This window comes from Hypomesus nipponensis, chromosome 23 (assembly GCF_054491055.1).
Source record: "Hypomesus nipponensis isolate SF chromosome 23, ASM5449105v1, whole genome shotgun sequence".
Classification (NCBI taxonomy): domain Eukaryota; kingdom Metazoa; phylum Chordata; class Actinopteri; order Osmeriformes; family Osmeridae; genus Hypomesus; species Hypomesus nipponensis.
In genome coordinates, this window is record NC_140383.1 from 19533091 (window position 1) to 19601614 (window position 68524).

Here is a 68524-nt window from a genome sequence, read left to right on the forward strand (position 1 = left end):
TGCAACAAAAAAAATTATATCTGAAACTGGATGTTTCCTCGTTCATACTGCCCTCAAGTGGTTATAATATATACACTGTAATCACATTGAATAGATAAAGTATACATAGATGAATACCCATTTCCATAGCAGAGATATTATAAGTACCATAACTATAACTTTGTATTTGATCATTTCTGATGAGCAACAGCTAGAATATTAGTTAGTTAAAGCTAGTCAAAGCTAGTTATCAGCTGGTCAAACAGCTAGAATATTAGTTAGTTAAAGCTAGTCAAAGCTAGTTATTAGCTAGTGAAACAGCTAGTCATCCAGTGTGTTGGTTGAAATGTGGATAACTTCTGAATAAAATAAAACACGACAGCTAATATTTGGGTTTACTCTCACATAGCTTGACCACGGTGTTCATAAACTCCTTCACCTTTTCCATCATATATCAGCATATGGAAGTTGTTTCAAATCTCTTGCTATCTAAAGTACGGGCGGCAAATTGTTTTAAATCAGTCATTTTAATATCAAAGCACTTAACACTAGTCTGCTGATTGCTTGCAGGTGGATATCTGTGCGGCTTGTCAAGGCTCCATCTGAAGAAAATGACTGTGAGCTTATCCAACATGTACAGTACAGAGAGCGCTCTGGAGGCAGTATCACATTACACAAGATTACTTTGGAGTTGCAGCAATTTTCCTAAATTACACTGGCCTTTGGTCTCAGGCTCAGTTGATTGACTGGAGTGGTTTTTATTACAAAGGCTGGCAGAGCCCTGTCTATTGGTGGTGTAAACAAACAGAGTTGTTGGACAGGCTGAGGGCAGCAGAGAACAGTCCCAGGGTCTATGCATAAGGCCTATCAGTGATCGCTGATTGTACAGTATCAGTAATAATTTGTATTCATTGATGTAATTCTCTAGTCCATATCATTCTCTTTCCAACATCATTAACGAGGCCTCTCTGGAAACAGATAGTCACACGTGCGTATGACTATTCTCCCTTGTAGAGCATTGCTTTGATGGTATGTTCCTCTGATCAAATCTAACAAATGTTTGCCGTCTACAGTGAGTGGGGAGTGATTTGCTACTGTGTGTACTATTGATCAATGGTCATTTTAGATTAACCTTTTCTAGTCATTTCACGACCATGACGCAACTTAATTACTCAATTCACTACAAGAGATGAACTGTTCATGGAAGAAAAGCTCAGAACCGAAATGCCATTATGAGGTATTGAGTTTTATTGAAACAATACAGTCATTCAAACTACTCAGTCAGTGTGCGACCACAACAAATATAGTATGGCCTCTCAATGTGTAAAGACTGTATACATACCCCAACAAAGCTCAAGTGCTGCACACAGTGCCATGTCTGACCTACCAGCCACCCTCCCTCTGCCTCTCCCATTACTGAGCCCTCGGTGTGGGCTGTCAGGATCACCTCCATGCCACACAGGCCCTGGTCTCCGCCTGACAGGAAAATAGTCACGAACAACATGACTACCCTTATTACCCTACTAGGAAAACACTTAAATGGGGATCCAAAAGGGAAAAAAATTGGAATAAACTTTCAATGTCCCAAGGAATATGAGTGAAGGCGCAATTTATTCTGACAACAGATATTCTCAGATTCCCTTCAGCTGTTTGGTTTTGCTGATTTTTTCTCCTCAAGAAATCGTGTCTGTTCAGAATTAGGGGGTCTTGTCAAATACCTCGGACAAAGTGACACAACCATCTGCATTTAACACTTCTCTAATCTTGAATTTCACAACATAAAACATAATTCTTTGAACTCTCATTCATTGCCAGATAAGTGCTGTGGCTGAGCCTCAAAGGTTTATTCCTCTCTGTGCTGCTTCAAAGGCGTCTGGGGAGGGCTGAGTGAAGTGTGGTCTGGTGACGCCCCCTAGAGGTGTGCTTCTGACACAACAGGGCCTTACATAGATGACACTGAACCGCAGAGCAGATACTTGAGAACATTGAAGGAATATAATATTTCAATCCAAAGGTGGGCCATGGCTAAGCAATACAATAACAAAAGAAGAAATACTTTGTTCACATTTTAACTTTTAGCAAAGGTAAAATATATATAGATGAGCTACTCTGTAAAACTATTCTGTGCAAACAAAGACAATCAATCGAAGGAAACAATTGAACACACACAGCAAAAAATAATATATATATATATATATAAGCTATGTTTTAAATTAACAGTAAACTGGTGGACCATGAGCGGGGTGTTGTGCTCTCTATGTACTACCTACATAATAACCTCCCATATACTGCTCGGTAACCCAGGGTTCAGGGTCAGGGTTAAGTTATTTATTTTAATAAGGATGAAGAGCTACTCTAAGAAATGGCCTGGTCCTGTTGGTTGGGCAGGGAGAGGTGGAAGGGAAGTAGAATTTAAACATATTTCTTGAACTCGTCATAGAGCACCAGCACGAATGCTCCGCCCATGCCTCGCAGCACGTTGGACAGGGCACCCTTGAAGAAAGCCTTGCCACCCTCGTCACGGGCGATCTTCTTCCAGCAATCCAGGGTGCCAGTGTACATAATATCCGCTGCAAAATGAAACACACACATTTCAGACGTGTGTATGTTATTTCATTCAAGGTGAATCCCTAGGGACTCGAGTGCGGGTTACAATACTACTAATATTCTAGCTCAGGGCCAGTTTGAGGCAGTGCCCATGCTTAATTCCATACAGTCCATGACACCACTGGTGTGTAAGTCATTAAAAGTTGCAGTAAACTAGTTTGACATGCAGCCCACCCTAAGCTAGGAACTGTCTCTATTACAGTCTTAGGATGAATATATGATGATTTGATTAACCACGAGCCTTCGCATAGTTTTCAGGTTAACCAACCTACCAAAAACCAAAAGTGTATTCACATACATGTGGGTTATCATCATGTACACTTTAACTTTAAATTGATAGTCATGTTTATGTGATAGCTTGTTTTTTTAATCATTTGCATACTTTGGGCTTTTTAGGGGAAATGATCCACCATTACCTTTTGTGTAACACAAAGGGTTCTATTTCTGTATGTGATTGTAAATCCCATGAAATCAGAAACGTCCTCTTTGAGATGATTGTTATATCTGTGTCTTGACATATTCTACCAACAAAGTGGGACTCCTCACCTCCTTTGCGTCCCGACTGCATCATCATACGCCGCCTCACTGTGTCAAACGGATAGGACACCACCCCTGCCACCGCTGTAACCGACTGGGCGATCATCCAGCTCACTAATATGTGGGTGTTCTTGGGATCAGGAAGCATACCTTCACACCAGCCAATCAAAAACACGTTATAGCAACATGCCGGTCAGTCACATGAGATGTGCATTTACTTTCTATTTATCGCACAGCAGTAGTCTACTTTATAAAAGGAAAGAATAAACATATCAAACTGTTTGACATCTGCAGTTTTAGCTTTAACCTTGGGCTGTGTCATAGGTCTACCTTTCGCGGTGTCATATACGCCAAAGTAGGCTGCCCTGTAGATGATGATGCCCTGCACAGACACTCCGAAGCCCTGGTAAAGCCCCTTAACGCCATCAGACTTGGAGATCCTTTTCAGGCAGTCTGCAAGCCCATTGAACTCGCGGGTGGCGCCAGCCTTGCCTACGTCAGCTGCCAACCGGGTACGGGCAAAATCCAATGGGTAGACGAAGCAGAGGGAGGTGGCACCAGCGGCACCCCCGGATGCCAGGTTACCGGCGAAATAGCGCCAGAACTGAGTGTGCTTGTCAACTCCGCCCAGAAATACCTGCTTGTACTTGTCCTTGAACGCAAAGTTGAGGGCCTGGGTAGGGAAGTAGCGGATTACGTTGGCCATGTTGCCTCTCCAGAAGGACGCAAAGCCTTGCTCCTTGGGAATGCGGACAAGGCAGTCTGCGATGCCCTTGTACTGCATATCAGCAGTGATCTGTTTGCTGGCATGTTGGACCTGGCCAGGGGGGAAGGGAGAACCAGAAGGTCAAGTTTCAGATAGCAGCTTTGTCATCCATAGCTGATCAGAAATTGGAGAACAAAGCTGAAATGTACAGAATATTTCGTTCTTCTTTTTCAAATAAATTATTCAGCAGTCTGATGAATAGTGTGGAATTGGCATATGTCTAGTGTAGGCTACATCATTTGTGCGTTTCCCTTGTTAGGACCTGAGATTAACTACAGAGGTGACTGCAGCAGTCGATGTGCGATACAGAGGCTCTGGCTGACTGGGTAGCTGGGCTAGGAATGGCTAGCCACAAATAGGACGATTTACTGACTTGAAGGTGGCAAAAACAAGTGCGCCACGAGGTACAACCCCTTTTTCAAATGAGTTGATACAACCAGCACTAGGTGCTGTAAAAGTAGTACAACAGATATAATGGAACCTGCAGTGGCACAAATCATCACTGCTGGTAGTACACAGATGTGGATGGAAACGCGGCCTTGATTGCAGTGATAAGCAGTTGTTAAATATGGCTTCAGCAGACTACAGCCAGCGCAATAAACATAATTACACGACGTTTTATTGGTTGCCAGCGATAATATTAAGCAATAATGTAACATGACGTCGGAACAAATACTAATGTTTAATGACAAGACAGCTATTGCTTGACTGATGTCATTCGCTCAAGAGGCCGCCCTGTCCTTTACCTGCAGGAGCAGTTTCACCCGCTCTATTGGTGCCACTGCCGTTTTGGAGATGGCAGCAGCTACTCCTCCGGCCAAAAAGTCCTTTGCAAAAGAAATGGCTGCGTCTGCCATGGTAAATTTTTCCTTGGTGTCAATTCAGGGGATGGGGGACAAAAACGAAGCTGCGAGAAGTGATGCGCGCTTGCAGGGGTTTAGCTCTGGGTACCGAAAGATCAGCATCCGCAACTGTACAAAATGGGAGGATGCACAAGGTATCGCGAGAGGATACAGTGGGCAGGGCAATAAAATAGACACACAGTGTAACAACATTTCTATTTCGAATGAAAATATTTTTTTAAACGCTGATTGAAAAACGTCTCTTTACAGTGTCACAGATACACATTTTGTACGGTTACCAGATAAATCATCCCGCTGTAACTAGAAGGTTACTTTTTAAGTGCAACAATGACATCTAAAAAGCTCCTGGTGTGAGTCACTCGAACAGCACCAAAGCCATTTGCGCTCAACAGATCTGAGTAATGTTGTTGGGTCCTCTCTCTCCCCTCTGTCTGCACCAGCATGTTGAGGGACTGGAGGCAGGAATAGGGAGTCTGTCCGTCCAACATGGTCTCAGCAACAAGCACTGCACATCCTGTGATACGAAACAAGAAGGCCTTCTTTAAAATATCACTCGAAGGATATGTTGCACTGTTTAAAGTAAGAACAAATTGTTATTTCCTTTACGCTGCTTTTTCAAAGAAGGTTAGAACAATAAGAATGGACACACATCCCTCTTAACACAAGAGAGAAAAAGCACAGGCCAGATAACACATTTGAAATAGAAATGTTTATTTCTGTATGTGAAGAAAAGCAGAATTCTTCATTACCATTAATAGTTCACTGTATTGTAGTGTAATTGTATTGTCAAATAGCAAGGGATGTAGTATCCAAGTGGTTCCAACGCTTAATTGTGGCTGTCATGACTGTCTATTGCATATCTTATACCACGTTTATGACACAATCATTGGGACTTTCTGAAAAAAAGTAAGTTAATTTACAAGAGCCAAACAATAGAAACTTAGACATTCCTGTAAAGATAATTGTCATCCTGAAGTGCCAGTTTCATAACCCATCTCTTTACTGACCCACGTCATTGCATAGTACATTAACACTGGGTATTACATGTTTTGCTTGGGAGGCAGTGGTGGTGGTGGTGGGGGGGCGGCGGCGGTCAGTCTTTGAGGCAGAGCATGGCATCCAGGAGGCTGTGTGTGTACTGGAGGTGCATGGTGGTGAAGCCGTGTGTTTTCAGGAGGAGGGTGTACTCAGTGGCGCTGCGCTGGCGTCCCTCACTCATGCTGAGGGCCTGAAGGAGCCCCCGGCTGGGCCCCCGGCGATCCTCACTCAGGAAGATTTCAATCAGGAGCACTCCACTGCCTGGGACATCCATGGTGGGGGTGTACAGTACGCACAGATGAATGATAGGATACAGCGCTAACCAGCTTATTCAATTCTGCTTCAGCAGACTGGTCAGGGTTAGACAGGAATGTAGTATTGCTCGGAGCAGAAAAACGCTGGCGATTCAGGTCGTCCAACATCAAGTGATGTTGTCCTGTTTCCTTCTGAATATCTCCGTTTCAGATTTAACGCTACCATTTTAACAATGACTGTCTACTCCCCACACAATTACCAATCCTTTATAAATGAGGTCGGATTGGAATGTAGGAAGTATATTTCTCTAATTCAGAGTGGCAACTCATTTCAATCGCATTCAAAGTAGCAACTCATTTCAATCTCACCTGGGGCACAGGCATCTGAGATTTTACTCAGAAGGGCATGTACTTTTTCATCTGTCCAGTCGTGGATGATCCTCCCAAGGATGTACAGGTCTGCTTTAGGGAGAGCGTCCTTGAAGAAATCTCCTGTCAGACACGGCGAAAAAAAAAAATACTGCATTTTAAAAGACTGCCCACAGCTTCCGAATTCGGAGGTGGTCAACCATCATCAGTCCTCAAACTGACCAGTGACAAATGAGACCCTGCTGTCTGTGTCCACGGGCCGGAAGTGGCCACTCATCTCTATGACTGCAGGAAGGTCAAACACAGTCACAGTCATACCAGGGTTGGCCTTGGTAAACTCATAGGCCATGGCACCAGTGCACCCTAGGAAAACAAAACACACCAGTAAAGATTTTTGAATGGTTTACAGGTTACCATACAATGTCCTCGTCAGAAGTTCAGTCTCAGGCACTGTAGTTACCTCCCAGGTCACAGGCTGTTTTAAAACCGGACAGGTCGAAGGCGGTTGCCACGACACCCCCGGTAACCTTGGCGATACTGTGCATGGCATTCATGAAGCGCAGCTTGACTTCGTGCCTGCTGTAGTATGCATCCTTTAAAGACACGACAAAATGGAGGAAACCCTGACACACAGAGGTGGTAAGACAAATAATAACGCAAATCGAAACATCGATGGCTTTCACTTGTGGCGCCGATGAGAATCATTCAGGACACACCTGAAACAGGTTGTCGGACTTCTTTCCGAAGGCCCTCTCGTGCTGGTTGGTCCCGTCCCTCACGGCACCCTCCAGGTGTGTGAAGAGGGGCCAAACCAGCTCGTTACAGTGCTGGATGTAGCCCTGCAGTGAGTGAGGGGCGTGGGACAGCAGGAATCGTCGGGCCATGTCCGTGTTCTCATATACAGGCTTCTGGTACACTGCCGGACAGGGGGGGGGATACGAGAGGGTTTGAAACTCGCCACCTCTGCCAGCACACCCTGTGGTTTTCTACACCCTGAAAGACCTGTAAAAGCTTGGTTCGAAAACGGTATAGTCAACCAGACAAGAGATATGTTGTAGAACATCTGCCTCCTGAATTTGATCGTGACATCTGAAAACCCCAGATTAGAACTTTTATCGTCTCAAACCAACAAACCGCGTACCAGACGTACTGTAGTGGTGACATCCATAGGTTCCATTTCCTGTATCTACAAGTGGGCTGATTTGTGTGCGTGCCAGACTTACATCTCTCATGGCTGTCCAGCAGTCCCAGGGAGACGCAGGCCTCCAGCAGTCGCTCGGTCCCCTTCACCGAGGCCTGGATCTCCTTGGCCACCTCCACTGCCCCCTGCCCTGGCCGGGCTTCTAGCACGTCAAACACACGCAACTTGGAGGCGGTGAACAGGGCCTGGGACACAGCACAGGGGGAGGGAGCTCAGAGATTCAGGAAGCATACCACGGATAATCCCCTGTTCCTTATTGTAGTATATGAAATGAGTCATTATGGCAATATGTTTTTTCATACAGGTGAAGGACATGTTATAGCCTTAAAGTAACCACACGCGAACCCTATAATTACTCATATGGAGTGGCACAATGCATATCAAAGCACACCTTCGAAGCTTTAAAGCCATCCATTAGCTCAATCATCTTCTGGAGATGGTGGTCCTCCAGGCTAGACTCCCCCTGCTCGACTTGGTTCAGGCTGTTCATAGGCCCCCTGCTGGCCACCACGGGGTCTGCACCATCACCGTCAAGGAGATCGGCCTCTCCATTCTCTGAACACTTAGAAAGGCTGTTGATCTGAGTCCAGGACACATCGCCCACAGGGTTCCCCCCATCTTCTTTCTTGATCTTGAGGAACACAGAGAAAGACATTCCTGAGGTAGTCGCTGTCAAGAATAATCTAAAATAGATATACTCAACTAAAAGCAACAGCATAATTTAGTTTTTGTTAATAAAACTAAAACACTAAGGTAGATATATGAATCATTTGTTTGTTTTTTTACCTTGTGAGCTGGACTGGCTGTGGGACTGTTGTGTGCTAAACCGGATGGGGGACTGTGGTTGACTAGATTGGCTGGGGGACTGTGTGATTGGCTATCCTGAGGGCCATGGTGAGCCTGATTGGCTGGGAGGCTGGAGAGGGAAGGGCTTTCTGGTGGGCTAGGGTTAGCTGTAGAGCTTGTGAAGGCGGGACTGGCTGGTGGACTGTGGTTGGTGAGGTTGGCAGGTGCAGGGTTGGCAAGGGTTGGCGTGGTCTGGGTGCTGCTGTGGGTGGTGGGGGGGCCGTTGAGGTCCAGGCTGGAGGGGGGGCGGTTGTAGAGGAGGTCCAGCTGCTTACAGAAGTGGTTGAGAGGGAAGCCAACCACATTGAGGAAGTCTCCGTGGACGTACTCCACCAGCATCCCACCCAGCGCCTGTATACCATAACCTCCAGCTTTGTCCCTGACACACACAATTGATGACAATAACAGAAGAACAATATGTTACACCCATCTTGAATACTGTATTTTTTTCTTCAATGTTTCAAGATCATATTGCGAAAGCAGTCTGACGTGTTTCTTCTGACTCGGCTCAGTCACAGAAAGGATTGCCATGTTTGTGAATCAAAACTTGGCCACCTCACGTTATTCACATAACAAAAATTCTGCACAGTGGACTTTACCCCAGACATAGTGCTGTTGCTAAGCTGTGTTGTAGGTTATTACAATAAAACATCTGTACATACATTTTAATAGCAAGGTAGAAGGCTGTCTGAACAAGAATCGCACTATACAAACAACAAAGGATCAAAGTACAGATGGTAATGGGTTCAGAAAGTTTCACTTTATTGAATTGACCTGAATTGCTCTTGTGAAAAGTGAGCTTGCTAAACAAAAAAAAGGAAAAAATCAATAAATAAAAAATGCCAATGGCAGACAGCTCTAGCATGGTGTGTCAAAGGAAGTGTTGAAACTCACATGGGCTCTCCACTGTTGATGTACTCCCACAGCATATCCTCAGACAGATCCGCAAACTTCACCTTTGTCTCTTCGTAGAAGTCTATGAGCTGGTAGTCGACCTCTTCATCTGACGAGAGAGAAAAAGAGAGAACCGATCCAAACCACTCTTAGCATTACAATAAGGAACGACATTTGCCAGCCATGATCACCTAAAAGATTACATTTACATTTTAGTCATTTAGCAGACGCTCTTATCCAGAGCGACTTACAGTAAGTACAGGGACATTCGCCCTGAGGCAAGTAGGGTGAAGTGCCTTGCCCAAGGACACAACGTCATGTGGCACAGCCGGGAATCGAACTGGCGACCTTCCGATTACTAGCCCGACTCCCTCGCCGTTCAGCCACCTGACTCCCTGCATATATCATATGTACTGTACCTTCTTTCTTGTGGCAGAGGACGATTGCTACTCCAGTGAACACACTGTGTTCTTTCCCACTGAGCCTGGATATAACGCCAACATAGAGACACATGACCGGATGGATATTGTTATCTTTATAATTATTATTGTGGGCCCTACATGTCACACACACACACACATATACCTTGAGAGCATCCTGTAAGCATCTTGCTTGTCCACTGGTTTCTCAAGAATCAGCCCATCCACTGTCTGAATAAAAAAAGGGCATCACACACCAGTGAGTAAATATAAACCCCAGTCAAATATAGTAAAACAGAACCAGTATCCACTCACCACTATGGTGTCTGCTCCGATCACAATATCAGGTGTCTTCAAGTGTTTCTAACGTAGACAGAGAAACACAGTGGAGGCCCTTCAGTGTCAGCTTGAGATGATGAGGAATCGGTAACTCAGAAGCTTTACTCACAAAGGGCATCCTCTTGGCAACCTCCAGGGCCTTCTGCTTAGCTGTCTCGACAGCATACTCATGTGGAGCACTGAACAGCCTCTTGTCCAGAGTCTCCTTGAACCAGGATGGTACAACCTCAAACCGCAGACCCTGGGGAATGAAATCCGTACGTCATCATTGTTGTCCTAATCAAGACACTTCTTGATTTAATACATGACATCAGGCCACTTTACGTAGGGTTGCCTATGTATAATTTTGTTCACATACAAATTAAACGAAAGCTCCACAATCGACATTCATTTATCCAGGATTTCTGTACTTTTTTTTGTGTTTTCGTAGCTGTGTAGATTTTTAGTTGGGGGCCTCAAATGTTCTTTTTACCTACAGTAAAGGGATATGCAACGCAGGGAGGTCCACACAGACCTCCCTGCGGACCCTGTGGACCTCCCTGCGTTGCATTACCCTTTACAGTTCCTGTGTTGCTATTATCACAAAGTAAGCTGAAATTACGGACTGTCATCAATGTTCATGCGGAGAACAAATTCTGTGTTCGAGAGAAGAAGCCAGAAGCCCTCACCACGTTGGTGAGAATCTCCAGTCTCCTAGGAGAGGCACTGGCCAGGACCACCAACTTCCCACTCAGCTTTGAGATCACTGGATTCAAAACCATGGTGACCTACAACACGCCCACTGTCCAGCCTGAGGTTGAACACACAGCTAAACATTAAACATGACAGGTCGGAGTCAGACAATCCGGTGATCAGATGACAGTGGCTGTTTGAATATGCATACCCTTTCAGAGAGAGACAGAGACACATTTCACAATATGCAGGAAGGAGTGCATGTGATAGAATGCATGCAGGGAGACAAAGGAACACAGTATGAAGTGTGGGTGGGTGCTCTCCCACACACTGTAATGACATGTGGTAGCTGGTGCCTCTAGGCACGCATAACGCTTAGTTCCCATGAACTGTATTTCTGTTATCATCACGTTGTGTTGAAATGTGTTTATGCTGACTTTGCACACCAATTCAAGACAACATGGGTTTTCATGACTTCGAAAGTGGCCTATGCCACATCTCGATTACATGCACCCAAGTTGTGGTAGGATAAATGGTTGAATGATTGGTCTAGCTACTGAGCAGTCTTTGTGAAACATGTCGAGCTTTTATACACAAGGGCTCTCAATTCTTCAGCATTATCCGCGAGACTCATGCATTTCTGACATTTCTCACGCTGAGAAATAAGGGATCACTTGTCCCGCTATTTACCATTAATGGACGAGACGCAGGCATACTGAGATGATAGATGTCTCGAGTTATACAGAGTAAAACGACATAGCTGTCTCAAGTTATACAGAGTAAGACAATCAGAAAGATCAGCAGCACGACCCAAACGTTGACAGGTATAAGAATCTCACGCCATACTTTTTATAAAACTTGAGAGCCCTGTGTTACCAAAAGCTAACATATAAACATACAAAGCACATGACCTTTGGCAACACTGTTTTGATCCAGCCCACTCGTCAGTCTGTGAGAAAAAAGACAATATAAAGTAGACGTTTACCTGCTGAAGACTCTGCACCATGCAGACCTCACTGAACTTCACTCAGTTTCTACTACGAACACACCATGATTGAGCATGCGCAATGACGCCACTATACAGGAAAAGAATAAACCAATGGCAAACGTCTGGATTTTAATGTTTTATTAAATTATAAAACATGACGTTAGAATGGACGAAAATAGTTACAGAGGAATATACATTCGACTGTGATATTTATCCTCTTTCTGTTGATGGGATCTTCTTGATGTCTTGATAATTGTATTCTTAAAGGGACAGTTTACTACCCTGGTTCCGCCTCCTACGTACTTCCGCTCAATTTGGATTTTGCTTCTGTACTACGTCCTACGTCTGGCCATTCGGTACGTAAATCAGATTTTGCAGGTTGATTTTCTACCGGCAAATCAGCAAACAGGGGGAGTGGCTGAGAACGATGACATTGATGTTGTGTGCTAGTTTGTGTTGTAGTTCCGTAATGGCGGCGGAGAAAGATGCGAGCATTCGGTCCGTTGTAGCAACACTGCCGAATATCTATTAACTAAAGCCGGAGCAAGAACAAGTTTTGCTGAGTTTTGTTGGTGGCCATGATGTTGTGGCCCTCCCCCCCACAGGGTTTGGGAACAGCTATGGCAGCTAGCTCTGTAACAGTAGTGGTGAAGGAGTTGGCTAAGGCAAACGCTAGCGGTTATGGCACATCAGATAGGCTCTGGGCAGATCCAATAGTTTTAAACTTCCACAGATTACCCACCTACAAGAAAGTCAACGCTTGTCAGTGGAGCGAGGCCAGACTCTCTGCACAAATGAAATGTACGAGAGTCTGGTTTGGACCAGGCTAACAGTTTACCCCCAAATCAAACAGGCCAAGTGCTAATTTTAGTTGTATTGATTCTGGTGTGAGATGCCGAGTTTTAGAGATGTCGACAGTAGAGATGTCTCGGCGTTATATATTTATATATAATGTAAGAAAAAATATATGTATACATATTTCTGCGATTTTTCTTACTTCTTATTTTTCTTAGATTTGCATGGGGGGGGGGGGGGGGGGGGGGTATAGGCTATATTATGATTACGGCCTTGCTTCATGGGCAGCTGCTCCCATCGACTTTTACCATTGTCAGTCTTACCAAACCAAATTCAAGCAAGAAGGTGAAACAGCCTTCAAAGGTTCCCATTCTCTGTTCTGATAGTTTAACCCGCATTGTATTGACAAACTACATAATGCAACCATACACCTTTACAAAATTAGGCCTATACAAAATTCTGCTTTATAAAATATAAGTGAGCAATACTATATCATCAGATCATGGCGCTTATTAATATATTAATGACTGCTTGATCATTAATGATGTTTCTTTCTCAAAACACTAATTAATATGTTGCCAATATACAGTACTAAATACAAATGAATAAAATGATCACAAAAACTCCAACCTCAAGGGATGTTGTGTCACTGGTGTCAGTCCCTCACTTGCCCACTCCAGGGCTCAAATTAGGGTCCCCCTGATTCACACAATGACCACCTTTCATAGACATAATTTAGCCAGCCACACCACTGAATAGCTAGCAATTTGGTGGGGCAGGTGGTGGTATTGAGGGGTGAGTTTAACCTATTCAAGAGTTGCAATATTTTACATCTCTCGCTCTCACTGTGACTCTTCACATCTACTGGTTAGGTCTTTACGTTGAGCGTAACACACTCTGCTGTTCTCTCCTTCCTGTCCTCCAGAAGGGTACTGCGTTGACAACATGCTCTCCCTGTAGGGCTCTGACCGCCCAGTCTCCCCGCTGCTCAGACTCCTCAACCTCAACATGCGTCTCAACTTCTGACGGAACTCCTTAGATGCAAAGTAGTAGATGAAGGGATCCACACAGCTGTTGAGACAGCTGAGAGACAGAGAAAGTTTGTAGGCCATGTAGAAGGAACTATCAAAGAAGAGCCTGGCAACTGTGTGGGCTAGTAGAAGAATGTTGCTAGGGGCGAAAAAGATGGTGAAGACCAGGAGGACAGTGACTGCAAGACGTTTAGCTTTTCCCTTTTGCGCCGTTTTGGAGTTCCGGTCCAGTTTCCCAATCACGCTAATGTAGCAGAAAGATGTGACAACAAACGGGATAAGGAACAGGATAACCACAATGCAGAAGAGGAAAGCGGCCCAGGCCTTTAAGGATGGAAGCATGTCCTTCTTCAGCACATCAAAGCAGGTGGTGATACCCAATTCTGGAACGTAGAATGTCAGGTCCGTTTTCATCAGTGGGAACAGAACAGACAGAACCACGCCCCACATGAAGATGCAGCCTATCACAGCCACTGATTTCCTCTTTCGGATCTGGCGGAAAAGCATGGGCCGAACGATGCCAAGATAGCGGTCCACACTAATGGCCGTCATCGTCAGGATGGAACAGTACATGTTGGCAAAGAAGCCCAGCGTCAGGAACCTGGAAGAACAGATGATGAGATACATGTGTACACAGTTAGACACATGTACATGCCCTTTGAGACACAGGTTTGGATTCTGGCCTTGATCAGGCTGTGTTGTAGAAAAAATAAGTCAACTGTACACTACCTGCATAGGCCAGGGCTTAGAGTCCAGTTATAATGATTTAGCTGATAGAAGATCTGGAAGGGCAGGGCGGTCCCCAATGACAGGTCTGTCAGGGTCAAGTTGATCATGAAGATGATGGACGGAGTCTTGGGAGAGGTGCGGAAGAGGAGGAGCCACATGGATAGGCCATTTCCTGTCACGTTGACTATAGTGACAAGTATGTAGACGATGGAGATTGCGACACTGGCCTGATGGTTCTGGAAGAGGGACAGTGTGGCGTTGTCCAGTCGAGTGGTGTTGGGCATGGTGGGATTTGTGGTGGTGGTAGCTGGATTGTCTCTAACAGACACAAAGACAGATTGACATAGCAGTTATCATTGTGTTTCTGTTTATTTTCCATAATACTGCAACTACAGTAAACATGAACTCACGAAGAATGAAAAAGTGATGTCAAATTTTAAAAATTACAAGAAACAAATAATATTAAAGTGTTCCCGCCTAGAACTTGTTTTGTATGTTTTGGTTAGTGGGCCACTACTGTTGCATAATATTATGTTTTTCAGCTGTGTATAATTAATCCATCTCTTTCCTCTGTGCTGGTCAAATAAAAAGTTACATCAAAGGAGCACCTTTTTGCAAAAACAGTTGCAGTGTGAACACAGTGCAAGAGGTGTGAAAGGAGGAGTTGCAACAAAGGAAAGTGTTTATTGAAGGTGTGAAAACTCAACTGACATATTTGGGACACCTGCTCCCTAGAGATTTGTCATTGATAAACAACTGAATCTGTTATGTACATTATGTACATTGATTGATCAGACGATAATTGATTGATGGATTGTTTTTTGACTCCTTTGACAGGCTCCATGGATTTTAGTTCACACTTAAGTACATCTGCAAGCTACATCTCTTCTGTTTTAAAAAGTTTCTGTAATTCCAATTCCTGTAGTTCTGTAATTACCACGTGTTTCCTCTGTTACAACCAACGAGGTGTAAGCACACATGGCTGAGGGGAAACAACCACAAACCATGTGCGGCCATCCCTGAGTTGCTGTGGCAGGGATCCTGAACCCATTCACTCAATACACAACTGGGATACACAACTCATAACAAGAAAGGGCCAGACATTAAAACATAAGCTTACAATGTACAGTAACAAGTATTATCAAGGACTGTCACTGTATGACCTAATCTATATTTGAGATAAAACACCTAACAGATCAATAAAAACATCATACAGTATGTACAGCATGACAATGTAATCCCTTCGTTGAATTCCTCATCAAACAAATCACCATCTCCAAATGGGCAAAAATGAAATTGAATGTCACTTACTTGACAGAGACAACGTGCTTCACTCTGAAACAATAAATGCAAATGTAGAACTGTACAAATTAATCCAGCAATTCAATCAGATTTAATTCAGAAATTAAATTCAACTTAATTCATATCGCTTGACAAAAATCGGAAAACACCCATTTTAGTTTACTGTGTCTAACAGTAAAATAAACGTACCTCTTCCTATAGACTAGTCACAAAGAAAGACTAAGTGAGCGAAAGGAAGAGTGAGGCGGTTGGGGTGGTTCCAAGTGTACTGATGTACCAACCCTACTTGTCCAGGAAGCTAGCACAGTTCCTTTGTAATATTTCAACATGCTTGAAGTTTGTGTTGCGGGCACCTTACTTGATCACTATTATTTGATAGATGTATGAGATAACCTTTCGACAATATTATGTTCACATAGACAAGATTAAGTTAATAGATGTATGAGATAACCTTTCGACAATATCATGTTCACATAGACAAGAGTAAGTTAATATCATGAATATTATTGTTACTACTTGTCTCAACACATGGGCCTAGGCATAAAATTAAACAAAAATGATGACATGCATTGCCATGCTCAGAGCAGATGGAAATTTCTTGACACAATAGAGTGTGGAACAGGATATAGGTTTAAAGCAATACTCCTTTGAGTCATACCCAGAGTTACGGAGAGTAAGAAAGCGATAGAGATTGAATAAAAAGGAAGAGAGCAAAGCAGAGATTTAATGCCTAATCTAAACGTCCATTTAGACTGCTCAGTGTGTATCTGTGTGTCGGGGGGTTGTTTTTTTTTCGTGTGTGCACGTTCGAGGAACAAGGAATTACACATACACATAATGTACTAGTACACGTTGCACACGTGCTAAATACAAACACAAAAAGCCCCAAAAGAGAACAAGAAACCAGATTTGGTGTCCATGTGTGTGTTGCAACCCTTTGCAGAAGGGTGAGTGATGCGTAGAGTAAAGCAATACAATACTTTCCCCTACTTTTTCTTCACAGAAAAACCACGAGGCGCACATGGTGTGGTTTAAGTTGTCGACATCCTGGCTGTGCTAGTTCTTCTTTTATCTGCTCCTCTAAGAAAGGCATGACAGCATCTGATACCGTGGCAATTTGTACATTCATGCCTTTTCAGTTTGATATTGCCTCCACCTAGTATTATCCATACTTTTAATGTACAAGTAAAACATGTTGAATAAGGCACAAATATGTTCATTACAGTTTAGCTTATAGATTTATTTCACATTTTTCAAATTACTCTCATCATGAAAACAAACCATACTGGATGATGGTATGATACACATAATATAATAATGTGAGTCGTGTGCAAAAATATCTAAGGCATGTTACAAAGACATTACTATGTTATTACATATAAGTTACTACCTTCTCACGCAAAAACAGTTTAGGCATCAGGTATTTGGATAGTTCATGTGGTAGAGAACAGCATAGAAAATGAAAATGAGAAGACAGTCAATCTCAGCACCTTCCTAATTTTATTATCAATTTACTTTAAATTATCACTCCGTCACATAACCAAAAGTGTGTGATTTCCCCTGGCTCACATTTGAATCACTGCTAGGAAGGAAACTGCTTGCATCACTTAATGCAAAATAAGTAGGTGCTGCCTTTTCTTACATCCGGCAATATGATTTTGTAAGAATTGCCACAAGTCACAGTAAAACAAGTATATAACTAACGAAACCCACAATCCACACATTCGGTCCACTACTGATAGTTTTTTTTGTTTTTATCTCAATCACACAAATACGTACATCTGTATATACATACAATTACATATGGATTTCATTTCTGTGGTTAAAGATATTCTACATCCAGATCCAAATACATCTTACATTACTTAAATAAAACTTTTGCATCATATATTTTGTTTTATGATCAAATCTATAAGTCTTTCTTTAAAAACATCACAGTCGAATGGACTCTCTACAAAGGCTTATAAATCTGCTTTGTGGGTGATGTGGGCAGGCATGTGGGTGGACAGATACTGTTGGATGAGCCGCCTCAAACACATAACAACTATGAGCCCAGGTGGAATATATCAAATATAAAGCTAACTTATCAGGCAGTGACTTCTGAAATGTATGTGGACATTACAAGCAGTATCCTATCCAGAAACATGAAGGTTAAGTTGTGCTATTAACATCCATTGGGATCACAGCCAACTTTTATATTTTTACTTAAAATGGCAATTGTTACAATCTAGTTGTCACTAGCGAAGCTTCTAAACTGCACCTCAAGAATGTTTCTGCTGTGACACTTTAGTTATAAAACTTTAACCTAAATTGACATTTCATGGAATCATTTTTATGAAATGAAAATACATTTGGACCATGAAGCTGTCAGAACCATCTGTTTGTTAAAAATGAAACCTTTAAAGAACATCTAAACAGCCGGAGCATGATGCTATTTGCCTACAATACAATCCAATAGGGATTTGTTAAGCATCAGAGAAGCATGGATGTCAAACAAAAAACAACTACTCATCTCCACTTTTCTCTGACCCTGTTCCCATGGTAGCAACCTCATAGCAAGGTTCGGGGCCAGGCTCAAGGGCGTGGCTGACAGAGGGGCAGTCGTAACCTTTGCCCCCTGAGATCATGCGTTTGCGGTTACGGGCGCCAGGTTGGTACAGCTGCATGGCCGGACGGTCCTGGGTGGAAACAAGCCAGCAGACACATGGAGAGAGGGGTGACACACTACTATGTCAACAACAACTATGGAACAAACTATAACCAACTCTGAAAAGTATATAAATATAACCATGGCAAAGATTTTCATCTATGTGTATTAACTGTGTTAAGGCCTTCTAAGGTCTCCTTGATTGTGTGAAAAGTAAACAAAATGGCCCATTTCATGTTTTCATGCAAAGCACTTTCCTGTGATAATGACAGCCACTATACTGTATGTATTTCCTCAAATCCAGAAGAGATTTACCCTTACAGTGCAAATATCCATTCTTTCAACATCTAACAACATGTTGAAATGAAGACCAGAGTTGATGTGTTCATATTTCATATGTGTTCATATAAGTCTTAAAACAAATGCTTTCCTCTAATGTTTTAGTACTCTTTAAAGCTTTTAGTTAAACACTCTTGGCATATTGAAAGGGACAGTTACCCCATGTTGCAGGTACTAGTCCCTGTCCCTTTAAAAGCAGGGCTACTACGTTTCACCAAAAGTTCAGAGTGAAATCTCACTCTCACATGGGCGAAAATCTGAAATCAATATTGGGGTGGACAAATACATCAAATAAAAGATCAAATAATCTCAAGGGCAGATCCTGGGGGTACACAACAAAGGTTGTGCTGTAACACATAGGCTACATTATGTCAAACTTGAAAATGCTCATAATGTGTCTATATTCAGAACAAGGGCTTTCATTGCACATAAAAAATATTTTGTTATGGTTACAGTGATATATTGGGGGCAAGGGCATATCATGTTCAGCTTTGATAGGGATATCAATAGTTAATGTCAGGGTGCTCAGGTAAAAAAAAAAAAAAAAAAAAAGTTTCGCAGTATTTGAGCAATTTGAGTGCGGCAAAGACGGTATTAAGCTCAAAGTAGCCCCTTTCAAACAGGCTGGTCAATGCATGAATGTGGCACTATAACTATGTTGCAAGCGACCTTTCCCGTAACATGCATGGATCTCCAGGCAAGTGAGGACAAGTCAGTGAGTATTAAAACAGTACACTTATCAGTATATTACTAGTACATTTATGTTGGTATACTTACTACATAAAGTATACTTCAGAAATATACTTGAACTGTACTTAAGTATACATGATGTATGTTATTTTCATAATAATTCTAATTAACTTAAAGTATACTATGTAGTTAAGTAAAGAGTTAAGTGAAGAGTGAGCAGGTTGAATTAGGTCAGATGTTATCTGCACCTTTGTGTGGTGTTCCTTGCTTGTGTCAAGAGGCTAGATAGTGTAGACATACTAGCATGGTGTAGAGCGAATACAGTCAATGGTATAGAGATCCTAGCAAGTGTAGAGAAAGCTGCTGGTGTAGTGAGGTTATCGAGTGTAAGGAGGCTAGCTTGTGTAGGGGCGCTAGCTTGTGTAGGGAGTCTAATATTTGTAGGCAGTCTAACATGTGTAGGGATGGTAGCTTGTATAGGGATGCTAGCTTATGTGGGGATGCTAGCTTGTGTATGGAGTCTAGCTTGTATAGGGATACTAGCTTGTGTAGGGCCTTGTGTACCTTGGCTGGCAGAGACCCTCCTATCTGGTGTGTTCCCTCTGACTGCGCGGTCCCTCTGTCCTGATGCACTATCACAGACTGAGAAACATGGGTCTGGGTCAATGTTACATACTGATACACGGCCGGGGTTAATGTTACTGTACATACTGACACAAGTGCTTATCAATGTAACATACTGAGACATGGCCTGGGTCACTATCACAGACTGGGAAACATGGGTTCGGGTCAATGTTACATACCGAGACATAGCCTGGGTCAATGTTACATGGGACAATATTTAAACTTCAGCAGCTGCCGCACTAGAACTAGTAGATTGATTTTACTTATGTGCTGCATAACATTGTATTGTTAAATTGTATATATGTTTGTAACACTGTGTACGATGCTGAGTCTATGGTACTCTACGGTAGTGATAATGATAACTGCCTGACATCTATTTCCAGTGCACACCAGGGACATAGTGTTCCGGACCTCAGCTTTATCAGTGAATCTACATTGGGTCTGTGTATTTAGGCAGTACGGCAACAGAAAGCAATGCCAACCAGTAACCCTTACAGTAGCAAAAACATTGCAGTAGGAAGAACATTACAGTAGCATCCACCCAATCCCGTGTCTCTTGCTCACCTTCTCGCTCACCTTGTTCCGGATTCGCTCCTTCCTGCCACCCTGATCCTCCCTGTCTTCCTTGCCCCCCTTGTCCCCCCCCTCGGTGCAGTAGTAGCCATGGTGATGGCCCTCTTTCTTAGCACGGTCCTGGCAGTAACCTTTGCCCCACTTAGTCTCCTCTTTGCGGCGCATGAACTTGTCGAACTCGTAGTGGTGCCTCTGGCGTTTCCGCTCCTCGTCTCTTCCTCTGTGGTCCTTCTGTCTGCGGCTTTGCTCCCGCTGCTCTTTGTCACCCTCCTGCTGACCTCTAGTCATTAAGAGTGGATAAAGGAGGCATCCAAATGGAATGTACAGTGAGTAAATAGTAAATACATTGATAATATAGACAACTTGAATTTGGAGACCCTTATTTAAATAGGTGTTATGTTGTAGATTTTTTTTATCAGTGCATTGGGTGAGAAACGTGAGAAAGTGCCAGACAGTAAAACTATTTTAACCACAACGTGTAGCTTCTTACTTCTCCTTGGGTTCCTTTGACTTTGCGTGTCCGCTGGGTTTGTCCCACTTGTTTCGGTCTGTCTCTCCGCAGTCCCCTTTGTCCTTCAGTCTGTCTGAGTCGAGGTCATCATCCCTGTCACTCTTCTTCAAAAGCTGGGATCACAGGAAGAGTCATTTACATATGTACTGTGAGCGGCTTCAGGTTTGTTGGTTGGAACAGTAGGGAGCGAATCAACATGCAACCACCTTGATCTTTATCTCCTTCTCCGACAGTTTCTTTTGCTTCTCAGCCTCCTTGCGTTTGCGTCTCTCCTCTTCCCTCCTCTTCCTCTTTTCATCCTCCCTCTGGCGTTTCTTCTCCAGCTCTCTGCGCCTCCTCTCCTCTCTCTTCTCGTCTCTTATCCTCTGCGGGGAAGGATTGAGACATAACACATGGACAGGAGTATAATGTAACGGCTTCTATGAGACCCCTTGCACTGCTATTACCTGCTTCTCGAGTTTCTTATTCTTGATGTACTCCAGAAGCGGTGTTGTTCTTTTGGCTGAAACAATAAGAGTCACAATCTTCACTGGGCAATGGGAATACAGCCTGTCAATTAGCTTGAATAGAAGAAACATACTTACACATGACCAATGTATAATTCAAATATGAATAGCTGGAACAGACAAAGTAAATCATTTCAAGTCAAACGGATTATTGCCTGCTCTCTCACCTATGAGTTCCCTGGTCTTGGCCTCTATCTCCCCCAGCAGAGTCTCAGGGTTGGCCAGGGACTTTTCCTCATCGCAGGAGTAGCTCTCCAGGAAGCGCCGGTACTCTGGGTCTGAAAAACGGGGGACAGACAAGGAGGCCACATATCATAATCATACAGACCCAGGGGAGATTAAACCATAAATGTACCGTCAGCTTCAAACAGGCAGCTTCAATGCTGCCTGTCTGTTTGTGGTCTTTATGCTCTGTGGTCGTTAAGCGGTCATTGATGCTTTTTTATGTACAGAACCATAAACTGAGGAGTACAGTTAACGTTCATGGTTCCACCGCATCAAATATGAGCTGTCTAAAGAGAGATTTGTCCATTACTGTACCTTCTTCAATGCTTCCAGCTTTGGCATCTTTCTTTTTTAACTTCTTTTTTGAAATCTTCTGGAATGGGGCAAACTCTACCACAGCTGGGTATTCCTGGCCTGGGTCAATATGAACAGGAGATGGATTATTGATGACAGATGATGCACTGACTGAACAGGTTACCATGGCACTAGACACTGTAAGGAAGAATCAATCATACTTCTTCGCCTACATGAAGCAGTTTACCTGGAACAGACATCTTCCCTTTAGATTATTGTGCGTAGAACACTATAACACAATGACTTGTACCTTTACTATCGATGAAAACGTAGCCATCAAAGCGATCCCTAAAAAGCAAGATGTCCTCTAGGTTCTTGAAGTTGATGTAAGCTCTGGAGAACAGGTGTGGGTAGAGGCTACAGGGAGACAGCACAGAATCAATAAGACAAATACTGGTGGCTACTGCATCATACTTTTTTTTGCTAAAGTTTTCACATCATTGTAGTCATGGAAAATATTGAAGTCTGTGCTAGGCCTAATATTCTCATCCATGTCTACCTTTGGTCAGCTGGAAAAAACTCGAAGTAGTCGTAGGACGGAAGGGGACTGAGTTGCTCTTCCAACTGGTCCTTGGAAAGACTGGGTGGAAGTCGCCGGATAACCACCTTAAAAAGGAAAGAATTGGCTTGTCTACAAGCAATTCAGACGATATCAAACGGCAATGGACGCATATAAACTAAATTTCCGTTAGTCCGTTTTACAATGTTTTTCCCCTATTTCTAACAACTGCATTAGTTACGTTTATTGTTCCTCAGAAGCGTGTGTAGCTCTCACATAATGTGCATTTTGAACGGACAGTAAAAAGGCTCCGTACACCATGTAGTCAAAGCTAGCTACATAGTTAGCTCTAGCTACCTATAGTTCGTTACCAAATAACACTGAAAAATAACAGCATACTAGAACTTGAAAACTGTTAGACTAGGGTACTAGCCTAAGATAGCATCTGTTGTCAAATCCAACAGGATGTTGTTACCGTGGTTCCGCGTCCTAGCCAACGTTGTTGCTGTCCGCGGTGCTGAAATGATCCTGGCTAGCTACTGTACAACCTCCATATCTGCTCACCACAAACATAATCACAACATGATTCATTTACCTTGGTGAAAACCTCTTTCTTTTCCTCTTTTTGCTTGGAGTTCAGGGACACACCGTCCGGTTTCCGTGGAATATCTTTGAATTGTATTTCAACGACGCTTTTCTCCCTACCTCCAGTTGTTTGGTCCTTTTCAGACCTCATTTCTCTCCATCTCTCTCCTGAAAGTCACTGACCGTTCGCGAGAGTTTGAAGCATATTATCGCGAGTTTACAAACTGCAAATAGGTTTTGAATGTTGAGTCCCAAAAGTCTCACGTTTTTCTATCTACTATGAACACAATAGGAAATGGTTGCATAGTTATTTGGTGAGACATACATTACACGTTGTCCACTCGCACACAGGTCCGTATCAACTCTGACAATGTTACAAAATTAAAAAGTCAAATTTAATTTCAATGCCGCATCATGAACGGCACACTAATTTAACAGTAGCCTGTTAAATGGTCACGTTGTTCCAAGAAGAAAATACATAACCAAAGAACAGTCGGTATTTTGTAAATATGTGTTTACAGAGAAACATTCATTAGGGTCCAATTAGTTACGGTCATGACTTGCCAGTCCATTTAGTAGCCGAGTGTGGGCCATGGGCATGCTGTCTGACCATCAGTCCAGCACAATTATCTTCCGTCGCAAGCTACAGTGTCACTGCCTTCCGAGTCGCTGCCGTAGTCGTTGGAGCTGGTCTTTGCGGTATTGGCCCGAGGCAGGCAGAAGGGACTAGCCGTGGTCGCGGTGCTGAACGTGCTCCATGTGTCTGGATTGGAGGGCTGGCTCAGCGAGCGACCGAAGCTGTCGCGACATGGAACTATAAGCAGTCACAGAGACAAGCTTAATAAAATGACATATCTTAACACGTATTACAAAGATCTATTTTGGGCGGGAATGCTAACAGTAGTTTCAGAATTTGATTAAAGAATGTGGCAGAATCCAACTCTTAATGGACTCACCACTGAGAAAGGTCTGCTTGCCGCTACTGGTCTCCACACAGAGCCGGGGTGAGGGTCTCTCCGGGGTGGACACAGAGCTCTTGAGGCTGGGCACGAAGGTGGAGCAGGTGTCCAGGTCTCGACAAACCCGCTCTTGAGTGTAGGTTACCACTGACTTAGACGGAGTGCAGCCCATCTCCCCAACTGCTGACGCTGATCCCCATCAGAGGCTGAAGAGAAACTGTGAGAAGAGCGGGGAAGAAAGAGAGTGGGGAAGACGGGGAAAGGAGTAGGACTGAGAGGGAACGAGAAACAGGAAATATGAGAGTAAGAGATGCAGGAGGAGCTGAACAGTAAAAATAAAGGGGAGAGCAAGGGGGAACGATGGTTGTCAAGGGTGCAGACCGGCAGTGTAGTTGTCATGGAAAGGACACAGGAGTTTGCAGTTATCTTTTGAAGCGGCTCAGAGATATAATACCAACCAATTCTCTCCTCCTCCACAGACGCTGACCTTTGCAGGAAAAAAGGGGGCTAGGAATAGGTGCATAGGTGACCTCACACTCAAAGCCCACTTGGGAGTGGCTCACTTAATTCGGTCTGCATCCCGGCAGCTCTGGAGTGGTTGCTAAACAAATACACTACAGCAGACACACACACACACACACACACACACACACAGGCATACTTCAACAAGTGTGTAGAAGCAGGGGTGGGGGGGATGAGTGGATGTTCGGCCAAATATGGGCATGAGCTATATCAATACAATATCAGTTGGCTCAGTATGAAACTGCTGTTGACCAACTATTAAAAAAAAACAACAACAAAAAACAGACACTGCAGGGATAAGGTCATTTCCTTGAAGCTATAGCTAGCAACAATTAACCATGCTTCAAATGACCATCATGTTACAACATCACTGTACTTAAATGCACTATATGTGTACCTTTTGGATAAGAGTTTTCTAAATTAATTAAAGGTAAATCACCAACCAGGTTCTGTGATAATGATCCTAAAATTAAACTGGACAAAAAAAAAAAAAGTCACCCGCAAGGATTAGACAAAGAACTCGACATAAAAAGATAAACATATGGTTTATTGTATTAACTGATATTCCTTTTCACCAGTCTTGCGTTGAGACAGTTTTGTTTATTGAAAAATCCACAGGTTAGCAAGGCTAATAGGTATGAGGACAGTCTGCTAGATGCTGTAGGGAGTGTTGCAGCATTCCCTCTGTTCAGTCACAAACGAAGGATCAACGACGTCTCCATCCCTCACCCTAGACCCAGATCCAAACCAAGCCCCGTCCACCTCTCCAGGCTCTCCTCGGCTTCCCATTCACAATCAACGAATAACTGTAAGTCACACTATCTATTCATCCAGCCATGCATATTGAATCTCACAACTGAGACAAGTCTTAGTAGAACCGGTCTACACAGAGTTGATACACAAGAGTTCCCCCTGTATCTTACTCTCTATATTACACCTCTCCAGAGAGCCGATGACATCACTTGACTATCCCAGTGATTTTAGATGGCGTAGAGGGGGAATCAAAACGGATGCTGGGGAGGAGAAGAGCCAAGAGGTTTGGTTTGGATCTGGTCCCAAAGTCAGGTGTCCCAGCTAGCCCCCCGTGACATCAGCCACACCTTTCTCGTCACAGGGTGTCATCATGTGCTAGTGTCGGACATGGAGGTCTCAAGCATCATGTCGCTCTCGTACATGTCACACTCTAGGGGGAGCGAGCGCCGAAGGGGCGTGTCCAGTGAGGCTTTGTCTTGATTGGACGGGGGCGTTTCCAATAACATGGCGCTGCTGTCGTCTAGTGTGGGCGTGGCACGGGCATCGCCGGGTTCTGTCGAGGTGTTCAGCATCTTGATCAGTGCCGGCGTGCTCAGGCTCCCTCGGACCTTGTCCTTGATGTCTGTCCCTTAGAGACATATCATAACATTTATACATTATCCTTGATGTCTGTCCCTTAGAGAAATATCATAACATTCATACATCATCCTTGAGGTCTGTCCCTTAGAGACATATCATAACAATGTTATGATATGTCTCTAAGGGACAGACCTCAAGGATAATGTATGAATGTTATGATAACATTCATACATTATCCTTGAGGTCTGTCCGTAAGAGACATATCATAACATTTATACATTATCCTTGATGTCTGTTCCCTTAGAACAGGGTTCTCCAATCCTGGTCCCATTCATTTGAATCAGTTGTGCTGGAGCAGGAAAACATCTAAAACAGGGGTTCCCAATCCTGGTCCTCGGGCCTCCCTGCCCTGCACGTTTTAGATGTTTCCCTGCTCCAACACACCTAAATCCAATGAATGGGTCGTTATCTAGTTATGCAGAAACCTGCTAACGACCCATTCCTTTGAATCAGGTGTGTTGGAACAAGGAAACATCTAAAACATGCACGACAGCGGCCCTCGAGGACCAGGATTGGAGAACCCTGCCTCAGAGATATATCATAACATTTATACATCATCCTTAATGTCTGTCCCTTAGAGACATCATAACATTTACAGACATGCTCAACTTTGTTGGTACCCTTACAGCGCATTGCAATAATGCTTCATTAAAAATGAATTATTGCTCATTCTACAAAGATATTCTAAAATGGTCTGGACACATTTGTTGGTACCCCTTAAAATATATTATAATAATTGGATTACAGTGATTTTCCAAACCAATTAATTTGTTTCTTTAATTAGTAGCAAGTCTCCAATCTTGTAATCAGTCATTCAGCCTATTTAAATGGAGGAAAGTAGTCACTGTGCCATTTGGTATCATTTTGTGCACTACACTGAACACGGAGCAGAGAACGCAAAAGAGAGTTGTCTGACGAGATCAGAAAGAAATTAATAGACAATCATGTTCAAGGTAAAGGCTACAAGACCATCTCCAAGCAGCTTAATGTTCTTGTAAACAACTGTTGCACATATAATGAGGAAGTTCAAGGTCCATGGAACTGTAGCCAGCCTCCCTGGGCGCGGGCAGAAAGAGGAAAATCGACCCCAGATTGACCAGAAGGATAGTGCAAATGGTAGGAAAATAAGCAAGTATGAAGAGAAACAATCGAAACTCCAAGGTGAAGGGTTAGGGTCAGTTTCTGATAGCACCATCTTGTTGCTTTTTGGGCAAAAGTGGCCTCCATGGAAGAAGACCCAGAAAGATTCCACTTTTGAAAGAAATACATTAAAAAGCCATGCAGACATTTGGAAAAAATGCATATTGACGAGCCACAATCCCTCTGAGAGAATGTCCTGTGGACAGATGAGTCAAAGATGGAGCTCCTAGGGAAGTCACAACAGCTCGATGAAAATGATGCTTTCAAAGAAAAAATCACCATACCTACAGTGAAATATGGAGGAGGCTTGGTTATGTTTTGGGGCTGCTTTGCTGTGCCTAACACAGGGTGCCTGGCATCTGCACAAGGCACAATGAAATCTCAAGACGATCAAGGCATTCTGGAGCAAAACATTTTGCCCAGTGTCATATAGCTCTGTCTTAGTTGCAGGTCATGGGTCCTTCAACAGGATAAAGACCCAAAACGCACGGCTAAAAGCACCTAAGAATGGATAAGAAACCAAAACATTGGACTGTTCTGAAGTGGCCTTCTTTGATAGCCTGGTCCTAACCAGACTCTCGTACATTTCATTTGTACAGAGAGTCTGGCCTCGCTCCATTGACAAGCGTTGACTTCCTTGTAGGCGGATGCTCTGTTGAAGTTTAAAACTATTGGATCTGCCCAGAGCCACTGTGATCTGCCATAACCAATCGCTAGCATTCGCCTTAGCCAATTCCTTCACCACTACTGTTACAGAGCTAGCTGCCGTAGCTGGAAAATCAAACTGTTCCCAAACCCCGTACAGAAGGGGGTGGGGGCATATCATCATGACCACCAACAAAACTCAACAAAACTTGTACTTGCTTCGGCTTTAGCTTATGGATATTCGGCAGCGTTGCCGCATAGGACCGAATGTGGCTCGCTCGCATCTTTTCCCGCCGCCATTATGGAACTACAACACAAACTAGCGCACCATCAACGTCATCGTTCTCAGCTACTCCCTCTGTTTGCTGATTGGGCGGATGAAAATCAACCTGAAAAATCGGACTTACGTACCGAATGGCCAGACCTAGTACAGAAGCAAAATCAAAATTGAGCAGAAGTACGTAGGAGGGCAGAGCCAGGCTACTTCTTTGTGTCCTGAATCCTGAATCCTATCAAACCTCTATGCAAAGAGCTGGAACTCGCAGTCTGGTGAAGGCACCCATCAAATCTGAGACAGCTGGAGCAGTTTGCTCAGGAAGAGTGGACCTAACTACCTTAACCCTTGTGCTGCCTTCGGGTCACAAGACCCAAAAGTGGGGGGGTCTGAGACAGCCCAGCGGTTAAAAGAAAATGCTTCACTTTGTTTTTGTATGCGGTAAAGTTGTCGCAATACGACAGTGGGTCACAACGACTGATGGGTCAGAATGACCCAAAGATAACACAAGGGTTAACAAGTACAGAAGCCTTGTTGACAGCTACAGAAAACATCTGATTGCATCTAAAGATTGTGCAACTAAATATTAGGTTGAGGGTCCCATCATTTTTGTCCATGTCATTTTCCTTAGTTTTATCATTTACAACAGAGGTCTTCAACCCTGGTCCTCAGGGACCCCCTGTCCTGCACGTTTTAGATGTTTCCCTGCTCCAACACACCTGATTCAAATTAATGGGTTGTTATCTACTTATGCAGAAGCCTGTTAACGACCATTCATTTGAATCAGGTGTGTTGGAGCAGGGAAACATCTAAAACGTGCAGGCAAAAGCAAAGTAATATTTCTATTAAACATGGAATAAACAATTGTGGATTCCAATTACCTTGGTCAGTTTCAAGTTATTTCAGAGGAAATTGTGCATTCTTCGTTTTTTGTGGGGGTACCAACAAATTAGAGCAGGTGTGTATTATCCTTCATGTCTGTCCCTCAGAGACTTATGGAATCAGAATTGGGTTTATTGCCAAGTAGTATTACACGTAAGAGGAATTTACCTATTATAATATGTGTACATTATCCTTGATGTATGCCTCTAACATACATTATTTATGACCATTTATGTTCGTCCTTTAGAGACACATTTATATAGTGTGATATATATATATATATGTTTTACCTATATAGGCATCCGTGTCACCGATATACATCTCAATACAATGGCCAAGCATCATCACAGAGAATGTGTCATCTCTCTTCAGTCCGAGTGCCTGCAGAAGGGACAAACCCTTGATGATTATTATTATTATTAGGAGAGATATGGGGACAACCAGGGACACAGTTGGATATTTATATACTAACAGGAGAAACACACTAAGTACATTGAATGACTGCAATGTATGCTCAGCTAGGTGGGGATCCTTCAGACTAGTCTTGATTAGTATCCCAACTACCTTTCATCCCAGAGTGTTGGACAACGGCACTAGAAAAGTTACGTTTTGGACCTCAGCAGCTGTGCACAAGTTTAGCACACCAGTAGGGCTGTCAAGTCAAACAAAACGATTTGTGATTATTGGCTTACATGAGGGAGTCTAAAACTCTCAGTACCGTGTGAAAGTAGTCGATGGCACTCTCAAAGTCTCCCATGAGACTGTGCACGTATCCAATGGCTGAATAGGTAGAGGCATGCTGTGGGATCAGCACCAGAGCTTGGCGGTGGTACTCCAAGGCCTGCTCGTACTTCCTGTTAGAACAAGGCAAGAGAGCCAATCAGAAAACCTGCTATAGTCCACCTGTGGTGAAGCCAGCCAATCACTGCCCTTAGTTTTCTGGGTCTAAAGACTTGTGATGACAGTGTAATTAATACTGATTAACCAGAGGACTGACAATGGGACTAAACCTAGAGTGAATGTTATATGTAGATCTTTATAATCACACAAAGCATCAAGGGAGTTCAGAGGAATTTTAAGGTGCATGATTTAGACAAAGAAGGATTTATATAGTTTATAATAATAGTCTCTGAAAATAACCAAACACAGTATGATTTCATGCATCACAAAATTACTGGATAACGCAATGGAAGAGTTAATATATTGCAGACCTCATTAGTCAAAAGTCATCAAATGGACAGCTGAATAAACTCACACGTGCATGCAAAACCCATCTTTAAATGAAATACAGCAAAACCTTTCAAAACAGCCACTCGGTCTGAACGCTATGGGCACTGCCAGCCTCCTCTATCTGCAGAGTGGCTCTGCATAATTCATTAGAGGATCTTTGCATGAATTCTCAATGCGCGGCCTATTTCCGTAGAAAGACATGTGTATGAAAACAGTCAGTGGAGAGTGTGGAGAACGAGAGAGGGAGACAGGGAGGGAAAGAGATAAAGCACCATTCTACCGCTTTCTCCCCAGGCCCTCTACCTGGATAAACAGGATCACGTGTCCCCCTGTTGTGTCTCACAGCACATCTGGATCTTTGATGTGCTGAGAGGTCTGTCTCCTGCCTCTAGTGCTTACCTCACCACAAGCCCCTTTTGAAATAAAGAGCTGTGACGTCAGAGACGACACAAGCATGACGTCGGCGACGGGGGGACTTAAATCACACTGACTTACTTCAGCTTCCGACACACGTGTCCCAAGTTGTTGAGAAGCGGCTCCCATTTGTCTACTGTGACCTGCAGGCAGAGGGTCCAGACAATACTGGGTTAACATCAGGAGAGCAGAGTAGTTACATTGACATTACATTTATTCATTTAGCAGACGCTTTTATCCAAAGCGACTTCTAAGAGAGGGCTTTACTAGTTGCAACAGGGCTTGAAATTGAGACAATTTTGGGTGGCATAAACTCCCGAAATTGTGTCTGTGCGACCTCAAAATATATTTGGGAGCATTTGTGAGTGCAAATAATCGTTATGGTGTGACTTGTTTTATTTCTTGACAAAACGCTCGCTAATTAGCCTACTACACAGTATGTGTATACAGTGACCGGTCAACCGTTCTCTCCAACGTTACATAACCAATTAAACTTCATCTTCAAGTTCTCAACTTTGAGATTTTTGTTTTTGTTAATATTAGCCATCAGTCACTCTTTGTCACTGTGCTTTGTTACTTGTCACGTGACAAGGAGCTACCAAGCACACAAAATAAATCCACAACATAAACATTTTAGTTGTGGTGCTCCTTAATATTCGGTGGGTGCTCCTACATTTTTGCTGGTGCTCCCAACTTTTGAAAGTTGGGAGCACCAGTGCCACCAAGTAAAAAAGATTATTTCAAGTCCTGTGCAAGCTTTAATGGGATTTACTCTATTCGTATCCTTTTGCTTGTTGTAACTGTAATGTTCTTCTTTTTTTACCCATTTATATTGCAGTAATTATCAATGCGCTTCAGAAAGCTTCAGTACATAAGTAATTTCAGTTAAATAAAAAAGATCTCATCATTATGAATATATAATGTATATATTTTTTATTTATGATTACTGTGAGATTTAAAACTAAAGCCGATCAAGTAAGAATGTAATTGTTCTGTGTATAAATGTATTTCAGTCACTGCTACAAAAAGACTAACTTGAATTTGAATTATACATTACTTCATTCCCAATGGCCTTGATCTTGTCCATGGCATCAAGGAACAACTTCTCAGCTGTTTTCCAGCTGTACAAATAGATTTGGGAACAATAGAAAGCAATTAGAAGTCTTTATTTTTATTTTTATGGGTGTATGTTTTGCCCCAGCAGATGTCATGCGAGTCTGTATGCACATGTTGTCCATCTGTTTGTGGGTGTTCGAGTGCACACTGATACAGATCCTTCCTGTATGCGTGTGTACAACTGACTCACTCTCCATTCTGGAAGGCGACAACCGCCACCTCGTGCATGACAAACGGGTCCTCGGGGGCGATGCTGAGTGCCTGGCTGAAGAAGCGCTCGGCCAGCTTGGAGTTGTTGGTCAGACCGTACTCTAGGCCAATGTACAGCATGGGCAGGTGGCACCTGGGAGGGAGGGGAGGGTAAAGGAGGGGGCCTGCTTCATTCTTCTGATGTTTGGCCGGAGCAATTCAAAGCCACTTTGCTCGCTCGTTGTGCTACCTATTCAAGATGTTAAGTTCCTTTCCTACGTTTCGTTCCCCAAATTGTGTTCCGCAAATGCGCCACTGTATCTTTCACCATCCACACGTCTCGTCAGGCCTAGGTCCCCCCCTTACGCGACCCCTCGTACCCCACACGTACCCTTTCATCAGCTGGGCGGCAGTGAAGTAGGCCGCCATGGCCTGGTCGTGTTCACTCTCCACGGCAAACGAGTGTCCGTAGGCGATCCAGGCTGGACCGTAGGTCCGCTCCAGGGTGGTGGCTTTGCTGCGGGACAAAGTGGCCACAGTCAGTTGGAGAGCCAGAGACCGGCATCACCGGGGCACATTCCCAGGCAAAGGCGTGTGTACTCAGTTGCGAGGCAATGTTTGGTGCACTGGGTTTGATCCAGCGTACCTAAGGTATCTACGCGCATGTTCGTTCTTGTGTCCGACCATCAGATAGTAGCATCCCACTGCGAACCACGAAACCTGAAAACAAATATATAGATCCAAATATTTGCGTAGAAATGACAGCCAATTTGCTTCTGTTAACTTTTGAGACCAGCGCTCGCAGAACTCAAGAGGGTGTACTCACTGGGTTGTTGGGATACAGGTCTACCAACTTGTGTGAGAGATAAAACAATTCTGGGAAGAATACAAATAAACTGTCAGTAGGACGAAACAATTGCGTTTTTCTAATGCGTCTGTTTCAAGCAACGGAATGATGGAACTAGTTTGACTGACAGGCAGCTAAGCTGCCCTGTTGGATCTTACCATTCGCCTTACTGAGCTCGACCAAAGTGCCGATGTGAACAGGTAAACAGTTAGCATGAAATGGATCCTTCACCATCACCCTGGGATAGACAGGGACCAACACTTCGGATGAACTCAAGCGCACGCAACCAATTCCACTCACAACTCAGAATTCAAGATATGGACCAGGCACAGGATGGAGGGTACAGTGCCTGGGAGCAGACTGGGGTGCCCTTACATAGACGTGAGTTTGTAGCACATCTTGAAGTCGCAGTTGTAGTAATGCCGCTCAGCCAGCGAGACGACCACGTCCAGGTTGTCCTGGAGACCATGGACCATGTCTGGGACCACCATGTCACTAGGCTTGTTGTACTGGGGAGGACAGACACGGGCCATGGACAGCGGAGAAGTGGGCATGAGAAAGACGAGGAGAAAGGACATGGACATGGGGGCAGAAATGACATGGAGAGGGATGTGAAAGGATGGGATGAGATGGGGAGAGGGATGACAAAAGCATACAATAACATTGTAGCTGACTTGAGGACCAATAAAGATCACTGTCGTTAACCTGAGGACCAATGAACCTGTTCTGTCTACAAATAATTCAACAAGGTTTTTCTTCCTTCATTAATTGACACCCAACTACATGGTTCTGAAATGAATCACAAATGAAACAAAGGCAGTGGTTTTCAGTGATGATCCAGCAAATGAAACAGGAATAGCACCACTGATCCTGGCAGGTTAGGTCTCCATACCTTCTTTAACTTGTTTTCGAATAGGAAGTGAAGCAATTCCTCTTCCTCCTCGGTGCACTGTTGACTCAGAGGAAGAGCATCCAGGAAGTCTTTTTCTAAATAGACATAAAAAAAAATGACCACATCAATTAGGGTTACTGAGAAAACATGCGTGCGGTGATGTGCATTGTGTTGTTATCTAATCTCTTATCTCATACATATGCCTTCATATTGTAAATCACTAGGCAACTCCAACCCTGGGACCATACGCTTCTTATCTTCACCCTACGTTTACTCTCAATCAGTGCCAAGTCTGGCCAATTAGTATGAGTGGCATTGTCAACACAAGAAATTAAATGTTCCCAGGATACTAGGGAAGCAGGCCCTCTGACTGGCTGGCTCTGTCCCAGGTGGACAGTTCTTCTGGTTCTTTCATTTTGTTTTGATACATTTACCTCAATGAGACTACAGGTTAAAGCAGGGCTAGGCAAGTTTTGTGAAGCTAGCTCTTTTAGATTCTGTTTGACACGATTCAAACCAAAACATCCCACCGCCTCCCTTCAAAGCAACTCCCACAAAACTGCAGGGGCAGAGTGTGTGCATCTGGGTGGGCAGACAAACAATCATTAGTCAGGGTACGGCCTAATGATTTGTTGTGTTTATTACAGTCTTGCGACTGATGTCGGATTGATTCAATGTTACCGTCAAACCTTAAATATGTATTGGTTTCTATCAAGACGTTTATTTTGGCAAATATGACAAAAAGTGCTTCTCAAACACATGAGATACTCTGCCTTTAAGTAAAGGTGGATATAAATGGAATGTGTCCCGCCCTCTCACCCTCCTGGGCGGTCAGCATGTGGTGGGACGTGAGAAGGTCAAAGGCTTCAAAGCAGTACACATCCAGCTTCAAGGCCTCTTTGTAGCTGGAGGTGGCCAGCAACCGGTTGTCCATGGCATCATAGATTTTCCCTCGCAGGAGACAGATTGAGCTGTTTATCTGAGAGATGGGAGACAGATATTTGGTGTGTGAGTTCTCGTATCAAGATGACACACACTTAAAGCTGGAATGAAATATAATTGTAATTCCTAAGATGGGTAGGGTGTATGAGAGATCTGAATCCAGATGTATGATTTACGTAACGAGCGAACAAATAACCAAGACTACAACATTCGGTGATCAGGAGACAGTGAAAAGCAGCCTCCCAGTCAGGGTTGAGACTCACAGAGGCAGTAGACATCTCCCAGTCTTTTCCTGACTCTCGAACGCTATTGTCCTCCTTCCCACTGCGGTCCAGCAGCTTCTTACTGGCAGGCTCCTCCATGTCCAGTATGTCCAGGGCCTGCTGAAACTCTTTGGCAGCATACTGGGGAAACACACAGCTCACAGTATAAACAGACAGAATACCTCAGAAACACACAGCTCACAGTATGAACAGACAGAATACCTCAGAAACACACAGCTCACAGTATAAACAGGCAGAATACCTCAGAAACACACAGCTCACAGTATAAACAGACAGAATACCTCAGAAACACACACCTCACAGTATAAACAAGCAGAATACCTCAGAAACACACAGCTCACAGTATAAACAGACAGATAACCTCAGAAACACACAGCTCACAGTATAAACAGACAGAATACCTCAGAAACACAGCTCACAGTATAAACAGACAGAATACCTCAGAAACACACACCTCTCAGTATAAACAGGCAGAATACCTCAGAAACACACAGCTCACAGTTTAAACAGGTTGAATACTGGAGAAACACACAGCTCAAGCTAAAACAACAAACGGGAGGCATACTGGTGAAACCCATTAAACACACACTCAATAAATCACATTATTACCATAACTATTAAGTATTGTTCATACTTACATGGCACCTAGCAGCTAGATATTGACACGCTCCATACAACTGAGGGTGAGAATAAAAAGTAGTACTGCATGTTAGATTTGAAATAAATATAATATTATCAAGATCTGGTTCATAGCATGATATTAAGGTCAAATTGCAATATTAAAATAAGAGAGCTGCATTGGTTGGCAGAAACATTTGGTTTAACACATTTCCCCATGTTTTAGACCCTTGAGGGCAAATGAGGTCTTACCTTGTCTAGTTTGCGTGAGCGTAGGGCATGGGAGGCTCTGTGGTACTGTGAGGTGAGGTAAAGGCACTGTGCGAGCCAGTAGATGTCTTGTGGGTCTTCTATTTAAGAAAGGGAGACCAGGGTGAATAGTTACCTAGAGCCAATATATTGTATATATTCCTATAGCGACTCAGTCCACAATTGACCAACGGTCCACAATGAGCATTATTGTGAAGCCGGACTGAAGTCTTTTCATGTGGTAAACCGGACACTATGTGAAAACTTGAGATGGAACACCAAGAAATGAACTGTCTGTTTTTGTCATCACTCTTTAGGAGTAGTCAGTAGTAAATATTAAAGAGCCGATAAGACACTTACCATGTGAAAGGGATGCTATCTTATCCGCCCAAAACAGAGCACTCTGATATTGTTGCTGTTAACAAAAATAGAGAGGTCACGCTGTGCCACATCAAACATAAATTTATGGTTATGATGTGGACAGATGAAGAAATTGCAAGCTAGCTAGTGCTATCTTGTTGACGTACGTGCTGTGTTAATTACGTTTTATCAGCTATTTCGTTTGCTTGCCGCCTCTTAAAATAGTAAACAGGCAATATCTGCACTAGCTTAGCTAGTATAGTATACTATTAAAACAGATACCAGCTAAAGCTAGCTAGCACTAGCAATGTAGCAGACGACTGACTATAAACGAGCTAGCTAGCTCTAGGTTACTACACTTAAACAATCCGATTCTTACCTGATCAATGTAGTGCCGTACACGTTTTCGAAGTCTATCAAGATTCATTGTGAGTTATCTACCTGTCACTTTGAAATTCAAAAGTGTATCATCATCATGCAGTTACTGACTAGCTCGCAACGAACATTTTTAAGCATTCGCTAATTCGCTAGGCACGCAGAGACAAACCCGCGGCTTCTATTGCAACGAGTGTTTGGCTCAAAAAATTCCGTAGAAACGTTTACTATGAAATTACAGTTCCTAGTTTATATATGAATGTTTGTAGGCATGGTCTATTTCAGTATTTATAAAAATGCACACACATTTTCTTCATAAAATGTACCTCTTCTGTTTTATTTCCCATTTTTATTCCAATTGTTCAATTTCTGTCAATTGTAAAATTTCTCAAGTTGAATGAGGTGGTAAATCTTGAATTCCCCACTAGGGTAACCCCGGAAAACAAAATGTATCTGTATAAAATCACAGTACAAAATCACAAATTGACTTTCATTACATTCAGAGAAAATCTAATCCTGATGTAAAAAGCACTTCTCAGCCAGTCCCATCTGCACTCTATGTGATCTGTGACTCTTGACTCCTAGGTGTGCTCTCTGAGTTGGGGGTGTCAGTTGAGGAATCTTTGTCAGAGTTGTCAGGAGCAGCAGCAGTGTCCTGCTGGTTGCCTCTTTCTTCCTGGACCTGCACCTTGGAATAACGCTCCATCTCTTCATCCCCCTTGGTACTTGTGTGTGAGTGGCATTGAGGACTAGGTTCTGGTGCCTCAGGCCTACTCTCCTCCTCAGTATCCCTGCCACTGCTACTCTGGCTGGGCTTTGCGTCTGACTGGAGTCCCCCTCTCTGGGAGCGATGGCTGGTGGAGGAGGCCTTGGAAGTACAGACAGTATCCATAGGTTTAGCAAATTAAACCACATTGTGTCACGTATAAGTGTTGATAAGAGCTTTCCACGTGACATGCCTCTTACTCATGGTTGTGAAACTAGATAACTTGATTAGGATATGCAAGTATAACTTGAATTAGGGTTTGCAAAGGATAAAATACATCTATATCTCATTTATGACGAAAAGGCACCTTTTTGTCAGGGGCCTTTCTCGGGAAGATTCCAATGCTCTCCATGAGTTTGCAGGTCCTGAGCCAGTCGTGGTGCCAGTCCTTAGCTCTGTAATGAGGCTGGCACTGGGCGAGACGCTGCACGATCATCTGGTTGTCCAAGGTGATGCGCCGCAGCTCCTGCTTTCGTCTCTCTCTGCTCAGACTACACAGACAAGAGAAGAGGGTGAGCCTGGCCTAGGTTACATCTGGCCGTGGGAACTTGCTCTTGAGTGTCCCTGCAAAGTCATTGCTAATTAGCTGAAACGCTCCTGTGAAATCTCAATCAAGGGTAGTCGTAAAAATAAATGAAAGAGCGAGTCATTGAATCACTCAAATAAATACAGGGTGTTTAAAGTGACTTCCCTATTGTTATTCTTCTACTGCACTGATCTGCGAAAACAATATGAAATCTGATCGAGACGATGAGTGATCTCAGGTTCGTGCAGGTGAATGGAATTCATGTCACTGCTCATGCTTTGTTAGTTTTCTTATTTTCCCTAGTTCATCAAAAGACAACAGACGCCAACCACACCTAACCAACCTCTTGTGGTCATAATCATTCTTGTTATCAATCCGTCCAGTGGTTCTCATGATGTGAGATATCTTCTCCAGCAGCATGTTGTTTTCCCTTTGTATTTTGCACATCTGCTCCTCTTCAAGCTTTACACGGATGAAAGCAACAGAATGGAAAGCAAAATAAGACATGACAATATAAATTCCATTTAAATAAGCTAATTCCCCAAAAGTATTGAGACATCAGTCAGCCGAAGACTCCCTCCAATCAAAAATGTGACAACAAGCTTGGACCCCTTGTGGCTAATTATAAACATAGTCTTTTGCCTGTTAGTGCCAGCAATGCAATGAAGAAAACTATGTGACAACAACAACGTATAATGTAACTGGCACCTGTAACAGTACAATTGGCCTCAGCTCCGCCCCCCCAATTAAAAAGGGATGGAACCATCCCTGAATGTATTAACACGCACTGTGTTTCTGCAATGCTCATTTCCGTTGACATTAGATATTTATGTTTCACAGCCTCTAACGCTGAGCCAACCACAGCCAGGACAAGCTAACACACTAATAAGCTAATAAAATGCTTACTACACTTGCCTACCATACTGATAAGTCTGCCAGTCGTTGATTTTGGTGCACAACAGATTCTTCATCTTAGTCTAGGTCTGATGATTGATGCACGAGGCCTGTGATATTTGCACATTTGAATACTCATAGATCCAATGTTTTTCAATGAGGCAAACATATTAGATATGCTCCCAGCCTCCTTTCAGTTTTTTTTATGCTTTCTACGTGGGAAAACCATGTTAAACAAAATGGTAATCAAAGCAGAATATAAAAAAATGTATGTTGGGTGACTAAACATGACCCTCTTTGCTGCCAACTAGTGGTTTTATCTTGATTGATATTAAATGATAATGCTAAATGAAGTTTGCATGTTACCTTTTGCTTCTTCATCTTGTTAGAAAGGTGTTCATATGATGTTGGTGGAGCTGTATCAAGTGTCGATTTAGCTGAAACCACCTTGACAAGTAAAACACACATCAATGAAAATGTTAAATGTTAAAAGCTTTATCTCAACCCTTTTATTGCACGTCTATTTGTTTCATCACTCCTCTCGCAGAGACAATTCAGTTGATTGCATGCAAGATAAGTCAATTATGCTAGAGAAGGCCATGATACAGTGACCATGTGGCGTGAATATCTTACATTTCTCCTGTGCATGTCATAGGAGGTTTTGTCCCATCTCTGCTGCAGGTATCTGTTTCCAGTAGGAAGCAGAGGTTGGTACACCAACTGTTGCATGGCTGTTCCCTGTGGATGAATCAGTCAAAGCTCAATTTAGTAATGACAACGTCTTGAAGATTTCCTCATATATCTGCCTACCAGCTCTGCCCTCTCTCTTCTTCTCTCGTCTATTGAGCTCAGAGACGGCAGTGTTTATTGCCTGTCATACAGAAGTTACCATGACAGCAGCTGCACTGAGAGATGAATGGGGCTTCAAACGTTTTGCTTGCTTAAGCAGCTTCACACAGGGACACAGCAGAGAGGGCCTTAATGAGGGGTAAACAGAAGTCCAATTTAGTAACGATAACATGTTGTGTGTATGTCTTATTCATCATTTACTAATGATATAACGATAGATAAATAGTATTCTCAGCACAACCAAACATTTCAACACCAGACATACTCTTCCATCTTAGAAACTTTCATTGGTTTACTTATGCTTATACAGAGGATCACAGCAAATTACATGTCCTTAGTAACAGTCACCAGGAAGCTAAACTACCATCAATACAAAGGTCATAGTACAAGGTATTTAATAAGCCTCCCTGGGAGGTCATAAAAAACGTGTTTAGAAAGCAGAAGTGCACTGGTTCTAGTCCAAAACATTATTTAATGACACATTCAGACTTTCAGGTAATTCAAAGTTATAAATGTGCTACTAATTGTTACTTCTGGGAAAAACAGAAAACGTGCTTGGGACCTAGCAATAAGCAGTGGTAAGGATCTTTGAAGGTACAACATGAACAGTATGGTGAAGATGGTAAAACCAGAGCCATAGAGAGACATTTCTCTCAATGGCTCTGACAGTGAAACGTCTTTTGAGTGTCTGAGGTGATCAGTCGCTAAAGGAGTTTAAGAGGACAATGTTTCCACCTGCTGGCCAGAACTAGGACTTGCATGTACAGTTCTGGTTAAAATAATTGCTGGTCATCCCTAGGAAAAAGTGTACATTCAGGGTTCCATCTACAGTTATGAGAAAACACTACTCTTGATGTGCATTTTATTCAATGTGACCATTTGAAGCAACAGTCAGAGTGCTGTATACATTCAATGGTCACGTATGTCTACTAGTCTTATATAAAGGACAGTGTATACCACATGCATTATGTGTATGCAGGGACTTATTCAATGTGACTACCATATAGAGTAACCAACACATCTCAAAAGAGACATTCCATTTGGAAAATAACGTATTTGTTTTTTTATCAGAATTCAACATCAATTTGAACTTGTTGAACAGTTTCTGTCAATCTGTTTCATCGACGAATAGCTGGGCCTGGTCAGTCATGGTGGCAGTAGCATACACCACTGTCATTAGCGTAAAGCTACATACCACAACAACCTTCAAAATTCAAAGCTGAATGAGAAACCCTTATATGCACTGTTACATCATGTTAACATCAAGACTGTGCGAATCCTTATAATCCCCCCCCCCCCCCCCTCCTCTTCCCATCAGAGATCGTTCTCCTAGTATGACTCCTCCCCACGGACACCCCCAACCACCAATTAATTATTCCCACTCCCCTGCAGTGGTCGCATCTCACTGCGCTGGGAATGAATGAATAATGAATGAATTATGGGCAGTAAAAATGTTTCAAGTTTCATTTCTTGCTCAGTTGAAGGAAGAGAGGCAGATGGCACCCAGGACGAGACTGGAAACGACAATTCTGCCAGTTATGTAGGACGTGGAGGTCGACAATCACAGCCCTATCTGTGCCGATGTACGAAAGGTCACACCACTTTTACAGCTGGGACAGCACTGTAGTTATGTGGGCCTGGTGTGCTATAACAACGCCAACGTCACAAAACACTTTGTGCGTCAGAGTTGTGTAGAGTTAAGGTTGTGGTGGTCATGTGAATTTCTTTGTGGGCTTTTCAATTTCCAATCAGGCGTTTCTGATTGTGGTGCTATGGTGTCCAAGTGGTGTGATAGAGGAAATGATGGTTCTGTTATGGTGCAACGGTGTTAAGTTGCTGTGATAGAGGGTATTGTGATGGCTGTTTGTTATATTACTGTGTATGAGTCATAAGTATAAGTTAAGATGTTAAATGTTAAGATGTTTCTTCATGTTACTCTCAAATGTATTTGTTCTGTAAGCAGTGTTGCAAGTTCCTTTGAGAGTTAAATACTTCTATTCACTGCTGACTTGCTATTAACGCGTTGCTGACCATGCTGCAAATAGGTAAATTCTTGTTTCTTTGAGACACTGACAGCTTGTTTCCTTGTCGGTGGACAATGAAGTATTCATTAAATAAAGTTACATTGCTGTTTTGGCCTTATTGCTCAACTGCTGTATATAGAATATAAAAAGATGTGTGCCATGGTTTACCGTAATTTACACAACAGTATAATGGGTATGTGACAGAAGGTTTCCATGGCTGCAGCGTCAAGGGAGTGACTGTCAGACGAGGTCATCACCCTGACCCTAAACTCTAAGAGACCAGTCAAATCCAAGCAGTTTACGGTACCAGGCCACTGAGTGTGCGCAGTCAATGTCAGTGTATGCTGTGATTTGTATCCAAAGCTAACATTCATCAGTGGTGGGAAATTGTTGATGTGGAGATGCCTCTTTTTGCATCATCTGCTTTAAAGGCATCATCCATGCCATGCTCTCCACCTCTACTGGCAACTGCATCAGTACTGGCCAGCGAAAGACACGGCAGCATTCTGGAATACTATTTCCCCAAGTCACCCCCCCCCCCCCCCAAAAAAAAAAAACGTAATCAATAAAGCTTATGTGGTTGTTTGAGCCTTTATACTTCAACCTACTGTAACAGCCATTTGACAATGAGATAACCTGCCCATTATCATGTGTAGAGGTGTGTTTGGCAGCATGTTGTTACCTCACCATGGAAACTGGTCTTCCACGTATCCTGTGTGTCTTGAGGACATTAGTACCCAGGGCACTTTTTGTTAGCACATGTTTTCCTTAGCTGGTGAAGTGATGATGAAGAAGTCAGTCTCCGGAGAAGTGAGAAGACTGCATTCCCTCCAGATTTAGATCTGTGTTTTCTTTCCGTGTTATGGAAAGTGACTAAGGTAACGGGTCTCTGGGGATGAAACGGTTTAAAGAGGGCTGTTGCTGCTAATCCGCCACCTCTTGTCTCCACTCTGTTTCTAGTTCCTCATCTCCTCTCCTTTCCTCTCCTCTCTTGTTCTGCCCTGCTTCCTCTCTTCCTCTTTCGGCTTCCTCCCCACCGCTCCCCTACTTCCTCTCACATTTACCTTGCCTTCCTTTCCTTTCTCCCTTTTCTAATCTCTCCTCCCTCCCTCCTCCCCGGTACCCCCGGCTTTCTTCACCACACGTAATCTTTTCTCCTCCCATACTCTTTCTCTTCCTCTTAACCTCCTCCATCCTCTATCCCCTTTCCTTCTCTGTCTACATTCCCCACCTCCCCCCTCTCCCCTCATCGTCTATCCTCTCCTTTACTTCACCCTCCTCTCCTTTGTTTTCTCTGCCTCCTCTCAGCCTTGCCAGAACTCTTTACAGCTAGCAGAACAGAGCAGATGGCTTGGACAAAAGTGGTATACAAATCCAGTAAATGCCTTTCTTTGTCTTTTAACTTTTAGATTTAATGTTAGGCTACCAAGGTCGTTCTGAGCGTCAGCGTTCTGTTTCTAGAAACACCTTTAGCAATGTCTCCTTGCAACCCACATTATGGCTTTTGAATGCAAGAGCATTGTGAGTGTGTATGACAGTAAGTGTGTGTGTGTGTGTGTGTGTGTGTGTGTGTGTCGTTGGTCCCTCTGTTCCTGCTCACTCTGATCAGGTGTCTGTTGTTGACAGTTTTAAAGGCACTCGCAGCTTTTGAAAAGGTTGACACATGAGAAACTTCTCAACTTCCTTTAAGTATTTCCTTTTTATTTTTATAAAATCTTTTTAATCTAGAACCAGAACTTTACATATAAGGTAGAGAGTATCCCCGAATTCTTACAAATACTTAATCAAGTTTGGATTTATACAGTTATACTGTGCTATTTTAGTACATACAATAATGTGACATCTGAATGAGCTTTTCTCCTTTAAATTGGTTTTAATGTCCGACCAATCTCTAACTGAAAGAAAATACAGCAGAGATCAAACCCAGAACCAAGACTCCACTCATCCACCATCAGGCCTCCACAGCCATTTGGAAGGTAATAAACGAGTGTTTTCAGCATGATGACAGCATGATGTACACACACAGTACACACTGCCAGCTTCAACCAGGAAGTACTCTCCGGTTTAAATGCTCAACCCATAAAAGCTTGTCTTCCGTAAAGATCTGTGCTCTGCACAGGCATAAATAATGGAACACAGAGTCCTAACAAGAAGTAGAAACTCGGTCCAGTAGCTACATGAGAGGAAGTGCTCAGTGTGCTGCTGTTACGTAAGCAGAGACTAGGGAAAGATGACAACAAAGAAGCCTACATTGGAGCAGGTATATTGACAAACTGAACTCATTTATGGCAGTTCCAAATTGAGTCTATTATGCCTAAGTATGTCTAGGCCTTTGTAATGCAGCTGATGTACACAGACCATAATAGTGCAGAACAGATTTAGATGTCCCCCAGGCCCACATTCTGGTCTATGTGATATTATTTCTTATCATTGTGTACGCATTTAGGTAGGCTCCATTGTGGCCTGTGAGGTCTAGTATCCTGGCCTGTGAGGTCCAGTAACATGACTTATGAGGTCCAGTATCATGGTCTATCCGGTCCAGTAACATGGCTTATGAGGTCCAGTATCATGGTCTATGAGGTCCAGTATCATGGCCTTACAGCAATGGCCTGAGAGACAGCAGCACACATGAGCACATTCCAGAACAAAGCAGAGATATTGATTATCTGTTGGCACCACTGGAACAAATCAATCGCATTACTGCATGTGGCTATGTCCTGGCGACCACCAGACTCATCACAGATACATGCACTGCACACATTGGTCGAACACATGTCACATATTGCAAATGCCATGTAAATGTACATACTTCTCTTGTATTTTGCGTGTGTTCCTTCGCTTGGCTAGTGAAATGTAAAGAGATAACTAACTAGAGAGACAGCATAGAAGAAGTAGTTTCAAACAGAGGGATAACTAGCATTCTAGAACGTTTGTGTTCCAAGACCAATATGCAGGCAAGGCCGTTTCTATTTCACTAGGAAGATAGCAGTTACTTGTTTTGGTTCTTTGTACTTATTTGACTTAGCTGAAGTCATTGAATGTCTGGGGTCTTGGTTTGAAATATAGATCAGAACATAAAAACTCACAAATCTTAAAAATATATATTTTTCTAAGACCGTGTAACCATACAAACTTTAAAGCCATAGTAATGTTAGCTTCAAAAGCTTTGATTTATTAATACATTTTGTGACATTTTATTTAATTAAATTACTATCTTTTCACAGTTTCCAAAATTAGAACTGTGGAATTTTCTGTAATTGTTTGTGCACATTGTTTTACATTGAGTGGCATTGTGAACCATCTTAGTAAACTTATTAACAAAATCATTAGAGACAGCGTATACATGACTCTGACACAGGCTATAAAAGGCTGTGTGCTCATCTAAGAAGGGAACATGTTGATCTTGCCGGATCTCTCTGGACTGGAACCTCCCCAAGAGATGATTATGAAAGAGCATGATTATACGAGCCTACTGTATTTTAGGCCCTGTGCATCATTAAGAGTGAGAGAGAGAGAGAGAGAGAGAGAGAGAGAGAGAGAGAGAGAGAGAGAGAGAGAGAGAGAGAGAGAGAGAAAGCAGAGAAAGAGTGAAAACTGTGAGAGAGAAAGAGACAGAAAGAGAGAGAGAGAAAGAGAAAGAGAGAGAGATAGACAAAGAGAGAGAAAGAGAGAATGTCTGTGTGCCATGCCAAGCAGTGACTGATGGGCGGTTCGAGAAAGTCAGTGAAAGGGGAAGGGCAATGGCAGACGGTGCAGAAGGGTATGGCTGGCATCACTGTGATCAGTGTAGCAGCAACACCCCCCACCTTGGCCTCTGGGAGGGTCAGTCCAGCACCCTCCCTCTCCCCCCGACCCTGTAAGACAAACTGAGACTATGACTGCAGACCCATTCAAAGGGACTTCTGTGTACAGCCTATTACACAAGAAAAGAAACAACAATTCAACAACATTCAGAAACATGTACTGTAATATTATAGAAAAACCTTGTATTTGTATAGCTTTTTATAGCTATTGCATATCTGTTTAGCTTTTACATTGTACATTTTTGTATCTTGACAATTTTTACTTTGCCTGTCAATGTCTTAACTGGGATCAATAAAGTACCACTGTACTCTCTCTTTACTGTCTTACAGTACGGTATTGGCGCTGTTTTTTCCAGATGGGCAGAGAGTGGCCTTCTCCTGCCTACTCTACACACACTGAGTGTGGGCAGGACCAGGCTGTACAGAGGGGTGTCTGGATCCTCTACCTGCCAGTGCCACTGCCCTAATCTCTGCACATTAATAATTAGTCGGGATTTTAAAGAGGGGTGGTTATTAAGTGTGTGGATTCTTCAATTTGTTCTATTGGCAGTTTGGCCTATTACTCACCGCGTAGGAGCTCTCTGGAGAGCTAGTGCTTTTCTCTGTTCCATCAACATATCATTACAGCACCACCATACTACAGAGGGATCCTACTGCAATCGTTTAACCAGCCAAGACCATAGGGATGTTTATCGGTATTCAGTCATACGTATAATATAAATTGTTTGATTTATAAATAGTTTTGTATTTAAATCATTAAAAAGTAGTTTTCATCTAATGATACAGTACTCCAGTTTAGGGGTAACGCCGCACAGTAACAATACTAAAATAATAATATTGCATCTTCTTCTAACTAAGTAATATAACGGTATAACAGTAGTGGCAATTAGAGGGATGATATTTCATTAAAAAAATCTACTTATAGCTATGTATAAAAACAATACACATCTATATTTGGGATTATTCCTTGGTGTTAACTCAATATTCACCTCAAACCATCCATGAGTTCTGGATGTTGCGTCAGCCCCTGTAAGAGACAGACAGACAAACGGCTTGTGATGCAGTGGACCCCCCGCCCCGCCTGCCCCTCCCCCATGAGCAGCTGTACTGGACATTTACTGGAGGGGACACCTAAGTGGCCGAGAGCTCTCCGGATGGTCAGCAGATGCTGGAGGAAGTTGTGTGTGTGTGTGTGTGTGTGCATATAAATGTGCTGTGTTTGTGTGTGTACTGGAGTGCATGACAGTCCTATCGGTTGCTCATCTGCTCCTATCTCCCAGCCGTGCCAGACACACCGCCCTCTCTTAGTGGGGGACGGCTTAGCCAAGATCATTCTGAGTGAGGAGTGGGGTGAAGGACGGCGGATGGTTCTAGCAAAGTTTGCCCTCCTCTCAGAGGACAGAGACTTGGCTTCGAGTCCCTGAGAGCAACAGCACAAGCCCCGTCTACCTCAAAGAGCACAGTCAGTGCTGCCCATGCTGCTTGAAACAGCCGTATCACAAAAAAAAGAATTGCCATTGTGGTTTCCAGTGTCATATTCAACGTGTCCTGTCTGCTTTCTTTTGTTAGGCTTCTGGAAATGTTTGTTCAGGATCGCTGTGCATGTCCTACAGTGTTCACACCACACCACCCCACCCCTAGACCCTGGTCTGGCCTATCAAACGGCGCTACTGTAATGATGGCTGACAAAACAGGCAGACACCAACCTCCTGGGTGCAATAATACTTTACACAGCACAGCAGAGAGATCAATAGAAGACGGGGATATGAGAGGGCTCTGGACAAGAGCCCACAGGCACCTTCTCCTGGAGGAGGAATGGGGGGGGGGGGGGGTGCGTTAGCTTAGAAGAGCAGCTGACCTTACACACACATGCACCGTGCTTGTCGTACCCTTATGAGATCAAGAAGTTCAATGTAGATGGACACGAACGCACACTTCCACACAGATGGCAACAGACCAATGAGCAAATACACACACTCCCACACAAATACACACAGTCATGCCACACTTCCCGACACACACTCACACATATATGAACATGCACAAGGCAAGAATGACGTGACGTGTAAACATTTATACGGATGCGCAGATGTGTACGTATGACTCTTAAGGTGATTATCATCCTATCAATCCTGTTTTAGACCAGAACGTGTTTGATGTAGTTACATTTGGTGTGACTGAGTCCTGTATGAGCTGTGCCTGTATCTCAGGATCACATGGTCTGGTGAAATCAATGTTCAATCTAATGATCAAAACTCACACATCAATACTAATGATACACATGCGAGAAGACTGGATCAGTAGGATGTCATCTCTCTCACAAAGCTGCCAGAGAAGCCTGTATACTTGACATTGTTATACTAGCGACACACAATCGTTGCTGCGGTGACTTCTGTCTGAAGGGAAACTGTACACTTATATCATGATAGACAAGACTGTTTGTCTCCTTTATAAGAGCATTTCAAGGACAGAGTATGACAAGGAAAGGACGTGTTATGTAAGAATTGTGTAATAGCATATCTGGTCAGTCCTTTTGAATAATACTCTGTCAGTTTGCTACACAATTTATATACAAACAAATACTAACCAAATGACTTGTCCTGAGTGCCCATAAAATGTTGCCTGAGCCTAATGGGTCACTAATCTGAAACAGAAATTGGGGGTGGGGGGTGTTCTCCTGATGGAAGTCAATCTCCCTTTCTGGATCCAGCTCGCATTGGTTGAATGATTAAGAGAGTAGACGAGGAGAGGTTATGTTACCAGTACTTGCTAATGGGTCATGGGTCACCCCTACGTAGAGATGTAGCGAGGGAAAACAATTACTGTATGAAGCTCGGCCTGTTACAACAGAGATAGGGTGGGTGCCAGCTAGTCAGAGTACTGCACAGCCATGACAATAATCTGACAGGAAGGTCAACCATCCTAAATGATGGCTATGTAGAATCTGTAGGCTTTATAAGAGCAAAAACACTGTTTTCTTCACATGATTCATTCTGCAATGAAAAGATTGTATTGTTCTACTTATGGTATAATACATAAAGTTGTATTTAATTTGTCAGGTGGAACCTTTACAGTTAAGGCGAACAAAAGGACTCTTCTACAATCCTGGTTCTGAATGTCTAAAGCTAGAAAAGGAGGCTGGCCTCTTGTCTTTTCTTCAGTTATGTCTCCCCTCTTAAAGGAAGCAAGCAACAAATGGTTGTTTAGTTCCTCTTCAGTCTGTGATGGAAAACATCCTTCCTGGGAGAGGGATGTGTACGCAGCAGTAACAATCGCCATGAGCAACACTAACAGACCCGGAACCCCATGGGTCTAGATGTGAGGACTGCTGGTAATAACACTGCCATAGTGCACACAACTCTAGGTCAATTTACAGTCTAGGTCTTCCTACATATGTATGGCGTTTGTGCATGTTCCTGTGTGTGCAGGTCAGGGAGTGTGTGCAGGTCAGAGAGTTTGTGTGTTTTTAAAATGGTTTTTGTGTGTTTGTTTCTGTGTTTGTGTTTGTGTGTGTGTGTGTGTGAGAGAGTGAGAAAGAGAGTGAGAGACTGTGTGTGTGTATGAGAGAAAGAAAATGTGTGTTGTGTTTGAAACTAGGGTTGCCAACTTCCTCAACCGCAAATGAGGGACACTTCCTATGCCCCTGCGCCAACAGCTGACCAACAATAAAGGGAATCGCAAGGTTTTGTTAGCCATACCATGAACCTACTCATTTCAGTTTAATTTTGGCAAACCACTGCTGTACTTGCTTGAGTGTATTGTTCATAGTAATAGTCAAGACACATCTTACAAGTTTCTCTCAAATCGCATGTTGTTTTCGAGAAATAGCATTAGACTCAGACTAAACCATATGCCACAGACACTGAAAAGCTGTAGGCCTAAACCAACCATTGTCACCAACAAGCAACAGCCGTGTCCCATAGCAACGTTTGTGTGAGTTTTGGCACGTTTGCAGTATCCTATTATTAGCCGGCGAGGCTGTGATTAGAATATGGGACTGGAGCTGTCCCAAATGGGACAAATCAAAATCACCCATAATTTGGGATGTCCCGGACAATTCGGGAGGGTTGGCAACCCTATTTGAGACACTAGGTGAAGTTGTGTTTGCCAAAGTAACAGTTAATAGAATACAAAAAATGCCTCTTTAAGACCAAAGCACAACTCCTATGGTACAATGGGTATTAGTCACAAGTCTAAATAGTGTCAATCATAACGCAGACAATTTTGGCCCTACAAAGCCTTTAAAACCATGGCGCAGGCAGATTCATGTCACCTGCTGCCCACCAACCTATCACAGGCCAACCTGTTACCTGTGACCTCTTTAGGAAACAAGGCTGTATCACCTACAACCCGTGGAACTCCCTTGTAAAGATAACCTAATGATTCAGTCATGAAAACTACCTGCAGGTTCTGACAAACATTGTGATACATACTGAATTGTCAATGTCTAACACACCTGATCAACAGTTCAATTTACAACTATCATTCACTAATTTACAATATGAGTCATTGAGACAATAGCAGACTGTCCTCTTCATAAAACATCTGAGAGCGTTGGTAATATGACGGCGCAGAAACCACGTGTTTACGTAATGGAAAGCCAATCTTTCAGTTTAACCCCTCCTCCCCATCTATTTCTAACTCAGATGCTTGGCTGGTGGAAATACACGCAAAAAACTGCGGGCGCACCGTACTTTTGGAGATGAAAGTGAGGCATTTGTGAAACAATTCAAGAGCAACCAGTCAGGCAAGAAACAACCACCCAAAGAACCGGGACAGGCATCAGAGAGCAAAACCTGTCCACAGAACGCTGCAGTAAGGGTAGAGATTAGATGAAAACTGGGCTTTTAGGAATTTGAGCACCAACATTTGGTTTGTAGCCTAAAGAAGATACCAAGTGGACTTAATGCGGCTATGTGTTGTGTTTTGTTTGGGCTATCATTGCAGTAGTGTGTCTATGCATCCTCCCCTGCCGTTTGATGCTGTTCAGATCCACCCTCCTCTCCTTACAGTCATGAACTAACAAGGTTTTTCTCCTCGAAAATCCGCCGTTTCACTGTTTTCACGCTAGTTCAGTTTGTTTACCGGCTGCACGTCTCCTTCCGGCTCGACACATGCAATTTATAGAGTATATTTTTTATAACCGACCAGCTAAGGTGGCATCATTTATACGCCAGAAGAAGAAAAAACACATCAACTGCAAAGTCCGACAGATAGTGAATATTTCACCACGTGAATGAAAGCGCGAAGGACTTGGATATCCCCTATTTTTCTATGTTACAATCTGTAGGCTTGTTTTGGAAAACTGATTCACTAGAGTTATTATGCAACCGCAAGGATCTCATCTCTATCTGGGTGTTTAAGCCACTGGATTGCTCTTCGCCCAAATCAATGTGGTTTCTTTGGAACATTTTCAGCAAAGGAACGCATATGCTGCAGTGTCTTTGTGGCAAGAGTCTTAAGAAAACCAAGAATCCAAGTGGTAAGTTCATTGCCATCGCGCGCTCATTCATCTCGCCTATAACTGCACTCTGAGTGAGTGAGTGTTGTACCTTTGTTGTAATGGTGATAGATCTGCAATCACATTTGTGCAGCGAGCAAATGCAGAGAAGCAGGAGGGGGGACAACTTCTCCTGTAGACCGCCTATAGCGAGCGCCCAGCTTAGGGACGCGCCGCGCACAGTCACAATAAGACGCTGCATCACCAAAGCTCCACAATCTCCTAACTTTTTAAATAGCGCGCTGACACATGCTATTATAGCACCTTAGATGGGCAAAGCGTTCAAATGTTGGTTGCGTTCAGCGTTGAGTCGCTTATCTTACGTGATCTGCTATACAGGTATTTAATTCCCAGTTTGCTGCTGCAGCATTTCCCCTGCAACACCTACCTATTAAACAAGCTAGGGTAGGCTTCCACAGGCAGACGGAGATGACGGCTCTACACCGTATGTCTCCTTATATTGTAATGAAACCTAAGATAGCAATATCAAGCGCTACCACAGGCTCTATCACAACATTGAGGTTCAAAACAGACCAGTGCAGGTGTGTGTGTTGGTTAGGCTATTATTGGCCTGAACGAAATTAATTGTTTTCATATGCTAAAACACCCACTTCACAGCATTCGACACAGATTTCAATAGGCCCACATCACAAGTGAGCATGGACCTGATTAACACCGCCAATTCACCACTGTCAAACTACTGAGGATTTCAATAGTGCAACAATTCACGCTTACGAAAGCGATTTTTGTTTGGAGGAAAGGAGGTTTATTTCAACAGGCTGTTGTTACAGATAATTTTGCGCAAAATGTTGCCTCGTGTTGAACCAGGCTTATTTCGAGTGTTTAAGTTGATGCGCTTGGCACCAACGTTTTGCTTCCTCGACATTGCCACTGCAGTAGAGTAGATCATGACAGCGAAGCTGAGCAATTGCTGAGGCTTGCTGACATTGCAAGAATAACGACCAAATATCACCTGTTATCTCTTGATGGCTATAACATCTCCGTGTATATAGCCTACATAAAAGCTGAAACAAAGATATAGCCCGGCGTAAGTGGCATGCAGGCTTGCAGACTATCAGTGCGTGCTATGTATGAATAGATTTTGTGCAGCCTCAAGAATTCTGTGCGGCTTTGAAGCACCTCCTCGCGATGAAACGAGCTGCAGCAGAAAAAATAACTTCTAGAAGTCGTATTCTGGATAAGACGTAACCAAATGATCGTTTTTTTAAAACCAAATCCCTCAGAGTTTAAACCAAACCCCAGAGGTGTACAATCAACCGCCATGTGGCAGTCACAAAGTATATTGAGATGCCTACTGAATTATGGTACTCACTGCGGGCGTAATGCGTAAAATAGGTACTGTATTGTGGCGGTAGATCAGAGAGAAAATCGTCTGAACAACTTACTTAGGCGAGAAATGTAACTCCTTTAACAGGTGGAAACTCAAACAAAAGCACATTATAAGCTGTAGGTGAACAGCTGAAACACGATATCATACCCCCTTTGTTTTTATAAACTTTACTCACTCACACACTCACACACTCACTCACTCACCCACTCACCCACTCACCCACTCAGTCACTCAGTCACTCAGTCACTCAGTCACTCAGTCACTCAGTCACTCACACAACCACCACCACTCCTTCAAAGTTAAGGAAGCCTGGAGGCTTGAAGTCTGCTGGATAATGAGTGCTGCTCAGCGCTGGCCTGGGCTATTGGGCATCCATGGCTCAGAGGATGTGGGGCTACAGCAACACAACACAGCTCAGAGAGCAGTGGGAGGCACAGCACTGGTCCCAGTGGGATACAGCTTCTCAACATTTGTCAGTGCTGTAGGAAACATCTGCTTTCTGTGACTGATAAACAGTTTGCATGTCTCTTTTTCTCTGTCTGTCTACTTCTGTTCCTCCTTTCCCTTTCTCCCTCCATCCTTTCTCTCTACTGTTCTATTTCTTGTAGTGTCCATGTTGCTGGTGGTTTGGTATGTTGACTCTATAGGTACCTTCTGGTCCAGCAGATGGCACTTGCTGATAGCCTTGTGTTGGCTAATATTTGCCTCGCAGGGGCATCTTTTCTGTGTGTGTGTGTGTGTGTGTGTGTGTGCGACGGTGTGTCTCTGTTCTCCCTTGCCAAATGTGTAAGGTAAGCACAGATTGAGGATTAATCTGAAGGAAAACTGATTGTTTGAGAGACCTAGAACAAACTCCATATTGAGGAATAAGAGATCAAACTGCATCGTCCCTCCTTCTCCTACTCAGGTTGTGCCTGTATTGGTACCTTAGTATGGAGGGCCGTATGACTCATCCTTTTGTCCTAGTTGGTTAAGGAATCTTTAAATTGACATTTCCTTTAAAACTCGGAAGCAGTGAGAGATACTTTTTAGGAAGGGCAGTCTAAACTACAGCTTTGCTGTATAGCTCTGCATCACTGTAAAGGGACTGTCACATTCATGTTTATGTCCTGTCCTAAACTCAGCCTAGCCTAGGTTGTTTCTGGAACATCCAGGCCCTGTTATTCAGACATGTAGGTCGATTTGTGTTTTGTAAATGTATATGATCAAATGACATGTTTGAGCTTGAGGTTGTGAATCTGGAGAACTTGAACGTGCAATTAAGCCTCTATCGTATCCAAGCTAGCTGGAAATGTTTATTTTGCACTCGTAGTTTGTTTTCTCTGGGAGGGTCCACAGCAGCTGTCTGTCATTGGTGATCGAGCCTGCTGCTCACTGTGAACATCGCTCTGTCGGTTTGGAAACCCACCAATGTGTAGATGAGAGTTCCTGGCCCTTACTGCGCTGTGTTCCCTCTGCCACTCCGTACCCCCATTACCAACTAAACAAACAACAAACAGCAGCGTCTTAGCTTCCATATCAACACCATACGTGCCACTGACAGGTGTCGGGACCAGAAGACTAGAAAGAGGAGGACATACCTCTGACAGGATGACAGGAGGGAGAAGCTGAGTTTGGACAACATTAGTTTGTCTTTTGTAAACCATGTCATAGTCATTCTGTTCCTGGTGAGGAATGGGAAACCAGACATCCAAGAAGGACGCATTTACATTAAGTAAAACGATAAAAAAGTGAAAAAAACTGCAGGATTCGGCTCATTCAGTTCAGTAGGCAAGATATCCTCATGGGAGTGGCTCAGCTGGTGACCCTGAGATGATGGTGACCAGGCCTGGACACTGTTGCCCTGAAGTTGGGGCCCTGGGGGTGCCCTGGTGCAAGTTGACTGGGGGCTGTGGCAGTGCATGCTTTTGTGGAATAGAGGAGCATGAGCTGTTGACTGAGCACGGGATTAACAAGTCATTCATTAACGATGGACCCTGCTAGAAAGATTGCAGATACATATTGTAAGATGAGATAAGCATTAGTTAAAAGGTAACAAGGCCCTTGTCAGATGCCTATTAACACTATCATGTGTTAGTAAGACTTACATACTTACTAAGGCCTTTTTATTGATAAACTAATGCCTATTACAAGCACCTGGATCTAAAGTGTTACCAAGGCCTCAAATGAGAATTTGAAAAACATGATATGCTGTAGGCCTGCATATGTGTAATTATTATATATTAGATTGTGTTCTATTGCTGTGCTGTGTTTTTGTGTAGTGCTTTAGTGTACAACGTGGGGTTCATGTTTGGAAGCATGATATCATGTGTTGTTTTGTGTTGTGTTGTATTACTGTGCTCCTGTGCTGTGTTGTGCTATAGGTGTGGTGCATGTGTGGAACGATTATGTCATGTGTCGTGTTCTGTTGCTGTGCTCAATTGTGCATGTGGGGGAGATGACGTAAAGACAAACCAAGTGTTTCAACAAGTCAGTTGACTGAGAACACGGTCTCTTGGTGATTTGTCGAGGAAGAGGGAGACCTTTTAACCTCAACCTTACACCCAGCCCCGGACCTGACCTACCTAAAGATAACATCTACCCTGTAGACCAAACCCTGAAGCTTATTGACCTTCTCCGGTGACAGAATTATCACTATCCTAGAGCACAGCAAGATAGATAGAGACTTAATTAGAGCTTCTCTACTGTATTGTGAATATGTTGTTTCCACAGAGTTTGTGCATGGGTTCAGTTCAGCACGCAGAGGTGACACTGAACTCCACAAGACCTTGAACACTGCTGTCTTTGTCACTGTGAGATGAAAAATACTTTAATAAACTGAACAGCGTGTCAAGATGGGCCTCTGTATCATATCACGTGAATAGGTTTGGGACCCCCTCCTAACATTCACATGCAACACACCCCAGGAGTGTCAGAATGGTGTTCATTCATTGTGCAAGTCTCACTTCAAAACAACTGTCTGTCAAACAACATAGTTGCACAACAGTACACCTTCAATCAGGTGGCCACTACTCATTCGGGAAAGGAAACAAGTATTCATTAAAGGTGTACGTTATTATAACCAAGTGGCTAATTTGTGTGACAACAACCCCCCTTGCCCTCCCCATAGAGATTATTGTGGGGAGACCACTGGTATAATTAAAGGGGTTGGAGGGGATTCAAACGTAGACACTAACAATTACAACAACTCCAGGGCTGGCCAAAAATAACAGCAGTACGGACGAATCTATGCCATGTTGCTATGGCTTCATAAACAAGCAATTACTGTAAGTTTCTAATTGGCAGCCTTGCAAAAATGTCTCCCTACAATGGGAAAATGTTGTAGGGATCCTGCTGCTTTGTTAGACTAGTTCTTTATCTTCCTTTAGAAAGAAGGACAAAGGTACCAAAGTATCACCCTAATATATTGATTAGAGGCAAGCCGCACAGGAGGACATAAGCAGCTGTGTATATGCAGACTAGACGGTTAGCAGCCAGTCTAACATTGTGTGCGTGTGACGTCAGGGGTCCACAGGAGGGGATGTAAGGCCCCTTGTTGTAAAATTAAAACGTCACCTTTAGCTCTATAATTGCTCATTTCATTTGAAAGACCAAATTTATCCAATGGCATTGCAAGGCAAGACAATAGGACCCATTGGTTATGTAAATGTAGTTGTTCCAAAAAAATCGTATTTGCAAATGTATTTTTTGGAGAGCTAAAGGTGACGTTGAAATGATAGGGTTGGGTCTCACAGGGCTAAGCAGAGGTCTTTGTCTTCCTCGGCCTTCAGAGGGCTCAAGTACGGTCTCCTCACCTACAGGGTCATTTTACAGGTAATCATACAGCAAAGTCTCCTCTGTGTTCGAATAAGGGAGCCATTGTTTTCATATTAATCGCATTGTACATCAGAATCGACAGTATCATCATTTTCCTCAGTGAATTAATTTGGGTTATCTGTGTCCTGCTCTTGAGAAATGTGACCTGCCAGGTGATGAGATGCAGGATCTGGCTCCCTCCCTTCCTCCCTCCCAGAGACTATCGAGTTTACATACAAATCAGCACAGATAGAGCAGACAGAAAGAGAAGAGAGGGAGAGGAGAGTTAGTTGCTCTACATTTCCTTGAAGCTCTCTCTACTGCGTCTCTTTTTCTCAGAGAAGAGAGGAAAGGGAGGGCGGAGCAGAAGGGGGCAGAAGAGAGCAGACGGACAGACAGACAGACAGACAGACAGAGAAGAAGTCCAGAGAGGAGACAGGGAGAGCTGAGAAGATGAGATGAAGGGCATGAATAGAGGGGATGAAGAAAGAGGTTGGGGAGAGAGAGAAAGAGAGAGAGGTCCACAGACATGAGAGAGACTGGAGAAGGAGAGAGAGGAAGATAAGAAAGAGCGAGGAGAGAGATGGAGCTCTGGAAAGGTAAGAGAGGGGCTGCTTTCTCTAGCAGACTGCCCTGTTGCATGACGTTGACTCTGGCCTTGACTCCTGGAGTAGACGTTAGCCTACCGAGCTGGTCTGGAGCTGTGGCCAAGGTCACAGTGCAGAAGATACAGTATGAAGAGCTTAGATGCTAAGAAGGCTCTCCAAGATCCAGAGGTGTTATTTTTACAAAATCTTTAACAAATCCTCACAGTGTCTTTGAATCACAGTGTGATTTTAGGTGTTTGATCTCAGGTCCTCTGACATGAAAAGCACTTTAGCAAGCTGTGCCACCAAACATAATTTGATGGTGTGGGTGGGCTGACTCTTTGCTGAGTTTTGTTGGTGGCCATGATGTTGTGGCCCTCCTCCCCACGGGGTTCGGGGAAAGTTTGATTTTCCAGCTCGCTCCGTTAGTGGTGAAGGAGTTGGCTGAGGGAAACACTAGGGATTGGTTATGGCAGATCCAGAGTGGCTCTGGGCAGATCCAATAGTTTTGAACTTCAACAGAGCCCCCGCCTCCGAGGAAGTTAACGCTTGTGGCCAGACTCTCTGTACAAATTTATATTTAGCAGACGCTCCTATCCAGATCGACTTACAATAAGTACAGGGACATTCCCCTGAGGCAAGTAGGCTGAAGTGCCTTGCCCAAGTACACAACGTCATTTGGCATGGCCAGGAATTGAACCGGCAACCTTCTGATTAATATCCCTATTTCCGAACCGCTCAGCCATCTGACTCCTAATGAAATGTACGAGAGTCTGGTAGGACCAGGCTATGGCTGACTATACTGCGTACTTAGAAATTACCCAGCCTTTTTATCTCTGTCAGAAGTTTAATCAAAAGTGTATGTATTGACAGCATTCACGCTTTCAACAGACACTTTTAATGACTGCCTCTGCCACTCCGAAACTCCAGCTGTTCTTTAAACACGTACAGTGCAAGAAGCAGAGGAAACATTCCACGCTTTCTGCTGAGGTTCTCAGAGTAGGTTCAGTCTTCTGAAGATGCTGGCTAATTGTCTGCTGGGTCTGAGGCATGTCTGTGTCTTGTCAGCCTAATGGAGTCTGTCTCCCGCGTTCATACATTAAGTGGTCACATCACAAAGTCCCAGCGCACTGATCTGGGGTTTTAATTACTGCTAAAGACATCGGGACTGATCAACGCAGTGCTATATATATTTTATACCTCCGATGCAGCCCGTTTCACTGACTGAACAGAAAAACACAAATATAGATCTTTGTATTATGCATGAAGACCTGGCTGTGTTTCTCATAGTTCTCATGGTTCTCTCTGGTTTTTCCCCTTCCGGTGAGAGCAGTAACTGTTGGGAGATGTTATCGCTGCCTATTTTAGAGTCTCTGCAGGCTCTGTCATTTAACTGGTGGTGGAGCTAGGTTTGGCGTGATCACAGGACACGTCGATCCCTCCTATCAGCCAAGCTGTTTTCAGCCTGACCTGGATTATACATCTAATGCGTTATTCTCTGAACATACATATAGCTAAACTAACATCTGCTTCTCTGCTGAATGCACACACACCAAACACCTGTCTCTGTAGGAAAGATGCACTAAACTGCTTCCCGAGTGACGATACATACACCAAATTCCTGCATCGATGGTGAGCACATCTACAGTACATGACAACTGTATGGTAAATAAGATTAAAGTGTAATAACCATAAAGGAAGAGTATGCGATTTTACAGCGTTCTATATTCATAAAAAAAAAACAATGTATTCTAGTGTGTCTTACTCTCCACACCACTTCCAAACTGTTATAAGGCCCAGTGTTTCTAACTGTAGTCAGTGTTTACTGAATGAGGGCAGTTCTACTGAATGAGGGCAGTTCTAGCATGTCTCTTGTAGGCTGTGAGCCAATCCCAGATGAAGGCGTTTTCACATTATTGCCTCCTTGGATAGTCTCTCCTCCTCAAATAGACTCCATCGCATGGTTCTGCTACTCAGGCTGTCCCCTTGTGGTCCAGTGTCCTGTGTCTCATCTAGCATCCATAAATCAGACCATCATTTGGCACACATCCTCTGGCCCCGATACTACGATGAATAAGTCACGCGCGCACACATAAACGCACAGACACGTATGGCCCTCAGGAAGTGACGAGGTGAGTTGTTGTGGTGAGGAGCTAGAGTGTAGCTTAAGCACAGCTGGAAGTAGGTTCTCTCTGACACATCTCGCTGCTCAGACTTCCTGGTCCAGAGAGAGTTGGTCACATGACTGTCAGCCGATCTGCAGTGGTGTGAGAGCTGAAAGCTACAATGTTTTAGCAGAGACCCAGGCCCATGTCATAGCCACAGCCACAGACTCAACTCTCTGTTTGGTGGACTATAAATCACGCTGATGGGAAAAAGAGCATATCAAATAAGGAAAGGGAGAGAGAAAGAGACATAGGGCAAGAGAGAAAGATAGAGAGGGAGAGACACAGGTGGATGGATGAACTAGAAATACTCATTCACGGTCCCTTACAAGAGTCCAAAATGAATGGATTTCAGAATCTTGTCAATGTGACAGAAAAGCAGTTGTCAGTGACCAGTGGTGCTGACCGTCGGTCTCATCAACGTGAGGCTCTTTCGAGGTCATGGACATCATCCTACAGTCGGTGATGAGGTGCTTGGTGACGTGTCCGTGTCCAGTGGAAGCTAATTCTATTAGAGATAGTGAGTCTTTAGGGGTTGTGCCTCTTAGAGGTGAGTCAGGAGCTTTTCTCTCCCTGGGGAGAAGTGTTTTATGTGAAGGGGTTGGGGAGGGGCTACGTTCTGAAGACAGGACAGGCCAACGCCGGAGCCCTGCTCGCCAGCCTGACAGACACTTTAAAGGTGTCAAATAGACATGAGAGAGGGGCTCAGGAGCTCTGGTCTGTTCAGGCATCTGGTGTACACTGTGGTGGTAGTGAAGAGGCACTTTGGCTGATTGGAGAACTCCTCTCGATTGTCTCTTTCTCCCTCCCTTTATCTCTTTCCCTCACTCTCTCCCTTTTTTTTCTCTCTCTCCTCCTAACTGACTATCAAACAACTCTACCTCTCTTGACCACCCACTCCTCTAGATACCATTATTCGTTGGATCAGTATGCTTCTCATATGTGGAGAGGAAAAGGTTAGGCATCCAGTTAGCACTAATTTCTCACCTGAAATATAATAACACACATTATCTGTGCTTACTGTAATGTGTGTGTGTTGTTGTGTCCATGACTGTATACCAGGGCTTGTATAATTATATGTGTGTGTGTCTTGTATACATGCACGTGTGGATTTTTAAGTGCGTGTCAGGGTGTGTGTGTGTCTGTGTTTGTATTGACTCATGACTTTGTGTCAGGAAGAGTGTGCGCCAGCGTGTACCTGAATGTGTGTATGCGCGCGAGTCAGTATGTCGGTGCGTCCTCAGGTAATAGCCTTGCATTTAACCCCCTCTGTGTTTAACCTCCTCTGCTTTCCCTGTAAAGTTAGCCTTGTGTCTTTTAGCGTCAAATGAAGGCTTTGCGCCAGACATTGCCTTTCATCTGTCATAGACGTTTACTCCGTCTCCCACTCTCTCTTTCTCGCTCGCTCGCTCGCTCGCTCTCCCTCCCTCCCCCTCTACCTCCTCTCTGTCTCTGTCTCCTAACCTCCTGTGTTCTCTGAACGCATCATCTCTGTTCTGTCTGCCCCCAAGGCTCTGGCGTCGACGAGATCCCCTCCTCTTCTCTTCGGTTTATATGACTCTCTTCAGCGGTACCAACCCTACAGTAGACCACAGTGATGCAATGCTGTCCGCCCCAGCGTGACAGAGTGCCAGTGTGGTGAACCATAATGTGTAACCTTATTTGATTCAAGCTTAAAATTCAGAATCATTCCTCCACGATTGGCTTTATCCCGGTTCTGGGGCTTCATGTTTTGGGCCAGCCTTGTCTGGACCTGCCCTCTCCTGGTCCCCCCTGGGGCAGTGAGGGGCACGGGAAAGGTGGACAGCAGAGAGGATCTGGGCTCTCAGGTCCTAATGGAGTCCATTAGTTAGGGCATCTCTCTCTCCATCTCCCCCCCCCCCCTTTTGTTCTTCTCTACTTTCTCTCCCAATATCCCTCTATATTTTCTTTCCTTCTGACTCCCCTCTTTGACTGCATGAGAGGCCAGGTATGTGTGTGTGTTTGAATGTGTATGTTGTACATATATGTGTGTGTGTGTGTGCTCTCATCTCTCCACATGTAGCCAGAGGCTCCAGTCTCTCTTATCTGCTCCTGAAGCAGCTAATGCACAGTCTTTAGGAAACTGCTACACGAGAATGTTTTTATTCTGGACATCAGAAAGCACAACTCATCAGTGTTTTACCTCTAATGCTGTTGTCTTCGTCAACAACAGGTCCAAACAGAGAAATGGAAAGATAACTGTGTCTATGTGCAGCACAGTCCCTGGAACATAACGTCTTGAAACATAAAGAACACGAGGACTTGTTTTCCTTATGCCTTACTTTCTTTGTCTTTTTCTATTTTGCCTGGGCTTATTCTCTTGCTTTCCATTCTTCTTTCTGTCTTACAAAAAACGTTACATAAAACGTTTTACCTTTTCTACAAACCCCCCTCCATCTTCCTCAATGCTATTCACACTCGTTTGCTTTCTTACTATCACTTGATTTAGACATTCTCTATCCACCTTTCTTAGTTTTCTTGTTCCTCTCTCTCTCTCTCTCTCTCTCTCTCTCTCTCTCTCTCTCTGTCTCTCTCAATGTTCTCTTCTTCCTCTCTTTGGTAGTATGTTCTGTGCCGTTGAGGAGGTTGTGAGCTAGCTAGGGTATGCTGTGTAGATTTTTGCTGCAGTGCAGCAGGCAGCATTGTAACGCCGCCTCTCTCTCTCTCTCTCTCTCTCTCTCTCTCTCTCTCTCTCTCTCTCTCCACTCCCCCTCTCCCTCTCTTCCTCTCTCTATTTTCCCCCCTCTCTGTGTCGTTCTCTACCCTCTCTCCTTTTCACTCTCCCCCCTCTCTCTCTCTTTCTCTGTATGTTTGCCTTTCCATGTAAGCTGTGTGGTGGACCACTTCCACAGTTTTGTTTTTATAAAATGACATTAGCCCCAAAGCTTCACTTTCACCTATCAGCCCTGGCAAGCCGAGCATTCCCCTTGACTGGGCCCTTACACAGCTTGGGGAACATTTATTTCAAGATCTTTTAGAAGTTCTGACTTTCCTGGTTATTTTGTGACACTCCTTACCGGTTGGTCTGGGAGAGAACTGGTCCTGTTGACAGACAAGGAGTTCTGTGTAGTTTCTGTTACCTGAGAAGTAAGAGAGGTGAGCTGTCTGCCTAATAGTTGTTCAAGTAGGATACAGCCTCTTTATCCCAGAGCCTACCACGTTCCCTATCACAGCCTCTGCAACGGCCTCCCCACAGCCTCCACCACAGCACAGACAGGGGCAGCGAGGATAGGCCACCCAGTGAGCCTGCTGCGTGCCTCCCTGGAGAACCTGTTACTGTAATGTCAAGTTGCTGGTTCGCTGATTCAGCTCAAACAGGTTACCTGTTCAAAACACAGGGCGACACACAATAGAAAAACAAAGCCTGGAGTGATGTAGCCACCGAGCACTCAGTCACACTCACCTGGCTACTCAGCCGTGACATTAGAGGAAGGGTATCTTGCCCATTAGACTAAGTGTGAATGTTATCTCTGCTATTTGGGAAAAGGGGGGGGAAGTGACAACGTAAGAGGGGCTGGAAGTGGAGAGGGCGTGTTGGAATACTTGATTGTGTGTGTGTGTGTGTGCGTCTGGGTTAAAAGGCCATGTTTGCATGCAAGAGGCAGCGGGTCAGTTGGCCACCTCCACAATAGCGTCATACTTATCAGTTGAGTTTTTAAAACTTCAATACAAACTGTTTATCTTGGTGGAACTATGGACACGCAGTCGTTTGTTAATATCATGGAGCGCAGCTTGCGTAGGGTCTTGAAGAAAGAGCTGGAAGGTAAGGACAGACACCCAAGACAGACCAGAGACAGAGTTGTTTGTAATTGTTGAGTTTATTGGTTGCTTTTTAGTTGTTAATCATTAAACTGATGAGTTATGACTAATGCTGGTTATTATTATGACACTCAACAGTAAATACTTGTCATGTTTGGCCTAACCAATAACTCCTTTGCTCACGCTAAAAATCTAGTTGAGGTAATTGTGGCTAATTTAGTGACAGGTTATCAAGCCATGCATGTCTTTGTTACTACAGTACATTTAAACAGAACAAGGAAATGTCAATGAAAATTGTACAATCAGCTTTGTCAAATGTGCTGCTCCGTGGTCCTTTCCTTGGGTTTGGTCCAGTTTGAGTTCTCACTCATGAGTAAACGCTCCACAGTTGAATTGGAAGCTTACCAAGACCTCTGCTGTCAAGGGGATTTAGGCCGTTTGGTTTTGTGTGCTCTCACCTGGCCAACAAACCTAACTGGTACACATTGCAGGGTTGAGAACTGCTCCAAACCAGCAACCCGTCCATGTGAAAGTATTCCTCAGGTTGAGGTTTAAAGACAGAGAGAAATCAGTTCGGGAGGATGAGGTAGGATGTTCTGGAGGATGAAGCAGGATGATTTCTTGAGAATAAGGCGGGACGAGTCTGAAGGATCCAGTTACCGCCCCCCCCCCCCCCCCCCCCTCTCCCACACACACACACTTCTGCCTGGTGCTGGAACGAGGCGATAAGCAGGCAGCATTCCAACGCTGGCCTGTTGTCCCTGCTGAGCTGTGTGTGAGATCCACTCTGACCTGAGCTGTCAGAGGTCATGCTTACCTCTCAGTCTGTTCAACACACCGCCGCTCACACAGAAACCCCACTCTTAATCATCTGTGTGAAAGACTCACCATGCACACACATCCACGGATGACGCCCCCACCCACCCCCACCCACACCCACACACACCCACAAACATACACACGTATTGGTCCTCAAACACACACAGACAGCACTCAGCCTCACACATATCCCACGGCACACCTACGTGCTTTGTTTTGTTACACAAACACAAACTGTTTATTGTTGGCAAGAGCACATATCAAAGAAGTGAAGACGCGATTTGTCTCGCTGCCACACCTCGCCATCTAATCGGCGCTGAGCACCAAACACTTCCCGATGACCGACTGCTAAATATAGTCACCTCTTTCAAAGCTGGCATAGCTACACAGACACACTCCGTTAACGTCAAGGCCAAAATGCTAGCTGCTGCCTTTTCAAAGGCTTGCATTCGAGATGTCCTGAGTCATGCCAACTTTGAGGCCAATCTTATGCATTGACAAGTTTCAAAGGTATAAAGATATAATACAAACACGCTTTTCAGTCATGACCAAGGCAACTTGTTTGAAAGGCAGTATGTGAAAAAGATGTTCTGAAAAGAAGAATGAGCCGGTGACAGAAGAGAGGCCTTGTTTCTAAGCTAAGGCTCCAAGCAGAAGAGTTTGTCCCTGCGTTTGCTCTGCTCCCCTGATCCCCTCTGTCTCTCCTGCTCCTAATGCCAACATCTCTTCTGGTAAAATGGGTTCCGTCCGTAGACGTGAGCAGATGCTGAGATAAGTTCACACCTCCAGGCGTCTGAGCTCTCCTTTAGTTTGACCAAGTTTGCTCTCATCATGTGGGTAACCGGGGGAATAGAACTGCAGTGTCTATTTGCTTCCATCTCCAACACTCTCTCACAGCGTCGCTGGGACATAAAGGAGGGAGGAGAGGACAGGCGAGGAATGGAGAAGAGAGTAGAGGGAAAGGAGATTTTTCAAAAGTGGGGCAGATAGTTAAGATGGTTTAGCAGCGCAGGCAGGGCCAGTGTGGTGTTATTGTGGGGATAAACAGTGTGCTTTTGTGTGGTACTCCTGAGGGAGATGGATCTCTCTCCTCATGCCATTACTCATCGAGGGCTTTAAATGGTGCTTTGATGGCGTTCCCCAAGCCTCCTAACAACAACGCTGCCTAAGATTGTTCTTGTGTATTTGTGTGTGCGGCATGTAAATTACACCGGGTCTGTATACTTGAGCCATGTAGCAGAAAAAGGGTGTTTGTGTGTGTGTGTGTGTGTGTGAGAGAGAGAGAGGGAAAGACAGTGAAAGAGAGAAAGAGAGGGAAAGAGAGATAGAAAGAGAGGGAGACAGGGAAAAGGAAATAGAGGGAAATGAAGAAAAAGAGTGGAGGTAAAGCGACAGGGAAAGGGATAGGGAGAGAGATAGAGAGACAAAGAGATTGAGAGAGGGAAAAAGAGAGAGAGAGTTAGAGAGAGGGCTTCAAGGGAAAGGTTTGACCCTACCTTTTTTGTTTCCTTTAGCTTTTTAGGACTGCTGGGTAATGATCTTTGACATCCTTTCAGACTTCAGTTGAGCGTGTTGCTCCTTTTCCCTCCTCCTTTCTTTCTCTCCCTCGCTCTCTAAGCGTGTGACTGGCTGTAGGATTGTTTGAATGTGTTTCATGACTAATTAATTGAGATATATTTTACAAGATTCATGACCAGAGTGCTGACCGATCACTTTTTTGAAGCCTTGGAGCAGAGCAGGACTCAGGTAGAGAGTGGGAGAGAAGGGAGAGTTTTTTTTGTTTAAAGGATGGCATAGCAATAACCATCATTGTTGTGCTGCAGTGCTCTATTGCTTATAGTTCAGTGTCTGTTGCCCATGACTGTAACCCTCAACAAGACTGTTCCCCAGCCTGTAGCATGAGGACAGCGAAGTTAGTGTAGATTCTTGCAGTTATCGAAACCTTCCAATATGATTCTGGTCTCCCTGGTCAACCCTTTCATTGACGTCCAGACTATATGCCTTATCTGGTGTCACAGTGTTTACAGGCAAACATGGAAACAAATCGAAATGGTGCATCCTATCTAATATTTCTCCATCTGTGTGATGTAATGGATGGGCACTTAATGGCTCTGTGCGAGCATTGACTGTGCAGGCGGGCTGGGGAGCACAGAGATAGCGTTACAATGTTGTCCTGCCTGTCTGAGCTGGTGCTGTTATGAATCTGTTTGTCATAACCCCTTTGCTCTGAGCAGGGGATCAATAGGACCCATCCATCTGAATGGGAAGGCAGCACAGATGGACAAACAAGGTTTATTTCAGTAGAGAGTTAATACACTTGTTACAGCACTGTTGCTATGTTATTTTACTGCAATTCAAAAACACAACACATTATTTGTGCACCGGTAAAGGTAGGGTCGGGGTGGTCATTAGAATGTCATTTTGAGGCTTTTCCTGAATCATAACTCACCTCACGATGTCAAAGCACAAGGTGATCTTGAAGTAGCTGTTTTGAAGTTTGAACAATGCTGTGAGTTTGTTGTTCTGTGGTTGTGAGGGTGAGACTGGTGATGGGGTTATCATCTAAAGGGAACAGCTGAGTCACAGTACCATCTACTCTTCCGCTTCGCTCTGCGAGGGAGAGATGAACGAGTGACAAAGTGTAGGTGAACTATCTCTTTAAGGCTGGAATAACTGAATGTGGTCTTTGCTCTGTATGAATTTACGAGCTCAATTTAGACGCCAGGGTGCAGGTGAAAGAGCGGACGGCGTTTCGTTTTGTGGGTAGGAACAGGAAGGCCTGCTGGTTGAATGAGGAGCTGGAGAGAAGGGCAAAGGGAGGAGGAAGGGCCGGCGTTTTGAGCCGGGGCTGTGGAGAAAGGCGTGATAGACTGATACAATAGACTGATACGGAGCACTGCCTTTGTCAAAGGCTGCAGGTCAAGGAAGCAGAGAGGCACCTTCCTACCCAAAGTATCTGAGAAGCTCGCAGACCTAACAGATTGTTTGACCAAGAGGATCTCCTGCGCTTGGGACCTGTCTGGATCTGAGCCTCTATTAGAGGCTGTCTGAAGCTGCAATAGAGGCTGTCGTAGGTGCTTTCTGTCTGTAGAAGCTGTCTACCTGTAGAGACGGTCTGTCTATTGAAGCTGCCTATCTATAAAAGGTTGTCTATAGACAGACAGACTCTAGATAAGACCACCTTTTATAGATAGGCAGCTTCAATAGATAGACAGGAAGACAACCTCTACAACAGATACATACTGTAGAGATAAATAGATACAGTATATCGACAGGAGAGTCAATAGATAGGCAGCCTTATAGATGACGGCCTCAATAGACAGACAGCCTTATAAATAGATACCCTCGATATATATCTATAAAGACGGTCTGGAGGCTGTCTCTATGAGGCTAACTATCTTTTGAGGCCGTCTAAATATCTATCTACAGTATTTATCTGATGCTGTTCAGGTTGTCTATCTAAGAGGCTGTCTATCTGAAGCTATCCGTTAATACTGAACACAGTGAACGATCACACAGGTTTACACTGGATAAGTTAGATGCTATAGGTAGTCCAGTTTCTTTCTTTCAATTCTACCCAGTTATATTCCGTTTTTCCTATCAATGAAACGTTCATCCTATTGGCCCCGTCAAATATCCACATCGCGGGTAATGTGACGCCAACTTTACCCACATGGCTTCAATTGGTTTTTATCATAGACCAGACTTCCCCGGGGTGGATAGGGACGCTTTAAGGTTGAGTGTATAAGCCCTAAACACCCCCTCTACCCACCTCCCCTCCAGCCTCCAACCTTTCCCAAGAATCCCCCCATCCACATAAACTGTCACGGCCACAGCCGTGCCCCCCTATTGCTTTGGGTTTTGCCCTGTCCTAGTGTTTCCCTGTCATTGTCTTCACCTGTCTGGTTCTCGTTAGTGTCATTGTCTTCACCTGTCTGGTTCTCGTTAGTGTCATTGTCTTCACCTGTGTGTCGTTGGTTCTGTGTATTTAGGGTTCTGTTTTGTGTCCAGTCTTTGTCTCGTCATACTGCTACTACCCCTGCGTGCGTGTACTCTGTCTGTTTCCCGTTTCAAGTATTAAACCCTTTGTTTTCGACCATGCCTGCTGACTCCAACCCCACCTCACGTCGTGACATAAACACATACACATACACACTGTATCTGTTTGTGGAGGACTTTCACCACCATCGCCCGCCCCCCTCCTCACCCTATCACTTTTCCCTGCCAGGGCAGCTCCTGCTGGCCCATGAGCTCTCCAAAGTGAGCCGTCATGAGAAACTGATCCTGTTGGACCAGAGCAGGACCAGGCTGTTCTCTGCCAAGGCCCTGTTGATTGGCCAGGGCAACCTACCTGCGACCTCCAAGTCACCGCAAAAACAGGAAGAAACCTCCTCTCCCTCGCCACGGAAACTGCAGATTTTGATGACACATACAAAGAGGGTGTTCCGGGCAGACAGACAGGCTGACGTGCTATACTTGGAAAATAGGAGGGAAAAGGCAGGGTCATGCATTTCCTGCTAAATAAGTCTAAGCAGGCCTATTTTTTCAACAAGGAGAATAGAGTTGGAGGAGTGTGAGTAGCATGGATCAATGTGTCTGGAGTTAAGTTCTAATAGGATGAACATTGATTGGGAGGCGGGCTTGGCCGTGCCTGAACCAATGACGAAACTGCAGGACCTGGAGAAATGGAGAGTCATCCAATTATGAGTCTTACCGACAGAACATTGATGAGAGAGAGACAGATATTCCATACTTTACCTTTCTGTCTCCTCTCCTGGGATGTGCAGATAATAGTTTCACAGTAATATCACATATTGGATAAAACAGTATGACAGCTGGGGTGGTGTATATGCTAAAGATAAATCAGCAAAAGGCTGATTCATCGCAGTCCTGTACCTGTACATTCAAATACAGATTCAGATTGATTTACCAGGGATACAGATTGCATTTGTTTCTGTGTTAATTCATTTTTAGTCCTAAAATCCCTTCAGTGTTGTAGGATGTTACTCTCAATAGAGTGTTTGGTGAGTTGTGACGTCCTTGTTAGTGTTGTCAATATGGACAGTGTTCATGCTTTTAGCTTCATTTGCCACCATGCTCCATTAACCTTGCTGTTAACCCACAAGTTTCTAATGCTCTTTAAGTCTCACTGA

General features: G+C 43.9%; 8 protein-coding genes across 15 annotated transcripts in view; 1 reads left to right on the plus strand and 7 right to left on the minus strand.

Annotated features, from left to right (window-relative positions):
- Nucleotides 1-1204: 1204 nt before the first annotated feature.
- slc25a6 (solute carrier family 25 member 6) lies at nt 1205-4788 on the minus strand. The gene is made up of 4 exons (XM_084688517.1): nt 4636-4788; nt 3454-3940; nt 3133-3273; nt 1205-2549 (listed from the first exon to the last, which is right to left on the minus strand). Exons 1-4 carry the CDS (start codon nt 4744-4746, stop codon nt 2392-2394), a joined length of 897 nt encoding a protein of 298 aa, XP_084544643.1. The 5' UTR covers nt 4747-4788; the 3' UTR covers nt 1205-2391.
- Nucleotides 4789-4939: 151 nt separating this feature from the next.
- On the minus strand, nt 4940-11848 carry asmtl (acetylserotonin O-methyltransferase-like). Of its 5 annotated transcripts, none has more exons than XM_084688516.1 (15): nt 11770-11845; nt 10781-10902; nt 10222-10353; nt 10089-10136; nt 9940-10004; nt 9774-9838; nt 9355-9463; nt 8401-8839; nt 8006-8245; nt 7637-7799; nt 7130-7329; nt 6874-7006; nt 6636-6776; nt 6414-6536; nt 4940-5266 (listed from the first exon to the last, which is right to left on the minus strand). In XM_084688516.1, the coding sequence occupies exons 2-15, from the start codon at nt 10871-10873 to the stop codon at nt 5061-5063; spliced, it is 2157 nt and encodes a 718-aa protein (XP_084544642.1). In that variant the 5' UTR covers nt 10874-10902; nt 11770-11845; the 3' UTR covers nt 4940-5060. The 5 variants fall into 5 exon arrangements, with proteins under 5 accessions (XP_084544642.1, XP_084544639.1, XP_084544641.1 ...); XM_084688513.1 differs by having other exon boundaries at nt 6874-7036; XM_084688515.1 differs by lacking the exon at nt 4940-5266 and adding an exon at nt 5447-6051 and having other exon boundaries at nt 11770-11848.
- A 993-nt stretch (nt 11849-12841) lies between these two features.
- On the minus strand, nt 12842-15684 carry p2ry8 (P2Y receptor family member 8). Its single transcript, XM_084689295.1, has 3 exons — nt 15639-15684; nt 14328-14645; nt 12842-14199 (listed from the first exon to the last, which is right to left on the minus strand). Exons 2-3 carry the CDS (start codon nt 14609-14611, stop codon nt 13410-13412), a joined length of 1074 nt encoding a protein of 357 aa, XP_084545421.1. The 5' UTR covers nt 14612-14645; nt 15639-15684; the 3' UTR covers nt 12842-13409.
- A 1164-nt stretch (nt 15685-16848) lies between these two features.
- upf3a (UPF3A regulator of nonsense mediated mRNA decay) lies at nt 16849-23391 on the minus strand. Of its 2 annotated transcripts, none has more exons than XM_084689865.1 (11): nt 23193-23391; nt 22598-22704; nt 22349-22455; nt 22060-22158; nt 21687-21797; nt 21460-21515; nt 21220-21378; nt 20993-21126; nt 20506-20782; nt 19870-19947; nt 16849-18307 (listed from the first exon to the last, which is right to left on the minus strand). In XM_084689865.1, the coding sequence occupies exons 1-11, from the start codon at nt 23331-23333 to the stop codon at nt 18134-18136; spliced, it is 1443 nt and encodes a 480-aa protein (XP_084545991.1). In that variant the 5' UTR covers nt 23334-23391; the 3' UTR covers nt 16849-18133. The 2 variants fall into 2 exon arrangements, with proteins under 2 accessions (XP_084545991.1, XP_084545990.1); XM_084689864.1 differs by having other exon boundaries at nt 20494-20782; nt 23193-23390.
- A 279-nt stretch (nt 23392-23670) lies between these two features.
- On the minus strand, nt 23671-24606 carry LOC146234502 (uncharacterized). Its single transcript, XM_084689866.1, has 2 exons — nt 24139-24606; nt 23671-23996 (listed from the first exon to the last, which is right to left on the minus strand). Exons 1-2 carry the CDS (start codon nt 24311-24313, stop codon nt 23809-23811), a joined length of 363 nt encoding a protein of 120 aa, XP_084545992.1. The 5' UTR covers nt 24314-24606; the 3' UTR covers nt 23671-23808.
- Nucleotides 24607-25189: 583 nt separating this feature from the next.
- On the minus strand, nt 25190-36717 carry cdc16 (cell division cycle 16 homolog (S. cerevisiae)). Of its 3 annotated transcripts, none has more exons than XM_084689322.1 (18): nt 36517-36713; nt 36138-36192; nt 35781-35878; nt 35549-35587; nt 34890-35030; nt 34504-34663; nt 33685-33779; nt 33168-33301; nt 32951-33030; nt 32772-32821; nt 32592-32665; nt 32337-32462; nt 31947-32099; nt 31698-31761; nt 30722-30783; nt 29715-29850; nt 29287-29377; nt 25190-26044 (listed from the first exon to the last, which is right to left on the minus strand). In XM_084689322.1, exons 1-18 carry the CDS (start codon nt 36562-36564, stop codon nt 25785-25787), a joined length of 1866 nt encoding a protein of 621 aa, XP_084545448.1. In that variant the 5' UTR covers nt 36565-36713; the 3' UTR covers nt 25190-25784. The 3 variants fall into 3 exon arrangements, 1 of the variants encoding a protein (XP_084545448.1); XR_014741670.1 differs by having other exon boundaries at nt 25996-26044; nt 31676-31761; nt 36517-36717; XR_014741671.1 differs by lacking the exon at nt 25190-26044 and adding an exon at nt 26076-26091 and having other exon boundaries at nt 31676-31761; nt 36517-36717.
- A 351-nt stretch (nt 36718-37068) lies between these two features.
- cfap97d2 (CFAP97 domain containing 2) lies at nt 37069-39427 on the minus strand. Its single transcript, XM_084688113.1, has 5 exons — nt 39332-39427; nt 39065-39145; nt 38148-38266; nt 37586-37769; nt 37069-37380 (listed from the first exon to the last, which is right to left on the minus strand). Exons 1-5 carry the CDS (start codon nt 39425-39427, stop codon nt 37069-37071), a joined length of 792 nt encoding a protein of 263 aa, XP_084544239.1.
- An 11221-nt stretch (nt 39428-50648) lies between these two features.
- Nucleotides 50649-68524, plus strand: part of fgf14 (fibroblast growth factor 14) — an 87764-nt gene continuing 69888 nt past the window's right edge. Inside the window, exon 1 of the mRNA XM_084688921.1 lies at nt 50649-50856. Within this exon, the coding sequence (XP_084545047.1) occupies nt 50649-50856 (208 nt within the window). The remainder of the gene's footprint in view (nt 50857-68524) is intronic.

What these genes read in the sequence shown, in the direction of transcription:
- slc25a6 (XM_084688517.1), bottom strand. Translation starts at nt 4,746, where the DNA reads ATGGCAGACGCAGCCATTTCTTTTGCAAAGGACTTTTTGGCCGGAGGA. An exon ending in GGGTGAAACTGCTCCTGCAG is followed by an intron (nt 3,941 to 4,635) that starts GTAAAGGACAGG and finishes CCCCCTGGCCAG; the next exon opens with GTCCAACATGCCAGCAAACA. An exon ending in GCAGTCGGGACGCAAAGGAG is followed by an intron (nt 2,550 to 3,132) that starts GTGAGGAGTCCC and finishes TTCATTTTGCAG; the next exon opens with CGGATATTATGTACACTGGC.
- asmtl (XM_084688513.1), bottom strand. Translation starts at nt 10,873, where the DNA reads ATGGTTTTGAATCCAGTGATCTCAAAGCTGAGTGGGAAGTTGGTGGTC. An exon ending in CCTCTGCCACAAGAAAGAAG is followed by an intron (nt 9,464 to 9,773) that starts GTACAGTACATA and finishes CTCTCTCGTCAG; the next exon opens with ATGAAGAGGTCGACTACCAG. An exon ending in ATGGCTTTAAAGCTTCGAAG is followed by an intron (nt 7,800 to 8,005) that starts GTGTGCTTTGAT and finishes GCTGTGTCCCAG; the next exon opens with GCCCTGTTCACCGCCTCCAA.
- p2ry8 (XM_084689295.1), bottom strand. Translation starts at nt 14,611, where the DNA reads ATGCCCAACACCACTCGACTGGACAACGCCACACTGTCCCTCTTCCAG. An exon ending in CTAAGCCCTGGCCTATGCAG is followed by an intron (nt 14,200 to 14,327) that starts GTAGTGTACAGT and finishes CTGTTCTTCCAG; the next exon opens with GTTCCTGACGCTGGGCTTCT.
- upf3a (XM_084689864.1), bottom strand. Translation starts at nt 23,333, where the DNA reads ATGAGGTCTGAAAAGGACCAAACAACTGGAGGTAGGGAGAAAAGCGTC. An exon ending in TCAAAGGAACCCAAGGAGAA is followed by an intron (nt 20,783 to 20,992) that starts GTAAGAAGCTAC and finishes CTTAATGACTAG; the next exon opens with AGGTCAGCAGGAGGGTGACA. An exon ending in GGAACAAGGTGAGCGAGAAG is followed by an intron (nt 19,948 to 20,493) that starts GTGAGCAAGAGA and finishes CATGTTTCTCAG; the next exon opens with TCTGTGATAGTGCATCAGGA.
- LOC146234502 (XM_084689866.1), bottom strand. Translation starts at nt 24,313, where the DNA reads ATGGGCTGCACTCCGTCTAAGTCAGTGGTAACCTACACTCAAGAGCGG. An exon ending in CAAGCAGACCTTTCTCAGTG is followed by an intron (nt 23,997 to 24,138) that starts GTGAGTCCATTA and finishes GACTGCTTATAG; the next exon opens with TTCCATGTCGCGACAGCTTC.
- cdc16 (XM_084689322.1), bottom strand. Translation starts at nt 36,564, where the DNA reads ATGAATCTTGATAGACTTCGAAAACGTGTACGGCACTACATTGATCAG. An exon ending in TCGAAAACAAGTTAAAGAAG is followed by an intron (nt 33,302 to 33,684) that starts GTATGGAGACCT and finishes TGTCCTCCCCAG; the next exon opens with TACAACAAGCCTAGTGACAT. An exon ending in CATGCGCGTAGATACCTTAG is followed by an intron (nt 32,463 to 32,591) that starts GTACGCTGGATC and finishes TTTGTCCCGCAG; the next exon opens with CAAAGCCACCACCCTGGAGC.
- cfap97d2 (XM_084688113.1), bottom strand. Translation starts at nt 39,427, where the DNA reads ATGCAACAGTTGGTGTACCAACCTCTGCTTCCTACTGGAAACAGATAC. An exon ending in ACAAGATGAAGAAGCAAAAG is followed by an intron (nt 38,267 to 39,064) that starts GTAACATGCAAA and finishes ATCCGTGTAAAG; the next exon opens with CTTGAAGAGGAGCAGATGTG. An exon ending in AATGATTATGACCACAAGAG is followed by an intron (nt 37,770 to 38,147) that starts GTTGGTTAGGTG and finishes TTGTCTGTGTAG; the next exon opens with TCTGAGCAGAGAGAGACGAA.